The following is a 72,089-nucleotide window of genomic DNA, read 5'->3' on the forward strand; positions in this document are numbered from 1 at the left end:
ACACGAAAATTTGTTAACTCAACATAAGACTGGGTCCTGATCTGGCTGTGGGACCTTCTCTCATGTTAAACTCCTCCCTTTAAATAAGGGTATTTATGATCAGAAGAAAAAGACCACCAGGAATAGGGAAAGACATTTAACATCAATTAGTATCAGGAAATTCTAGTCCAAATCTAAATCAAATATCACCTCACATCTGTTAGAATGGCTACTATATAGATATAGATGGTAAGGAGAGACAAGAAGGCCTTTTTTTAATTTTTTTTAACATAAATTTATTTATTTTAATTGGGGGCTAATTACTTTACGATATTGTATTGGTTTTCCCATACATCAATATGAATCCACCACGGTGTACACATGTTCCCCATCCTGAACCCCCTCCCACCTCCCTCCCCATCCCATCCCTCTGGGTCATCCCAGTGCACCAGCCCGGAGCATCCTGTATCATGCATCAAACCTGGACTGGCAATTCATTTCACATATGATATTATACATGCTTCAATGCCATTCTCCCAAATCATCCCACCCTCGCCCTCTCCCAAAGTGTCCAAAAGACTGTTCTATACATCTGGGTCTCTTTTGCTATCTCCCATACAAGGTTATTGTTATCATCTTTCTAAATTCTATATATATGCATTAGTATACTGTATTGGTGTTTTTCTTTCTGGCTTACTTCACTCTGTATAATAGGCTCCAGTTTCATCCACCTCATTAGAACTGATTCAAATGTATTCTTTTTTAATGGCTGAGTAATATTCCATTGTATATATGTACAACAGCTTTCTTATCCATTCATCTGCTGATGGACATCTAGGTTGCTAAGAAGGCCTTCTTTAATGAACAATGCAAAGAAAAGGAGGAAAACAACAGAAGGAGAAAGACTAGAGACATCTTCAAGAAAACTGGAAATATCAAAGAAATATTTCATCCAAAGATGGGCACAGTAAAGGACAGAAACAGAAAAGATCTAAAAGAAGCAGAAGAGATCAACCAGTGATGTAAAGAGTACACAGGAGAACTGTACAAAAAAGATCTTAATGACCCAGATAACCATGATGGTTTTGTCACTCACCCAGAGCTGGACATTCTAGAGTGTGAATTCAAGTAGGCTTTAGGAAGTGCTGCTGTCAATAAAGCTAGTGGAGGCGATGGAATTCCAGCAGAACTATTTTAAATCCTAAAAGATGATGCTATCAAAGTGCTGCACTCAATATGTCAGCAAGTTTGCAAAACCTAGCAGTGGCCACAGGACTGGAAAAGGTTAATCCTCATCCCAATTCCCAAGAAAGACAGTACTAAAAAGTGTTCAAACCACTGGACAATTGCACTCATCTCCCATGCTAGTAAGGTTATGCTCAAAATCCTGCATGCTAGACTTCAGCATTACATGAACTGAGAACTTCCAGACATCCAAGCTGGATTTAGAAAAGGCAGAGGAACCAGAGATTAAATTGTTAACATTCACTGAATCATAGAGAAAGCAAGGGAATTCCAGAAAAACATCTACCTCTGTTTCATTGACTATGCTAAAGCCTTTAACTGTGTGGATCATAACAAACTATGGAAAGCTCTTAAAGAGATGGGTTTACAAGATTATCTTACCTGTCTCCTGAGAAACCTGTATGAGGGTCAAGAACCAACAGTTAGAAATCCTGAATGGAGTAACAGGGCTGTCTGCTGTCACCAAGTTTATTTACCTTATACGCTGAGCACATCATGAGAAATGGCAGGCTGGATGAGTTACAAGCTGGAATCAAGACTGGTGGGAGAAACAACCTCAGATATGTAGATGATACCACTTTAATGGCAGAAAGTGAAGAGGAACTAAAGAACCTCTAGATGAGAGTGAAGGAGAAGAGTGAAAAGGCCGGCTTAAAACTATAAGCATTAAAAAAAAAAAAAAAAAAAACAGATCATGGCATTTGGCCCCATAACTTCATGGCAAATAGAAGGGGAAAAGATGGAAGCAGTGACAGATTTCCTCTTCTTGGGCTCTAGAATCACTGTGGATGGTGACTACCACCATGAAATTAGAAGACAATTGTTTCTGGGCAGGAAAGATAGGACAAACCTAGACAGTGTGTTAAAAAGCAGAGACATCACTTCACTGACAAAGGTCCATATAGTCAAGGCTATGGTCTTTCCAGTAGTCAAGTATGGTTGTGAAAGTTGACCGTAAAGAAGGCAGAGCACTGAAGAACCGTCGCTTTCAAATTGTGGGGCTGGAGGAGACTCCTGAGAGTCCCTTAGACAGCAAGGAGATCAAACCAGTCAATCTTATAGGAAATCAACCCTGAATACTCTTCAGAAGGACTGATGCTAAAACTGAAGTTCCTAATTTGGTCACCTGATGTGAACAACTAACTCATTGGAAAAGACCTTGATGCTGGGAAAGACCCAAGGCAGAAGCAGAAGAGGGCATCAGAGGATGCAATGGATGGATGGCATTGCTGATGCAATGGACATGAACTTGGGCAAACTCCAGGAGATGGTGAGGGACAGGAAAGCCTGGAATGCTGCAGTCCATGGGGTTGCAAAGACTCAGACATGATTGGGCAATTTAACAACAACAACAACAACAAATATATATATATATATATATATATATATATATATTAGTGAGGATGTGAAGTTTAAGGGAACACTTGGTTGGCAGGAATGAATATTTGTACAACCATTATGGGAAACACAATGGAGGTTCCTTTAAAAATTAAAAACGGCAATAAATTGAAATAGAACTACCAGAGGATCCAGCATCCCACATCAGGGTATATGCCATAGAAGTGGAATCAGAACCTTAAGGAGATATATTAATTCCCTTGTCATTGTGATATTATCTGAAATAGTGAAAGATGGATGTGTCTGTTGACAGATGAATAGGTAAAGAAAACATGGTGTGTAAATAAACAATGAGATATTATTCAGCCACAAAAACAAGGAAATCCTGCCATTTGTGACAATATGGATGGAACTGGAGAATATTATGCCTATTAAAATACATACACCAGACATAGTCAGATACTGAACTATTTCACTTACGTGTGGAAACTAAGAATATCAAACTCTTAGAATCATAGATTAAACTGTACTTGTGAGGATTGGTGGTGGAGAAAGTAGGGAGATGTTTGTCAAAGAGTACAAACTTTCAGTTATTAAAATGAATAAGTTCTGGGAATCAAATATACAGCCTGGTGACCACAGCTAATAATTCTGGTTGTGTTCTTCAAATCTTCTAAGAGGGATCTACTTAATTGTTACTATGCATACACACACATGGAATTTAGAAAGATGGTAATGATAACCCTGTATGCGAGACAGCAAAAGAGACACAGATGTATAGAACAGTCTTTTGGACTCTGTGGAAGAGGGCGAGGGTGGGATGATTTGGGAGAATGGCATTGAAACATGTATAATATCATATGTGAAATGAATTGCCACTCCAGGTTTGATGCATGATACAGGATTGGGGAGGGAGGTGGGAGGAGGGTTCAGGATGGGGAACACGTGTACACCTGCGATGGATTCATGTTGATGTATAGCAAAACCAATACAATACTGTAAAGTAATTAGCCCCCAATTAAAATAAATAAATTTATATTTAAAAAAAGAAACTACGTGAGATGACCTAAATGTCAATTAATTTAATTGTGCTAATCTTTCACAACATCTATGTGTATTAAATCATCACTTTGTACATCTTTAAAACTCTTCATGTGGCGCCATCCAAATATTCTATCTTGTCAGTCACTTCATTAAACTGAATAAAAGAAATACATTGAAGTAGTAGTATTTCACAGTACAGAATAAAGTCCAAAAAAAGTAAAGGGATCTCACACGTAAAAAGTTTCACTGAGACAGTATTGAAACAAATATCCACATAAAAAATTTAAAAATTTCAAGTAGATTCCTTGAATTTTGTTGTTTAATCATTGATAAAATGTCTGTATACAATGCCACTTTGTAATCATCAATGCTATATGATTATGTGCACCTAACTAAACAATACTTATTGAAATTTAAAGTCCACCAAAGTCAAAAGTTTTTCTGGAGCAGCCGTGAAGAGATACCCCACGCCCAAGGTAAGAGAAACCCAAGTAAGAAGATAGGCACTGAGGGAGGGCATCAGAGGGCAGACAGACTGAAACCACAATCAAAGATAACTAGCCAATCTGATCACATGGACCACAGCCTTGTCTAACTCAATGAAAGTAAGCCATGCCATGTGGGGCCACCCAAGATGGACAGGTCATGGTGGAGAGGTCTGACAGAATGTGGTCCACTGGAGAAGGGAATGGCAAACCACTTCAGTATTCTTACCTTGAGAACTCCATGAACAGTATGAAAAGGCAAAAAGATAGGACACTGAAAGATGAACTCCCCAGGTTGGTAGGTGCACAATATGCTACTGGAGATCAGTGGAGAAATAAACCCAGAAAGAATGAAGGGAAGGAGCCAAAGTAAAAACAACACACAGTTGTGGATGTGACTGATGATAGAAGCAAGGTCCGAAGCTGTAAAGAGCAATATTGCATAGGAACCTGGAATGTTAGGTCCATGAATCAAGGCAAATTGGAAGTGGTCAAACAGGAGATGACAAGAGTGAACATTGATATTCTAGGAATCAGCGAACTAAAATGGACTGGAATGGGTGAATTTAACTCAGATGACCATTACATCTACTACTGTGGGCAGGAATCCCTTAGAAGAAATAGAGTAGCCCTCATAGTCAACAAAAGAGTCCAAAATTCAGTAGTTGGATGCAGTCTCAAAAACAACAGAATGATCTCTGTTCGTTTCCAAGGCAAACCATTCAATATCACAGTAATCCAAGTCTATGCCCCGACCAGTAATGCTAAAGAAGTTGAACAGTTCTATGAAGATCTACAAGACCTTCTGGAACTAACACCCCGCAAAAAAAAGATGTCCTTTTCATTATAGGGGGCTGGAATGCAAAAGTAGGAAATCAAGAAACATCTGGAGTAACAGGTAAATTTGGCCTTGGAGTACAGAATGAAGCAGGGCAAATGTTAATAGAGTTCTGCCAAGCGAACACACTGGTCATAGCAAACACCCTCTTCCAATAAAACAAGAGAAGACTCTACGCATGGACATCACCAGATGGTCGACACTGAAATCAGATTGATTATATTCTTTGCAGCCAAAGATGGAGAACCTCTATACAGTCAGCAAAAAACAAGACTGAGTGCTGACTGTGGCTCAGATCGTGAGTTCCTTATTCCCAAATTCAGACTCAAATTGAAGAAAGTAGGGAAAACCACTAGACCATTCAGGTATGACCAAAATCAAATCCCTTATGACTACACAGTGGAACTGAGAGATAGATTTAAGGGACTAGATCTGATAGACAGAGTGCCTGATGTACTATGGAATGAGGTTCATGATATTGTATAGGAGACAGGAATCAAGATCATCCCCAAGAAAAATAAGTGCAAAAAAGCAAAATGGCTGTCTGAGGAGGCCTTACAAATAGCTGTGAAAAGAAGGGAAACAAAAAGCAAAGGAGAAAAAGAAAGATATAAGCATCTGAATGCAGAGTTCCAAAGAATAACAAGGAGAGATAAGAAAGCCTTTCTCAGTGATCAATGCAAAGAAATAGATGAAAGCAATAGAATGGAAAAGACTAGAGATCTCTTCAAGAAAATTAGAGATACCAAGGGAACATTTCATGCAAAGATGGGCTCAATAAAGGACAGAAATGGTAGGGACCTAACAGAAGCAGAAGATATTAAGAAGAGACGGCAAGAATACACAGAAGAACTGTACAAAAAAGATCTTCATGACCCAGATAATCATGACAGTGTGATCACTCACCTAGAGCCAGACATCCTGGAATGTGAAGTCAAGTAGGCCTTCGGAAGTATCACTACGAACAAAGCTAGTGGGAGTGATGGAATTCCAGTTGAGCTATTCCAAATCCTGAAAGATGATGCTGTGAAAGTGCTGCACTCAATATGCCAGCAAATTTGGAAAAGTCAGCAGTGGCCACAGGACTGGAAAAGGTCAGTTTTCATTCCAATCCCAAAGAAAGGCAATGCCAAAGAATGCTCAAACTATCGCACAATGGCACTCGTCTCACATCGTAATAAAGTGATGCTTAAAATTCTCCAAGCCAGACTTCAGCAATACATGAACAGTGAACTTCCAGATGTTCAAGCTGGTTTTAGAAATGGCAGAGGAAGCAGAGATCAAATTTTCAACATCCGCTGGATCATGGAAAAAGCAAGAGAGTTCCAGAAAAATATCCATTTCTGCTTTATTGACTATGCCAAAGCCTTTGAGTGTGTGGATCACAATAAACTGTGGAAAATTCTGAAAGAGAGGGGAATACCAGACCACCTGACTTGCCTCTTGAGAAACCTGCATGCAGGTCAGGAAGCAACAGTTCGGACTGGACATGGAACAACAGACTGGTTCCAAATAGGAAAAGGAGTACGTCAAGGCTGTATATTGTCACCCTGTTTACTTAACTTATATGCAGAGTACATATTGAGAAACGTTGGGCTGGAAGAAGCACAAGCTGAAATAAAGATTGCTGGGCGAAATATCAATAACCGCATATATGCAGATGACACCACCCTTATGGCAAAAAGTGAAGAAGAACTAAAGAGCTTCTTGATGAAAGTGAAAGAGGAGAGTGAAAAAGTTGGCTTAAAGCTCAACGTTCAGAAAACGAAGATCATGGCATCCGGTCCCATCACTTCATGGGAAATAGATGGGGAAACAGTGGAAACAGTGGCTGACTTTATTTTCGGGGCTCCAAAATCACTGCAGATGATAACTGCAGCCATGAAATTAAAAGTCGCTAACTCCTTGGAAGGAAAGTTATGTCCAATTTAGATAGCATATTCAAAAGCAGAGACATTGCTTTTCCAACAAAGGTCCATCTAGTCAAGGCTATGATTTTTCCAGTGGTCATGTATGGATGTGAGAAGTGGACTGTGAAAAAAGCTGAGCACTGAAGAATTGATGCTTTTGAACTGTGGTGTTGGAGAAGACTCTTGAGAGTCCTTTGGACTGCAAGGAGATCCAACCAGTCCATCCTAAAGGAGATAAGTCCTGGGTGTGCATTGGAAAGACTGATGTTGAAGCTGAAACTCCAATACTTTGGCCACCTCATGCGAAGAGTTGACTCATTTGAAAAGACCCTGATACTGGGAAAGATTGAGGAGGAGAAGGGGACGACAGAGGGTGAGATGGTTGGATGGCATCACCAACTCAATGGACATGGGTTTGGGTGAACCCCAATAGTTGGTGACGGACAGGGAGGCCTGGCATGCTGAAGTTCATGGGGTTGCAAAGAGTCAGACACGACTGAGTGACTGAAGTGAACTGAGAGCTTTATCCTGTATGCTTGACTCACATTTTATGTTTACACCATGAGACCTTGAATAGGTCGAGATCAGGGACCAAATGTCATTTATCTGTATACCCAAATGCAACACAGAAAGGGTGGGCTGAATTAAACACAGCTCTGCTTTGTATCAGATCAGATCAGATCAGTCACTCAGTCGTGTCCGACTCTTTGTGACCCCATGATCGCAGCATGCCAGGCCTCCCTGTTCATCACCAACTTCAGGAGTTCACTCAGACTCATGTCCATCGAGTCAGTGATGCCATCCAGCCATCTCATCCTCTGTCGTCCCCTTCTCCTCCTGCCTCCAATCCCTCCCAGCATCAAAGTTTTTTCCAGTGAGTCAACTCTTCGCATGAGCTGGCCAAAGTACTGGAGTTTCAGCTTTAGCATTATTCCTTCCAAAGAAATCCCAGGGCTGATCTCCTTCAGAATGGACTGGTTGGATCTCCTTGCAGTCCAAGGGACTCTCAAGAGTCTTCTCCAACACCACAGTTCAAAAGCATCAATTCTTCGGCACTCAGCCTTCTTCACAGTCCAACTCTCACATCCATACATGACCACAGGAAAAACCAAAGCCTTGACTAGACGAACCTTCATTGGCAAAGTAATGTCTCTGCTTTTGAATATGCTATCTAGGTTGGTCGTAACTTTCCTTCCAAGGAGTAAGTGTCTTTTAATTTCATGGCTGCAGTTACCATCTGTAGTGATTTTGGAGCCCAGAAAAATAAAGTCTGACACTGTTTCCACTGTTTCCCCATCTATTTCCCATGAAGTGGTGGGACCGGATGCCATGATCTTAGTTTTCTGAATGTTGAGCTTTAAGCCAACTTTTCACTCTCCTCTTTCACTTTCATCAAGAGGCTTTTTAGTTCCTCTTCACTTTTTGCCATAAGGGTGGTGTCATCTGCATATCTGAGGTTATTGATATTTCTCCTGGTAATCTTGATTCCAGCTTGTGCTTCCTCCAGTCCAGTGTTTCTCATGATGTACTCTACATATAAGTTAAATAAACAGGGTGACAATATACAGCCTTGACGAACTCCTTTTCCTATTTGGAGCCGGTCTGTTGTTCCATGTCCAGTTCTAACTGTTGCTTCCTGACCTGCATACAAATTTCTCAAGAGGCAGATCAGGTGGTCTGGTTTTCCCATCTCTTTCAGAATTTTCCACAGTTTATTGTGATCCACACAGTCAAAGGCTTTGGCATAGTCAGTAAAGCAGAAATAGATATTTTTCTGTAACTCTCTTGCTTTTTCCATGATCCAGCAGATGTTGACAATTTGATCTCTGGTCCTCTGCCTTTTCTAAAACCAGCTTGAACATCTGGAAGTTCATGGTCCACATATTGCTGAAGCCTGGCTTGTAGAATTTTGAGCATTACTTTACTAGCATGTGAGATGAGTGCACTTGTGTGGTAGTTTGAACATTCTTTGGCATTGCCTTTCTTTGGGATTGGAATGAAAACTGACCTTTTCCAGTCCTGTGGCCACTGCTGAGTTTTCCAAATTTGCTGGCATATTGAGTGCAGCACTTTCACAGCATCATCTTTCAGGATTTGGAATAGCTCAACTGGAATTCCATCACCTCTACTAGCTTTGTTCATAGTGATGCTTTCTAAGGCCTACTTGACTTCACATTCCAGGATGTCTGGCTCTAGGTGAGTGATCACACCACCGTGATTATCTGGGTCATGAAGATCTTTTTTGTACAGTTCTTCTGTGTATTCTTGCCATCTCTTCTTATCTTCTACTTCTGTTAGGTCCATACCATTTCTGTCCTTTATCAAGCTCATCTTCGCATGAAATGTTCCTTTGGTATCTCTAATTTTCTTGAAGAGATACCTAGTCTTTCCCATTCTATTGTTTTCCTCTATTTCTTTGCATTGATCGCTGAGGAAGGCTTTCTTATCTCTTCTTGCTATTCTTTGGAACTCTGCATTCAGATGTTTATATCTTTCCTTTTCTCCTTTGCTTTTCGCTTCTCATCTTTTCACGGCTATTTGTAAGGCCTCCCCAGACTCCATTTTTCTTTTTTGCATTTCTTTTCTATGGGAATGGTCTTGATCCGTGTCTCCTGTACAATGTCACAAACCTCATTCCATAGCTCATCAGGCACTCTATCTATCAGATCTAGGCCCTTAAATCTATTTCTTACTCCACTGTATAATCATAAGAGGTTTGATTTTGGTCATACCTGAATGGTCTAGTGGTTTTCCCTACTTTCTTCAATTTAAGTCTGAATTTGGGAATAAGGAGTTCATGATCTGAGCCACAGTCAGCTCCTGGTCTTGTTTTTGCTGATTGTATAGAGCTTCTGCATCTTTGGCTGCAAAGAATATAATCAATCTGATTTCGGTGTTGACCATCTGGTGATGTCCATGTATAGAGTCTTCTCTTGTGTTGTTGGAAGAGGGTGTTTGTTATGACCAGTGCATTTTCTTGGCAAAACTCTATCAGTTTTTGCCCTGCTTCATTCCATATTCCAAGGCCAAATTTGCCTGTTACTCCAGGTGTTTCTTGATTTCCTACTTTTGCATTCCAGTCCCTATAATGAAAAGGACATCTTTTTTGGGTGTTAGTTCTAAAAGGTCTTGTAGGTCTTCACAGAACTGTTATAACATTAAATAAGTTATTCTCTATTTTATCAGAAAAAGTGAAGACAATTTAACATTTATATATCCACTATTTGCCTTCTTTCCTGGAGCCCTTGCTTCATATAGATATCTCTAAGAACTCCTGAAAGAGAAAAAAACTATGATTTGCTTGGTTTTATTATCAGGACCTTCAATGGGATCTATTTTTCTCTAGTGATCACTGCAAGATTAAGACTCTTAGATTAAGATTGAGGGCTGAAAGTTCTACAAATAATAAAGGAACAAAAAAGGGAGTAGAGAATTTCTCAACTATACATAAAGATATTCATCATGTGTGGAGAAATTGAGAAAAGTAAAAAGAATATCATTCATTTGACTATTAATTATATGAACATCAGTATCTATGTTTTTCAAGCACCATGTTCTCATTACTCATCTTTACCAGTAACCCTAAGATTTGATTCCCTTTACTATGATATGACCTCAGTTTAATGTTATTTTTGCTACTGCCCACTATATTAAAGGGCTTCAGTACCTGCTTTTCCTCTCTCTTTAATCAACTCTGCTACTGCTGCTGCTGCTAAGTCGTTTCAGTCGTGTCCGACTCTGTGTGACCCCATAGATGGCAGCCCACCAGGCTCCCCTGTCCCTGGGATTCTCCAAGCAAGAACACTGGAGTGGGTTGCCATTTCCTTCTCCAATGCATGAAAGTGAAAAGTGAAAGTGAAGTCGCTCAGTCGTGTCTGACTCTTAGCAACCCCATGGACTGCAGCCCACCAGGCTCCTCCGTCCATGGAATTTTCCAGGCAAGAGTACTGGAGTGGGTTGCCATTGCCTTCTCCGCTAATCAACTCTACTGACTTGCTATTTGGTTATGGATATTCGTCATAGGGGGCTCCCTGGTAGCTCAGCTGGTAAAGAATCCACCTGCAATGCAGGAGACTCTGGTTTGATTCCTAGGTCAGGAAGATCCCCTGGAGGAGGGCATGTCAACCCACTCCAGTATTCTTGCCTGGCGAATTCCCATGGACAAAGGAGCCTGGTGGGCTACAGTTCATGGGGTTGCAAAGAGTTGGACATGACCAAGTGACTGAGAACAGCACAGCACTCGTCATGGGAGGGGACACTGGGAACTGGGGAAATAACAAAATATACATTACATTTTTTGGTAGAAACATACCGTTCTTGGGTTTTCATGTCTCATGTCCTATAAATCCATCTTTGCCATTCATTCTAGAATCTTATTCCCCAAATTCTTTATGAAATCATCTCAGCCTAGTGATACATTTTTGGTCTGAATTAATTAATTTAAATACTCCAGTACCCAGTCTCTCACTCTCATATCCATCTGTGCATGTCTACCATGTGCTCTGCCCTAGAAATACCCTCTGGCATTTATCCACACACTGGTGAATAGCATTCTTTCCTCCATATCCAATTTGACTTGATTTACATTCAAGTGTTCTTCATATCACTTAATGACAAACCAATTTATGCATTCATCAGGAGAGACCTCTCTGTTGGGAAGGCTGCATGATGCGATTGAGAAGGTTTCATCACATCACTATTAACAATCATCCCACTTTATCCACTACACACACACACACACAAACAAGTGAACCGAAACCACATTTTTTAAAACTCTTTAAGAGATAAGACCACGAAGAAACCTAAAGAAAATAGATTTTGGAGTGAATGGATTCTGCTCTAGTTAGTAGAAATCAGAAATACAGGAAACATTTGCTCAGTTTGTCCATGGAATGGCTGCAGGTTGTCCTGATGTTGATGGAGGGGTTATCCTAGTGTATCAGAAACCAGGAGTCTACTTGAGACTGCATGACCACAGTAGTATAGATAGGTCTGCAGATGTACCCAATGGAGAGGAAGGTCTACCCATTTGTGAGACTATATCTGGGATATTTTATTAGATCATGGTGGTGAGATTAATTTAGGACTATGTTGGAAACAGATGAACAGGACCTGAGTCTTAGAACACAATATCCTTATAAAGGATTAGGCTTGGCTGATAAGCAGTCTCTCAAATGTTTCCAATGGTCCCAAATCCTGGTTTTCGTGCCCTTGCAAATTTCCCTCTCATTGACTATGAGGTGTACATAGTGATGTGATTACAAGAGAGAGAATGTGGAAGAAATATTTGGAAGTCTCCTCAGGAATTGGAGTAAAAAAATCTGAATTTCTTCTTGCTGCCTCTCTCTTTAGGTTGATAGAATCCAACTTCCATGTTGTGTGCTGTTCCTTCAGAGGCCCACATACCAAGGAACCTTGAGAACTCTCTGAATAATATGCTGTGAATGCTACCAAAAGCCCTGTGGGTGAGCTTGAAAGTGATCCTCTGCTCATAAAGATTTCAGAGGCCTGCAGCCCCAACCAATACCCTGACTGCCACCTTCTGAGAGGTGCTCTGAAATATTTCAAAAAAAAAGTCAATTACCAAATAATAAGCAAAAATCAAGAGTTTCCCAATATGGTAATGTAATTACATTAGAGAAAAACTTAAAAGTGAAGACTCATTCAAATTACAAAAGAAAAGCAATGCTGTTAAGCCTCCATGATATAAAAATGTCTTCCAAAGCAAAACCAACAGCAACAAAAATAAGAAGTTATACTTAGGAAAAATATTAACTGAGAAAATGGAAAGACTATCACATTCCTGATATAAAAGACTTAATATAGCATAGAATTCATTATAAATAAAATGAAGTTACAGATATCAAAATCACACATTGATTGTTAAATGAGAAAAAGTCTGAATATTATGTTAACATGTATAATTTGTAAATAAGAATCAAGAGCAAGGGTGTACTTCATCCTGAGGAGAAGAGGGATGCAGACCATTCCCAGGACATTCACTTTTCTCCTTTTCCTATTCTGTTAATATTAACAAGTCTCCAGAGATTGAGACAACATGGACCAACTGGCTAATGATGAACTTTGGGCATTAAGCTCTAAGGTCATACTATTGTAAATAATTGGTCAGTGCCTCCAGCTCATTATTTTGCCAGTTCTTTTTTAATATTTATTTATTTAAATTGGAGGCTATTTACTTTACAATACTGTGGCAGTTTTTGCCATACATCGACATGAATCAGCCACAGGTGCACATGTGTCTCCTTTCCTGAGCCCCCTTCCCATTTCCCTCCCCACCCTATCTCTCTGGATTTTCCCAGAGCACTGGCTTTGAGTGTCCTTCTTCATGTATTGAACTTGCCCTGGTCATCTATTTTACATATGGTAATATACATGTTTTAATGCTATTCTCTCAAATCATCTTACCCTCGCATTCCCCCACATAGTCTGAAAGTTTATTATTTACATCTATGTCTCTTTTGCTGCCTTGCATGTAGGATTGTTACCATTTTTCCAAATTCCATATATATGCATTAATACACTGTATTGATGTTTCCCTTTCTGACTTACCTCAATCTGAATAATAGGCTCCAGTTTCATCCACCTCATTAGAACTGACTCAAATGTGTTCCTTTTTATAGCTGAGTAATATTCCATTGTGTATATATACCACAGCATCCTTATTCATTCATCTGCCTATGGACGTCTAGGTTGCTTCCATGTCCTAATTATTGTGGCTCCATGTCTGTGTCCATGCTTTGTAGGAACCTGCATCAGAAGGTCCAGCCTGAGTCTGTCTTCCTGCCTGTCCTGAGGAGGTACCCTGAGACTTCATAACACACCAGGCAGGAAAGGGGCAGTGAGTCTTTGCTCCTTAGTCACGTTCCAGCAGAGATGCAGCCCAACCCAGTAAGTACTGAGGGAGACAGTGATGGATTAAGGGAGTGCTGAAAAGGTATTTCTTCTTCAAGAAGAATAAACATAATAGTTGTTATAGAAAGATGCTGTTGTTGTTCAGTTGCTCAGTCATGTCTGACTCTTTACGACCTCACAGACTGCAGCACACCAGGCTTCCCTGTCCTTCACTATCTCCTGGAGTTGGCTCGAACTCATGTCCATTGAGCCAGTGATGCCATCCAACAATCTCATCCTCTGTTGCCCCCTTCTCTTCCTGCCCTCAGTCTTTCCCAGCATCAGGACACCAATCTATTCGGGTTTGGAATAGAGCCCTTTGAAGTTTATGTTCACAGTTCTGGTTGGGGTTTGAGAACCCTCATTTAGAGTTCTGCTTCCACCCTCACTGGTTCTAGCTCTGGCTGGCTGGCATCCCTCATACCAGAGCAGCAGCAAGTGGGTCTCTTTAAACTTCCCCCTAAGCACTTCAGTTCATTATGAGAGAGGTATTGAGGATGAAGACAAGCATTAGCAAGATGACATGAATCATAATATCATAAACTGTTATGGAAGGCTTCCTAAGTGTCAGATTCTGAAGTATGTGTTTTCTCTCCTGTTTCATTTCATCTGAATAATCTCTTCCAAAATGCAGGTGCACACATTATTTTAACTGGAGGAAAGAAACACAGTATTCTATGTAACATGTGCAAGATCATGAGTTAGAAAATGTTAAAACCAAGTTTGAAAGCAGTCAGTCTGGTCAGACTGACTACAGATACAGGGCACCTGGGCAGTCTTCCTGTTTTCACCCAGTCATGTCACTTTCCATCAGTCCTGGCAGAGACTTCCTACTCAATGTGCCCTTCCCCTTTGTAGTTTTCTGGAGGACACAGTGGAGGGCAGTAGGTAGCACTTGCTGCAACAACTGTAAGAAGAACGTCTGTGATCACAGGCAAACATCATAGAAATAATTGGCACCTGATGCTCCATGGTAGATCTCTCTGTTGACTGTTTCTGAATTTCACTTTGCCTGTCCACTTTCTCCTCTGTACTTATAATCGGTTGCCTCAATCATGAAAGGCTACACAAAATCAGAGTCTTGGGGTTTTACCTATTCAGGAAAATGAAAATCTTGAAAAAAAATCTGATATGCCTCTGTGTTTAGACTGAGATACCTCTCTTTAAAGCTGTGCCTCTGCTTGAAATTTTGACATTTAGGGAGTGGGACTCAGAGAAGAGAAACTTAATTTTGAATCCTGTGTGCTACACACATTCTTAATATATTATGGGAAAATTTCTCAGAATCTGTGAGACGTAAAATTTTCAACTGAGTTGATTCTTCATTGATTCAAACCCACTGAATTAGAACTAAATGAATAATGGTTGCCCTCTATGCAATAACTCTGTGACAGATGCATTAAGAAAAAAGGCAAAATATATTTTTATATTTGTCACTAATAATGATAATGTTAATTCTCATGTTATTAGATTGAAATATCTGTCTATCTGATGTTATGGTTTCCCTACATCTCTGACAAGGCATATTATTTTTCTTTATTTAAGAAGAGAAATGTCTGAGGCTCGTTTATTTCTGATTCCTCAGAGCCTATACCTTGATGGCACAGAGAAGGCACAAGGAATAAAAAATCTCCAGTTAAGTGTTAAATAAGCCCTTCCATTTTTCATAGGAGATCAGGAGAACCAGACCAGCAGGTATACGAAAAGGCACACAACATCAGTTAATATTGGAAATGAAAGTCTAAAGCTAAATAAAAGTTCACCTCACATCTCTTTGGATGACTTTTTAAAGAAAAAATTTAAAAGAAAACAGATGTTGGTGAGAATGTGGAAGTGGGGGAACACTTGCACCTGATCAGTGAGAATGAATATTGGTACAGTCATTACAGAAAACAGAATGGAGGTTCCTTAAAAATTAAAAACTGAAACTAATTGAAATAGATCTACCATAGGCTCCAGCAACCCCACTTCAAGGTAGATGCCAAAGAAATAAAATTGGAACCTCAAAGAGATAAATGCATTTCTTGTCAATGTGATGTTATTTGAAATAGTGAAAATATATACTCTGTTGACAGATGAATAGGTTTAAAAAACAGCTGATAATTCTGGTTATGTTCTTGAAATCTGCTAACAGAGATCTGCTTAACTGTTACTACACACACACATAGAAACTCTATTTCTATTTGAGGTGACAGATGTGTTAATTAACTTAACTGTGGTAATCATTCCAAAGGTCCCTGTGTATTAGATCATCACTTTGTATATCTTTAAAAAACCTTCATGTTGCACAACTCAAATATATGCAATTTTGTCAATCACTTCAATAAACTGAAAAAAAGAAAATACAATGAAGTTGTACTATCCTGCCAGCACAGAATAATGTCCAAAAATATTACATTGGTTTCTCATATCAGACATTTAACTGAGACAGTAGTGAAACAAATAATCCTATATATAATGTAAAAATTTTAAGAAAGATTCTTAAATTTTGTTATCATTTAAAAATTGAAAGTGCTGTGTATACTAACACCATATTTGTAGTCACCAATGCTGTATGATCATGAGTGCTTAGTTAAACTATACTGATCAAAATTTGAAGTCCACCAAAGTCAAAAATGGGGCTTTCCAGGTGGCACTAGTGGTAAAAGAACCCGCCTGCCAATGCAGGAAACATAAGAGACATGGGTTTGACCCCTGGGTCAGGAAGGTCACCTGGAGGACCACATGACAACCCACTCCAGTATTGTTGCCTGGAGAATACTATGGACAGAGAAGCCTGGCGGGCTACAGTCCATAGGGTCACAGAGTCGGGCACAACAGAAGTGACTTAGCAAAGTCAAAGATATAAAGTCTATACTGAATGACTTTTTAAAAACAACTGCGGGACTTCCCTAGTGTTCCAGTGGCTAAGACTCTCCAATCTTAATGCACGGCACACTGGTTTGATCTTTGCTTCAGGAAAGACCCACATGCCCCAACTAAAGATTCCTTATCTGCAAGGGAGATGAAAGATCCTGCATGCCCACAACGAAGACCTGGCGTGTATAAGTAAATAAATAAAAATAAATTTTAAAAGAAGATAATCCTGATTTTTGAATAATCAATTATTTCATGAAGTAAGAAAGACAGAAGGAACAAAGGATGATCTAAAACACTGAATGTAATATAAAAGCATGTTCTGATTAAGAGCGTTCATTTTTAATTTAGGATCTAGGTGATATTGTACTGCATTACATAGAGATTTGTAAACATTCTAAATGAAGGAACTATCTAGAATTGTATCTGACTCTTTGCGACCCCATGGACTGTAGCCTGCCAGGCTCCTCCATCTGTGGGATTCTCCAGGCAAGAATACTGGAGTGGGTTGCCATTTCCTTCTCCAAGAGATCTTCCCAATCCAGGGGTCAAACCCAGGTCTCCCACATTGCAGGCAGACACTTTACCATCTGAGCCACCAGGGAAGCTCATGAATAAAATAAGGTATATATAAATATGTCCTAATTTCTTTACATTTGAATTATGTATTTTCTTAGAGGAAGAAGGAAATTTCTGATTCTGTATTATTTCTAAAGAAGTAGGCTGTATTTAACTGAGATCATGGATGTAATACCTCTAACATTCTTGTTCTTTTTCACTTTTATGTGGAGTTTTATAAAGTAAGAGTGTATAGACAGGTGAATAACACAGAAACCAATGAGGGAACAGTTCTAAACAGAATTTATCACACTGAGAGATATTGCTGAAGGAACTGGGGTGTATAATCTTAGAAATGAATTGCTTGAATCCAAAATATGGACATAGTCTCAATGCCCATTTACTTATTTCCTTTGTTTCCAGCCCTCTTTTCTTTTTCCAAAGGTGTCCAAGATACATAGAACTGGAAATCTAACAAGCGTCTCAGAATTCTTCCTCTTGGGCCTCTCAGATGATGCAGAACTGCAGCCTTTGCTCTGTGTCCTCTTCCTGTCCATGTACCTGGTCACCGTGTTGGGGAACCTGCTCATCATATTAGCCATCACCTCTGACCCCCACCTCCACACCCCCATGTACTTCTTCCTCTCCAACCTATCCTTGGTTGACATCGGTTTAATCTCCACCACAGTTCCCAAAATGATTGTGGACATCCAATCTCACAGCAGAATCATCTCCTATGGAGGCTGCCTGACTCAGATGTCTATTTTTATCCTTTTTGCGTGTATGGATTGTATGCTTCTTACCGTGATGGCCTATGACAGGTTTGTGGCCATCTGTCACCCACTGCACTACACGGTCATCATGAACCCGCGCCTCTGTTGCTCCTTAGTTTTGCTGTCCTTTTGTGTTAGTCTTTTGGACTCCCAGGTGCACAATGTGATTGTGTTACAAGTTACCTGTTTCAAGGATGTAGAAATTTCTAGTTTCTTCTGTGACCCTTCTCAACTGCTCGACCTTGCTTGTTCTGATACTTTCACCAATAACATAGTCAGCTATACTATCGGTGCCTTGACTGGTTTTCTCTCTATCTCAGGAATCATTTTCTCTTACTATAAAATTCTTGTCTCCATTCTGAGAGTCCCCTCATCAGGTGGGATGTACAAAGCCTTTGCCACCTGTGGTTCTCACCTGGCAGTTGTTTGCTTATTTTATGTAATAGCCCTGGATGTGTACCTCAGCTCAGCCATCTCACAATCTCCCAGGAAGGATGCAGCAGCCTCGGTGGTGTACACTGTGGTCACCCCCATGCTGAACCCCTTCATCTACAGCCTGAGGAACAAAGACATCAAAAGGGCCTTGTGGAGGTTCCTTAGCAGCACAAACTCATCTTAGGACATGGCAACCCATTTGAGCATATACTAGAAAATGTAGCAAAACTAAATCTGGAGATCTAAAAGTTCTACCTCTCTCATGACATCATTTTATAGCTTATTGCCTTCATGCCTCTCCTTGCTTTCTACCTGAATATTACTTCTCTGTAGCTTATTCCCCTGCCAATGCAGGAGACACAAGAGACACAGGTTCAATCCATGAGTCCAGAAGATCCCTGGAGGAGGAAATGGCAACCCACTCCAGTATTCTTGCCTGGGAAATCCCATGGACAGAGGATCCTTGTGGGCTACAGTCCACAGGGTTGCAGAGAGTCAAACAAGACTGAGCATGCACACACACACATGTTTTAACATGACAGTGGAGAGTTCTAAGATCCTTTTTGTATCAAAATCACTCCCTGACAGAATCTCACTATATCTATGGGGATTCTATATTTTTATCTTCAGTAGCCCAAGCATCCTCAAAAGAATAATTCCCCTTTAATATACCAAAAATGTACAAATTTTCCAAGCTTTTATATATTTTCAAGAGTAAATTCTATTTTCAAATCTGCACATGCTGTTATGTGAGCTGCAAGTCACTGCTCCTCAGCCTTGACTTCTATTGAAACCATCTGGGAAGTTTAAAATACTGACCACCGGGTCTCACCACTAGAGTTTCTGATTCAACTGGACTTGGGTGTAGTCCAAGCACAAGGATTTTAAAAAGCTCTCAAGTGGTTCTAGTGTGTGCCCACTGTTGACAACTACTAATCCAAGTCAAGTCTCTCTTTCAAAGGTGAGCTTTATGCCTTGGGTCCTAACATTCCTCATGGACAAATGCTGAAGATCCAAAAGAGATCAGAGGTCAATGGGGGAAGATATGAAGACCCTGATGTGGTAATAAGCAATGCATTTTCCCTTTATATCCAATAAATTTCTCCACATAGCTTCTCTACATCGTACACCTGGCCTTTGCTTTAGGGTGGGGCATCGGAAATCACATTCTATCTTGTGGTCTGTGTTCCATCTTGTATTCATCTTAACATATATTCAGCAGTGGCCTGCAAACGTCTCTTCACTCCAAAAGCTCAACGAGTCCCTTTATACCACTCCAGCCTTTGGTAGAGCAGTTTTGTCCCTCAGTTATGATCACTATGGTACCACTTTTTTCTTTCTTGTCTTTCAGTCCTTCAATAAAATTTTTTTAATTTTTTTATTTTTAAACTTTACAATATTGTATTGGTTTTGCCATATATCAACATGAATCTGCCACAAGTATACACGTGTTCCCCATGCTGAACCCGCCTCCCTCCTCCCTCCTCCCTCCCTGTACCATCCCTCTGGGTTGTCCCAGTGCCCCAGCCTCAAGCATCCAGTATCGTGCATCGAACTTGGACTGGCGACTTGTTTCATATATGATATTATACATGTTTCAATGCCATTCTCCCAAATCATCCCACTCTCTCCCTCTCCCACAGAGTCCAAAATACTGTTCGATACATCAGTGTCTCTTTTGCTGTCTCGTATACAGGGTTATTGTTACCATCTTTCTAAATTCCATATATATGCATTAGTATACTGTATTGGTGTTTTTCTTTCTGGCTTACTTCACTCTGTATAATAGGTGCCAGTTTCATCCACCTCATTAGAACTGATTCAAATGTATTCTTTTTAATGGCTGAGTAATACTCCATTGTGTATATTTACTGCAGCTTTCTTATCCATTCATCTGCTGATGGACATCTAGGTTGCTTCCATGTCCTGGCTATTATAAACAGTGCTGCGATGAACAGTGGGGTACACGTGTCTCTTTCCCTTCTGGTTTCCTTGGTATGTATGCCCAGAAGTGGGATTGCTGGGTCATATGGCAGTTCTATTTCCAGTTTTTTAAGGAATCTCCACACTTTTCTCCATAGTGACTGTACTAGTTTGCATTCCCACCAACAGTGTAAGAAGGTTCTTTTCTCCACACCCTCTCCAGCATTTATTGCTTGTAGACTTTTGGATCCCAGCCATTCTGACTGGCATGAAATGGCATCTCATTGTAGTTTGGATTTGCATCTCTGATAATGAGTGATGTTGAGCATCTTTTCATGTGTTTGTTAGCCATCTGTATGTCTTCTTTGGAGAAATGTCTATTTAGTTCTTTGGCCCATTTTTTGATTGGGTCATTTATTTTTCTGGAATTGAGCTGTAGGAGTTGCTTGTATATTTTTGAGATTAGTTATTTGTCAGTTGCTTCGTTTGCTATTATTTTCTCCCATTCTGAAGGCTGTCTTTTCACCTTGCTAATAGTTTCCTTTGATGTGCAGAAGCTTTTAAGTTTAATTAGGTCCCATTTGTTTATTTTTGCTTTTATTTCCAATATTCTGGGAGGTGGGTCATAGAGGATCCTGCTGTGATGTATGTCAGAGAGTGTTTTGCCTATGTTCTCCTCTAGGAGTTTTATAGTTTCTGGTCTTACGTTTAGATCTTTAATGCATTTTTAGTTTTTTTTGTGTATGGTGTTAGAAAGTGCTCTAGTTTCATTCTTTTACAAGTGGTTGACCAGTTTTCCCAGCACTACTTGTTAAAGAGATTGTCTTTAATCCACTGTATATTCTTGCCTCCTTTGTCAAAGATAAGGTGTCCATATGTGTGTGGATTTATCTCTGGGCTTTCTATTTTGTTCCATTGATCTATATTTCTGTCTTTGTGCCAGTACCATACTGTCTTGATGACTGTGGATTTGTCATAGAGCCTGAAGTCAGGCAGGTTGATTCCTCCAGTTCCATTCTTCTTTCTCAAGAATGCTTTGGCTATTCGTGGTTTTTTGTGTTTCCATACAAATTGTGAAATTATTTGTTCTAGCTCCGTGAACAATATCGTTGGTAGCTTGATAGGGATTGCATTGAATCTATAAATTGCTTTGGGTAGTATACTCATTTTCACTATATTGATTCTTCCAATCCATGAACATGGTATATTTCTCCATCTGTTAGTGTCCTCTTTGATTTCTTTCACCAGTGTTTTATAGTTTTCTATATATAGGTCTTTAGTTTCTTTAGGTAGATATATTCCTAAGTATTTTATTCTTTTTGTTGCAATGGTGAATGGAATTGTTTCCTTAATTTCTCTTTCTGTTTTCTCATTATTAGTGTATAGGAATGCAAGGGATTTCTGTGTGTTGATTTTATATCCTGCAACTTTACTATATTCGTTGATTAGCTCTAGTAATTTTCTAGTGGAGTCTTTAGGACTTTCTATGTAGAGGATCATGTCATCTGCAAACAGTGAGAGTTTTACTTCTTTTTTTCCAATTTTGATTCCTTTTATTTCTTTTTCTGCTCTGATTGCTGTGGCCAAAACTTCCAAAACTATGTTGAATAGTAGCAGTGAGAGAGGGCACCCTTGTCTTGTTCCTGACTTTAGGGGGAATGCTTTCAATTTTTCACCATTGAGGATAATGTTTGCTGTGGGTTTGTCATATATAGGTTTTATTATATTGAGGTATGTTCCTTCTATTCTAGCTTTCTGGAGAGTTTTTATCATAAATGGATGTTGAATTTTGTCAAAGGCTTTCTCTGCATCTATTGAGATAATCATATGGTTTTTATTTTTCAATTTGTTAATGTGGTGTATTACATTGATTGATTTGTGGACATTGAAGAATCCTTGCATCCCTGGGATAAAGCCCACTTGGTCATGGTGTATGATCTTTTTAATGTGTTGTTGGATTCTGATTGCTAGAATTTTGTTAAGGATTTTTGCATCTATGATCATCAGTGATATTGGCCTGTAGTTTTCTTTTTTTGTGGCATCTTTGTCAGGTTTTGGTATTAGGGTGATGGTGGCCCCATAGAATGAGTTTGGATGTTTACCTTCCTCTACAATTATTGGAAGAGTTTGAGTCAGATAGGTGTTAGCTCTTCTCTAAATTTTTGGTAGAATTCAGCTGTGAAGCCGTCTGGACCTGGGCTTTTGTTTGCTGGAAGATTTCTTTCTTTTTTTTTTTTTTTTAACTTTTATTTTTATTTTTTTTTATTTTATTTTATTTTTAAACTTTATAATATTGTATTGATTTTGCCAAATATCGAAATGAATTCGCCACAGGTATACATGTGTTCCCCATCCTGAACCCTCCTCCCTCCTCCCTCCCCACACCATCCCTTCTGATTACAGTTTCAATTTCCGTGCTTGTGATGGGTCTGTTAAGATTTTCTATTTCTTCCTGGTCCAGTTTTGGAAAGTTGTACTTTTCTAAGAATTTGTCCATTTCTTCCACGTTGCCCATTTTATTGGCATATAATTGCTGATAGTAGTCTCTTATGATCCTTTGTATTTCTGTGTGTCTTTTGTGATCTCTCCATTTTCATTTCTAATTTTATTGATTTGATTTTTCTCCCTTTGTTTCTTGATGAGTCTGGCTAATGGTTTGTCAGTTTTATTTATCCTTTCATTTTTTTTTAAGTTCATAAATAAACTAGCTTTATTTTTAAATTTTTATTTTATTTTTAAACTTTACAAATTGTATTAGTTTTGCCAAATATCAAAATGAATCCGTCACAGGTATACATGTGTTCCCCATCCTGAACCCTCCTCCCTCCTCCCTCCCCATACCATCCCTCTGGGTCGTCCCAGTGCACTAGCCCCAAGCATCCAGTATCATGCATCAAACCTGGACTGGCAACTCGTTTCATACATGATATTATACATCTTTCAATGCCATTCTCCCAAATCTTCGCACCCTCTCCCTCTCCCACAGAGTCCATAAGAACCAGCTTTTGGCTTTGTTGATTTTTGCTATGGTCTCTTTTCTTTCTTTTGTATTTATTTCTGCCCTAATTTTTAAGATTTCTTTCCTTCTACTATCTCTGGGGTTCTTCATTTCTTCCTTTTCTAGTTGCTTTAGGTGTAGAGTTAGGTTATTTATTTGACTTTTTTCTTGTTTCTTGAGGTATGCCTGTATTGCTATGAACTTTTCCCTTAGGACTGCTTTTACTGTGTCCCACAGGTTTTGGGTTGTTGTGTTTTCATTTTCATTCATTTCTATGCATATTTTGATTTCTTTTTTGATTTCTTCTGGATTTGTTGGTTATTCAGCAGTGTGTTGTTCAGCCTCCATATGTTGGCATTTTTAATAGTTTTTCTCCTGTAATTGAGATCTAATCTTACTGCATTGTGGTCAGAAAAGGTGCTTGGAATGATTTCAATTTTTCTGAATTTACCAAGGCTAGATTTATGGCCCAGGATGTGATCTATCCTGGAGAAGGTTCCATGTGCGCTTGAGAAAAAGGTGAAATTCATTGTTTGGGGGTGAAATGTCCTATAGATATCAATTTGGTCTAACTGGTCTATTGTATCATTTAAAGTTTGTGTTTCCTTGTTAATTTTCTGTTTAGTTGATCTATCCATAGATGTGAGTGGGGTATTAAAGTCTCCCACTATTATTGTGTTACTGTTAATTTCTCCTTTCATACTTGTTAGCATTTGTCTTACATATTGTGGTGTTCCAATGTTGGGTGCATGTATATTTATAATTGTTATATTTCTTCTTGGATTGATTCTTTGATCATTATGTAGTGACCTTCTTTGTCTCTTTCCACAGCCTTTGTTTTAAAGTCTATTTTATCTGATATGACTATTGCTACTCCTGCTTTCTTTTGGTCTTTATTTGCATGGAAAATCTTTTTCCAGCCCTTCACTTTCAGTCTGTGTGTGTCCCCTGTTTTGAGGTGGGTCTCTTGTAGACAACATATATAGACGTCTTGTTTTTGTATCCATTCAGCCAGTCTTTGTCTTTTGGTTGGGGCATTCAACCCATTTACGTTTAAGGTAATTATTGATAAGTATGATCACATTGCCGTTTACTTTATTGTTTTGGGTTCGAGTTTATGCACCATTTTTGTGTTTCCTGTCTAGATAATATCCTTTAGTATTTGTTGGAGAGCTGGTTTGGTGGTGCTGAATTCTCTCAGCTTTTGCTTGTCTGTAAAGCTTTTGATTTCTCCTTCATATTTGAATGAGATCCTTGCTGGGTACAGTAATCTGGGCTGTAGGTTATTTTCTTTTATCACTTTAAGTATGTCTTGCCATTCCCTCCTGGCTTGAAGAGTTTCTATTGAAAGATCAGCTGTTATCCTTATGGGAATTCCCTTGTGTGATATTTGTTGTTTTTCCCTTGCTGCTTTTAATATTTGTTCTTTGTGTTTGGTCTTTGTTAATTTGATTAATATGTCTTGGGGTATTTCGCCTTGGGTTTATCCTGTTTGGGACTCTGGGTTTCTTGGACTTGGGTGATTATTTCCTTCCCCATTTTAGGGAAGTTTTCAACTATTATCTCCTCAAGTATTTTCTCATGGTCTTTCTTTTTGTCTTCTTCTTCTGGGACTCCTATGATTTGAATGTTGTAGCATTTAATATTGTCCTGGAGGTCTCTGAGATTGTCCTCATTTCTTTTAATTCATTTTTCTTTTATTCTCTCTGATTCATTTATTTCTACCATTCTATCTTCTAATTCACTAATCCTATCTTCTGCCTCTGTTAGTCTACTATTTGTTGCCTCCAGAGTGTTTTTAATTTAATTTATTGCATTATTCATTATATATTGACTCTCTTTTATTTCTTCTAGGTCCTTGGTAAACCTTTCTTGCATCTTCTCAATCCTTGTCTCCAGGCTATTTATCTGTGATTCCATTTTGATTTCAAGATTTTGGATCATTTTCACTATCATTATTCAGAATTCTTTATCAGGTAGATTCTCTATCTCTTCCTCTTTTGTTTGGTTTGGTGGGCATTTATCCTGTTCCTTTACCTGCTGGGTATTCCTCTGTCTCTTCATCTTGTTTATATTGCTGAGTTTGGGGTGTCCTTTCTGTATTCTGGCAGTTTGTGGAGTTCTCTTTATTGTGGAGTTTCCTCACTGTGGGTGGGATTTTATGGGTGGCTTGTCAAGGTTTCTTGATTAGGGAAGCTTGTGTCAGTGTTCTAGTGGGTGGAGCTGGATTTCTTCTCTCTGGAGTGCAATGAAGTGTCCAGTAATGAGTTATGAGATGTCTACGGTTTTGTAGTAACTTGGGCAGCCTGTATATTGGAGCTTGGGGCTGTGTTCCTGTGTTGCTGGAGAATTTGCATGGTATGTCTTGCTCTGGAACTTTTTGGCCCTGGATGGTGCTTGGTTTCAGTGTAGGTTTGGAGGCATTTGACGAGCTCCTGTCAATTAATGTTCCCTGGAGTCAGGAGTTCCCTGGAGTCAGGGTTTGGACTTAAGCCTCCTGCTTCTGGTTTTCAGTCTTATTTTTACAGTAGTCTCAAAACTTCTCCTTCTATACAGCGCCATTGATAAAACATCTAGGTTAAAGATGAAAAGTTTCTCCACAGTGAGGGACACCCAGAGAGGTTCACAGAGTTACATGGAGTAGAGAAGAGGGAGGAGGGAGTTAGAGGTGACCTGAATGAGATAAGGTGGAATCAATAGAGGAGAGTGCAGGCTAGCCAGTAATCACTTCCTTATGTGCACTCCACAACTGGACCACTCAGAGATGTTCACAGAGTTATACAGAGAAGAGAAGAGGGAGGAAGGAGACAGAGGTGGCCAGGAGGATAAAAGGGGGTAAATCAAAAGGAGAGACAGATCCAGCCAGTAATCAGTTCCCTAAATGTTCTCCACCATCCAGAACACACAGAAATTCACAGAGTTGGGTAGAGCAGAGAGGGGTTAGTGAGGAGACACAGGCGACCTGGTGGAGAAAAAGGAGATTCTAAAGGGGGAGAGAGTAATCAAGCCAGTAATCTCGCTCCCAAGTAAAAATGGGTACTGACAATTGGGTTCTTAAAGGTACAAAATTGACAACAAATACCAAAAAGCAAAAATTAAAAATCTAGAGTTTGGAATTTCAAAAATACAATGTTAAAGAAAAGAAGAAAAAAAAAGAGAAAGAGAAAAAAAAAGTCACAAAAAATATTACAAAAATATATATGAAGTTTGCTTTTAAAAAAAAATAGGGTCTTTTTTTTTTTGCAAAGTAATAGTAGGTTATAAAGGTGAAAAAGGAGTAATAGAGGGCTTAAAATTTTTTTTAATTAAAAAAAAAGAAAGAATGATTGTAAAAATAGTAAAAATATATCTGGGACTTTCCCTGGTGTTGTTGTGGGTATTGTGGGGTCAGTTCATTTTCGGATACTTCCTTGGTCCTGCTCATATATCTCAAGGTCTATAGGCCCCTTCCTATGTAGTCAGTACTAACGACAGGGTTTTAATCTATTGCACCTGTCACTTCCAAGGTGGTTCCCTCTGTTTTAGCTTCTTCTGTTTGCTGGTCTCTTCAGTGTCTGATTCCTCCCTGACACAAAGGGGGCGGTGGTGGACACATTTTTTTTTTTTTTTTAGGCTCACTTGTTCAGTCGCGCTGTGGGGAGAGAGGGATGCTGCAAACAAATAACACTGGCATGTGCTCGCAGTGCCTCAGCCACACTGGGCCTGCCCCCGCTCACGGCGCATGTACCCTCCCTGCCCACACTGCTCAGGCTCTAGGTTGCTCCACCGGGAACCCTCCGAGGCCGGCCCTCGGCTGCATGCACCTCCCAGGTCTAAGCCGCTCAGATTCAGGCACTCAGGTAGTCCTCAGAGGAGCAGACTCTGTTGGGCATGCGTTTTGTGCCCTTCCCAGGTCTGAGCAGCTCAGGTGATGAGGTATTTGGTGAGCGTGGTCACTGTGACTTATCGCCTCCTTCGTCCCTGACGCTCAGTTTTCTGGATGTACAACCAGCGCACCTTCTCAGGCGAATGTTGACCGTTCAGAACCCCAAGAAGTCTTAGTTAGCAAAGAAGCCTGCTTGCAGTTTTGTAGATAATGTCTCTCTGGGGCTGCGATTGCCCCCTTCTGGCTCTGGCTGCCTGTCACCGGAGGGGGATGGTCTGCAGCTGGCTATCTCTGTTCAGTCCTTTGTTCTGTGCGCAGGCCTGGAGGTGTCTTAGGTTAGGGCTGGCTTTTCACGTGGTAGTTATCCCACAGTCTGGTTTGCTAGCCCAAGTTAGTTTGCTCAGATAGTGTTCAGGGCATTCAGGCCTGATCCTTACTCTAATCAATGCAGCCCACACCTCCCTGTCCAGCCCCTGCTTGCTAGTGGTGGGCGCAGGCGTCTGCACTGCTTCTCCACTGGGGGAGTTACCATTGGGCTCCTAATCTGTGGGTTTTAATTGTTTACTTTTTTCCTCCCTATTATGTTGCCCTCTGTGCTTCCAAGGCTTGGCACAGACTCGGCAGAGAGTGTTTCCTGGTGTTTGGGAACTTCTCTCTTTTTAAGACTCCCTTCCCAGGATGGAGCTCCATCCCTCCCTCTTTTATCTCTCTTTTTATCTTTTATATTTTTTCCTACCTCCTTTCGAAGACAATGGGCTGCTTTTCTGGATGCCTGATGTCCTCTGCCAGCTTTCAGAAGTTGTTTTGTGGAATTTACTCAGCGTTTAAATGTTCTTTTGATGAATTTGTGGGGTCTCCCCATCCTATTCCTCTGCCATCTTAGCTCCTCCCTCCTTCAATAACATTTTATCCAACTCTTCATATTAAATATTCATCTGTTAACAGCTAATTGGCTTATATTGCTTTTTTGACTGAACCTTTACTGATATTGTAGCATGGGATATAGAAGTACATTGTATGATGCCTGCAGTTTCATGATTACAAAACATGCACAGGTAAGAACGGTGATTATCCATAATATGCCTTAGTCATGGACAACCAACTGGAAAATGGGTGATATTATTTTTCCAATTACACGTGGCTTTAATGATGCCTAAAGATCATAAATCACCCAAGTCATCACAACAAATTTATCTTCTTTCATTTTAATACAAATTTATTCATTTTAATTGGAGGCTAATTACTTTACAATATTGTATTGGTTTTGCCATACATCAACATGAATCCGCCAAGGGTGTATACATGTTCCCCATCCTGAACCCCTTCCCACCTCCCTTCCCATCCCATCCCTCTGGGTCATCCCAGTGCACCAACCCCAAGCACCCTGTATCATGCATCGAACCTGGACTGGCGATTCCTTTCACATATGATAGTACACATGTTTCAATGCCATTCTCCCAAATCATCCCACCCTCACCCTCTCCCATAGAGTCCAAAAGACTTCTATACATCTGTGTCTCTTTTGCTTTTTTGCATACAGAGTTATCGTTTCCATCTTTCTAAATTCCATATATATGCATTAGTATACAGTATTGGTGTTTTACTTTCTGGCTTCCTTCACTCTGTATAATAGGCTCCAGTTTCATCCATGTCATTAGAACTGCCATATGACCCAGCAATCCCACTGCTGGGCATACACACCAAGGAAACCAGAATTGAAAGAGACTCGTGTACCCCAATGTTCATCGCAGCACTGTTTATAATAGCCAGGAAATGGAAGCAACCTAGATGTCCATCAGCAGATGGATGGATAAGAAAATGGTGGTACATATACACAGTGGAATATTACTCAGCCATTAAAAAGAATACATTTGAATCAATTCTTCTTTTATATTACTGTAGGATTGCAAAGGACCACATTGTCAGAAAGGGGAGTGTTTCCTTTGAGCAGTGGCATCCTGGTTAGGACTTCACCAAGCTTTCCAGTCTTCAGTTAAGATAACTCAGTTTGGGGGCTCCTTTTGTTTTCTACAAAATGAGCTTTCAAAACTCCTAAGAGATGCCACACATCATTTTTGTGGTAGTTATCTTGGTGTTCTGAAAACTTTCCATAACTAAATTAATTTGCTTTACATTTTCCAACCAAGGATAAACAGTATCCACTGCATTGATTGAAACGTAAATAGTAAAGAAGGGAATCCATGCAACAGAAGATGAATTCATATTATTCAGTGGGAAAAGATATAGCACATTAAAATTACTAGTACTTTTAAAATATTATGTTAAATATATGTCCTACAATACTATATTTATTCTCCATTCTTCTCAGCAAATGATAGGCAAGGAATCTTGGAAAAGCCAAAGGAAATTTGCTTTTTTGTGTATAAGGTTTAATTTCAAGGGTGTTCTGTAAAATTTTCTAGCCATTATTTTCAGACTGCATCATCTTAAAGATTTCTAAAGATAAGTAAATATATGAATTTTTCAATTTGAGAATATTATAATGGAATATGCACATCTGAGTGTTACTCTTAAACTTTCTCCAACATTCATGAAATGCCTTTCCATGATGAATAACATTGGCAAAATAGGGTAAATACCCCACGTCTGAGGTCAGGGGCAGTGGCCGAGAGGAGCTACCCCACGTCTGAGGTCACGGGCGGCAGCCGTGAGTTCCAGGCTGCGACGGTGCAGGAGCGACCGAGAGGAGCTACCCACATCCGAGGTCAGGGGCAGTGGCTGGGAGGAGCTACCCCACGTCCAAGGAACAGTAGCTGTGTGGGTGCAGGAGGGCCGAGAGGAGCCACTCCACGTTCAAGGTCAGGGGGTGCAGTGGTGAGGAGAAACCCCTCATCCAAGGTAAGGAGCAGTAGCTGCGTTTTGCTGGAGCAGCCATGAAAGATACCCCACGTCCAAGGTAAGAGAAACCCAAGTAAGATGGTAAGTGTTGCAAGAGGGCATCAGAGGGCAGACACCCTGAAACCATAATCACAGAAAACTAGTAAATCTGATCACACTAGGACCACAGCCTGGTGTGACTCAATTAAACTAAGCCATGCCCTGTGGGGCCACCCAAGATGGGTGGGTCATGGTGGAGAGGTCTGACAGAATGTGGTCCCCTGGAGAAGGGAATGGCAAACCACTTCAGTATTCTTGCCTTGAGAGCCCCATGAACAGTATGAAAAGGCAAAATGATAGGGTACTGAAAGAGGAACTCCCCAGGTCGGTAGGTGCCCAATATGCTACTGGAGATCAGTGGAGAAATAACTCCAGAAAGAATCAAGGGATGGAGCCAAAGCAAAAATAATACCCAGTTGTGTATGTGACTGGTGGTAGAAGCAAGGTTCAATGCTGTGAAGAGCAATATTGCATACGAACCTGGAATGTTAGGTATGTGAAGCAAGGCAAACTGGAAGTGGCCAAACAGGAGATGGCAAGAGTGAACATAGATATTCTAGGAATCAGCAAACTAAAATGGACTGGAATGGGTGAATTTAACTCAGATGACCATTATATCTACTACTGCAGGCAGGAATCCCTCAGAAGAAATGGAGTGGCCATCGTGGTCAACAAAAGAATCGGAAATGCAGTACTTGGATGCAATCTCAAAAATGACAGAATGATCTCTGTTCATTTCCAAGGCAACCATTCAATACTACAGTAATCCAAGTCTATGCCCCAACCAGTAACCCTGAAGAAACTGAAGTTGAACGGTTCTATGAAGACCTACAAGACCTTTTAGAACTAATACCCAAAAAAGATGTCCTTTTCATTATAGGGGACTGGAATGCAAAAGTAAGAAATCAAGAAACACCTGGAGTAACAGGCAAATTTGGGTTTGGAATACGGAATGAAGCAGGGCAAAGGCTAATAGAGTTTTCCCAAGAGAATGCACTGGCCATAACAAACACCCTCTTCCAACAACACAAGAGAAGACTCTACACTTGGACATCATCAGATGGGCAACACCGAAATCAGATTGATTATATTCTTTGCAGCCAAAGATGGAGAAGCTCTATACAGTCAGTGAAAACAAGACCAGGAGCTGACTATGGCTCAGATCATGAACTCCTTATTGCCAAATTCAGACTTAAATTAAAGAAAGTAGGGAAAACCACTAGACCATTCAGGTATGACCTAAATCAAACCCCTTATGATTACACAGTGGAAGTGAGAAATAGATTTAAGGGCCTAGATCTGATAGATAGAGTGCCTGATGAACTATGGATGGAGGTTCGTGACATTGTACAGAAGACAGGGATCAGACCATCCCCATGGAAAAGAAATGCAAAAAAGCAAAATGGCTGTCTGGGGAGGCCTTACAAATAGCTGTGAAAAGAAGAGAAGTGAAAAGCAAAGGAGAAAAGGAAAGATATAATCATCTGAGAGCAGAGTTCCAAAGAAGAGCAAGGAGACATAAGAAAGCCTTCCTCAGATATCAGTGCAAAGAAATAGAGGAAAACAACAGAATGGAAAAGACTAGAGATCTCTTCAAGAAAATTAGAGATACCAAGGGAACACTGCATGCAAAGATGGGCTTGATAAAGGACAGAAATGGTATGGACCTAACAGAAGCAGAAGATATTAAGAAGAGGTGGCAAGAATACACAGAAGAACTGAACAAAAAAGATCTTCACAACCAAGATAATCACAATGGTGTGATCACTCACCTAGAGCCAGACATCCTGGAATGCAAAGTCAAGTGGGCTTTAGAAAGCATCACTATGAACAAAGCTAGTGGAGGTGATGGAATTTCAGTTGAGCTATTTCAAATCCTCAAAGATGATGCTGTGAGAGTGCTGCACTCAGTATGTCAGCAAATTTGGAAAACTCAGCAGTGGCCACAGGCCTGGAAAAAGTCAGTTTTCATTCCAATCCCAAAGAAAGGCAATGCCAAAGAATGCTCAAACTACCGCACAATTGTATTCATCTCACATGCTAGTAAAGTAATGCTCAAAATCCTCCAAGCCAGGCTTCAGCAATACGTGAACCATGAACTTCCAGATGTTCAAGCTGGTTTTCGAAAAGGCAGAGGAACCAGAGTCCAAATTGCCAACATCCGCTGGATCATGGAAAAAGCAAGAGAGTTCCAGAAAAACATCTATTTCTGCTTTATTGACTATGCCAAAGCCTTTGTCTGTGTGGATCACAATAAACTGTGGAAAATTCTGAAAGAGATGGGAATACCAGGCCACCTGACTGGCCTCCTGAGAAACTATATGCAGGTTAGGAAGCAACAGTTAGAACTGGACATGGAACAACAGACTGGTTCCAAATAGGAAAAGGAGTACGTCAAGGCTGTATATTGTCACTCTGTTTATTTAACTTATATGCAGAGTACATCATGAGAAATGCTGGCCTGGAAGAACCACAAGCTGGAGTCAAGATTGCTGGGAGAAATATCAATAACCTCAGATATACAGATGACACCACCCTTATGGCAGAAAGTGAAGAGGAACTCAAAAGCCTCTTGATGAAAGTGAAAGTGGAGAGTGAAAAAGTTGGCTTAAAGCTCAACATTCAGAAAACGAAGATCATGGCATCTGGTCCCATCACTTCATGGGAAATAGATGGGGAAAGAGTGGAAACAGTGTCAGACTTTATTTTTCTGGGCTCCAAAATCACTGCAGATGCTGACTGCAGCCATGAAATTAAAAGACACTTACTCCTTGGAAGGAAAGTTATGACCAACCTAGATAACATATTTAAAAGCACAGACATTACTTTGCCAACAAAGATCCACCTAGTCAAGGCTATGGTTTTTCCAGTAGTCATGTATGGATGTGAGAGTTGGATTGTGAAGAAAGCTGAGTACCAAAGAATTGATGCTTTTGAACTGTGGTGTTGGAGAAGGCTCTTGAGAGTCCCTTGGACTACAAGGAGATCCAACCAGTCCATTTTGAAGGAGATCAGCCCTGGGTGTTCTTTGGAAGGAATGATGCTAAAGCTGAAACTCCAGTACTTTGGCCACCTCATGCAAAGAGTTGACTCACTGGAAAAGACTCTGATGCTGGGAGGGATTGGGGGCAGAAGGAGAAGGGGACGACAGAGGATGAGATGGCTGGATGGCATCACTGACTCGCTGGACGTGAGTCTGAGTGAACTCTGGGAGATGGTGATGGACAGGGAGGCCTGGTGTGCTGCAATTCATGGGGTGACAAGGAGTCAGACACGACGGAGCGACTGAACTGAACTGAACTGAATGCATTTTTGCCCTGGACTAATTCATTTAAGTGCTTCAACACACAGTCTCTCCCTTTAGTATGTGTCTATAAATATCTGCCATGTGTTCTCTCCTAAAAATACCCTCTGGTACTTATCCACACACAGGTAAATACCATTCTTCCCTCCACAATCCAATTTGATTTTAGTATAAATTAAAGGTTTCTTCATATCAGTCAATAACAAACCAATCTCCATATTCCTCAGCAACAAGGTCTCTAAGTCAGAAAGGCTGCATGGACAGGGTTCAGAAGGTTACATCACACCAAAATCCACCTATATCCCACTTTATACAATAGGAAAAAATTGGGTAAGCCCAACCACATTTTATTTATTAAAGTCTTCAAGAACTGAGGCCACAAAGGTATCTAAAGAAGATATATTCTGAATTTAGCTGATTGTTCTCTAATTAGAAAAAAATCAGAACACTTGGAATATTTGTTACATTTTGCCATGGAATGGCTGCAGGCTGTGCTGATGTTGATGCAGGGGCTCTCCTAGTGTATCAGAAGTCAGGGATCTACTTGAGACTGCACAACCTGAAGCAGTAGAGTAGGGTCTACAGAAGTACCCCACTTCTGTGGAAGAGGTTTGACTCAAATGGTAGTTTGTGTCCAGGGAAGCTTTGCTGAGGTTGTGGGATGAATTTGGGAATATGCTGGAAAGTAGAAGGACAGGATCTGAGCCTTGAATTGCTAGGAGCACAAAGTCATTATAAAGATGAGGACAGTAGCAGGGTGGGGGCTGGAGGGTGCAGGATCTGAGATGTTTTCAATGATCCCAAATATTGGTGATCATTATTTTGTGTATTTCCTTTCCATCGAGTCAAGACATACATAGTTACTTGATTACAATGATAAGAATGTGGATGAAATGTTGGGAAGTTACTTCTGGGAACAGAGTAAAGTAATCTGGTTTTCTTTCTGGCTCCTCTTTCTTGCATTCTTGATGGCTCACGTGGATAAAACCCAGCTGCCTCACCAGGCAGGAACTGAAGGAATTCTCTGGACAATATTATGTGGACAGGTGAGTCCCACCAACAACCTCATGAGTGTGCTTGAAAGTGAATACCTGCTGATTCAGCCCTGAGATGCCTGCAGCCCTGGCTGACACCTTGATTAAAACTTTCTGGTAGGCCTGTTGAAGTATTTAATTAAAGTATCAAATATTAAATAATAAGCAAAAATCAATATTTTTCTAATATGCCAGAGAAAAAGCTTAGAACTGAGGATTTGTTCAAATTAAGAGAAAAGTTATCCTTACAAATATTAACTGTGAAAATGGAAAGTATATCACATCCTTTGTATAGAACTGATCCTGCATAGATGTCATGATTGATACAATGGATTTGCAGCTATCAAACCACATTGAGTGGTCAAACTGAGGACAGAAGTCTAAATTTTATATTAAGATCCAGCTAGTTAGAATTAATAAGTAAGAGTACAGGAGAATTTCCTCCTGAGGATAAGAGGGACATAGACCCTTTCCAGGACATTCAGTTTTCTCCGTTCCCTATTCTATTAATATTAACAAGTCTCCAGAGATTGGGACAACAGGGACCAACTGGCTAATGATGAGCTTTCAGCACTGAACCCTAAGTTAATATCACTGTAAATACACGGTGCCTCCAGCTCTTTAGTTTGCCTGTTCTAATATCGGAAATCCACATCTATGTCTCCAATCCACTGTAGGAACCTGCTTCAGAAGGTCCAGCCTGAGTCTGTCTTCCTGCCTGTCCTGAGGAAGGACCCTGAGACTTCATCACGCACCAGGAAGGAGAGGATCAGTGAGTCTGTGCTCCTTGGTCATGGACCAGCAGAGATGCCGCCCAGCCCAGTAAGTGTTGAGGGAGACAGACACGGATGAAGGGAGTTTAGGAGCATGATGTTTTTTTCCTCGACAAGGCAAATGTGACAGTTGGAATAGTTAGGTGGGAGGGCATCAATGTACAAATTTTGATTCAGAGCCTTATACTGTATATTTTTGTTCCTGGTTGGAGTGTGAGAACTCTCATTCAGAGTTCTGCTTCCACCCTCACTGGTTCTGGCTGTGACTGGCATCTCCCCGACCACAGCAGTGAATGGGTCTATGTACAATTCCCCCTCAGCACTTTAAGGATTCTGAAAACAGTGATGATGAGGTGGATGACATTAACCACCTGCTAAGTCACTTCAGTCATGTCTGACTCTGTGCAACCGTATGGACTGTAGCCTGCCAGGCTACTCTGTCCTAGGGATTCTCCAGGCGAGAATACTGGAGTGGGTTGTCATGCTCTCCTCCAGCGGATCTTCCCTACCCAGGGATTGAACCCACATCTCTTATGCTTCCTGCTTTGGCAGGCAGGTTCTTTTTTTTTTTTTTAATTTTATTTTTAAACTTTACAATATTGTATTAGTTTTGCCAAATATCGAAATGAATCCACCACTGGTATACCCGCGTTCCCCATCCTGAACCCTCCTCCCTCCTCCCTCCCCTCCCCTCCCTCTGGGTCGTCCCAGTGCACCAGCCCCAAGCATCCAGTATCGTGCATCGAACCTGGACTGGCAACTCGTTTCATACATGATATTATACATGTTTCAATGCTATTCTCCCAAATCTCCCCACCCTCTCCCTCTCCCACAGAGTCCGTAAGACTGATCTATACATCAGTGTCTGTTTTGCTAACTCTCTTCCACTGTTGGTGGGAATGCAAACTAGTACAGCCACTATGGAGAACAGTGTGGAGATTCCTTAAAAAACTGGAAATAGAACTGCCTTATGATCCAGCAATCCCACTGCTGGGCATACACACTGAGGAAACCAGAAGGGAAAGAGACACGTGTACCCCAATGTTCATCACAGCACTGTTTATAATAGCCAGGACATGGAAGCAACCTAGATGCCCATCAGCAGATGAATGGATAAGAAAGCTGTGGTACATATACACAATGGAGTATTACTCAGCCATTAAAAAGAATACATTTGAATCAGTTCTAATGAGATGGATGAAACTGGAACCTATTATACAGAGTGAAGTAAGCCAGAAAGAAAAACACCAATACAGTATACTAACGCATATATATGGAATTTAGAAAGATGGTAACAATAACCCTGTGTACGAGGCAGGCAGGTTCTTTACCACTAGCACTCCCTGGGAAGCCCAATATTAACCATAATGTACTGTAACTGTGGGTTTCCGAAGTGCCAGGCTCAAAAGTTTGTGTTTTATTTCTTGCTTGATTTCATCTGCATAATCTCCTGATAATAAGTGCACAGACATCATTATTTTAATAAGAGTAAATGCATACAGAATTTTATGTAATTTATATCTGATCATACGTTAGAAAGCATTGAAGCCCATCAGTCTGGGCAGACTGACTCCAGACACAGGACACATGGGCAGTCCTCCTCCTGCAAACCCCAAAAGTCCTGTTGCCTCCCTGTCAGTCCTGGCAGACTCACTGCTCACTGTGTCCTTTCCTTTAGAGTTTTCTGGAGGACACAGAGAAGGGCAGTAGGCAGCACTGGCTGCATCTACTATAAGAAGGGTGGCCAAGATCACAAGCAATGTCTTAGAGAAAAGGGACACAGGATAACTCAGGGAGATTCTCTGTTGATCCTTCTCCCAGATGTAATGTTGACTGTCTACTTTCTCCTTCATGCTCATAATCAGCATACTCAATCACATAAAATGATATACATTCAGAGTCTTATTGTTTATTCTTACTTAGGAAACTGAAAACAGTTTTATAAATGTACTTCATACATATCTGTGGTTAGATATCCATGGGCATTCCAGCTAAGTCGCTTCAGTTGTGTCTGACTCTTTGGGACCCCACGGACTGTAGCCTATCAGGCTCCTCTATCCATGGGATTCTTCAGGCAAGAATACTGGAATGGGTTGCTATGCCCTTCTCCAGGGGATCTTCCTGACCCAGGGATCAAACCCACATTTCTTACATCTCCTGCATTGACAGGTGGGTTCTAGCACCACCTGGGAAGTCTGCTTAAAACTTTCAGAAGGCCTGGATATGGTGAAATTTTGTGTGAAGGAATCTGGCTGACACCTTCATTTTGAATTCTGTTCGTTTCCCTTATTATCAGTTTATTTGAGAACAAGTTCTTAGTATAAATGAGCTAAAGATTGTTCACTGAATGTATTACTTGTTGATGCAACTTCAGTGAATTACAATCAAATAAATAATGGATGCCGCCTATGCATAATAACTGTGTGATGGATGCATAATGAAAGGGCAAGAATGCAGAATTCCAAAGAATAGCAAGGAGAGATAAGAAAGCCTTCCTCAGTGATCAGTGCAAAGTAATAGAGGAAAACAACAGAATAGGAAAGACTAGAGATCTCTTCAAGAAAATCAGAGATACCAAGGGAATATTTCATGCAAAGATCGGCACAATAAAGGACGGAAATGGTATAGACCTAACAGAAGCAGAAGATATTAAAAAGAGGTGGCAAGAATACACAGATGAACTATACAAAAAAGATCTTTATGACCCAGATCATCACAATGGTATGATCACTGACCTAGAGCCAGACATCCTAGAATGCAAAGTCGAGTGGGCCTTAGGAAGCATCATTACTAACAAAGCTAGTAGAGGTGATGGAATTCCAGTTGAGCTATTTCAAATCCTCAAAGATGATGCTGTGAGAAAAGATATGCCAGCAAATTTCAAAAACTCAGAGAAAAGGTCAGTTTTTATTCTAATCCCTAAGGCATTGAAACATGTATAATATCATATGTGAAACAAATCACCAGTCCAGGTTTGATGCATGATACAGAATGCTCGGGGCTGGCGCACTGGGATGACCCAGAGGGATGGTATGGGGAGGGAGGAAAGAGGGAGGTTCAGGATACGGAACACGTGTACACCCGTGGCGGATTCATGTTGATGTAAGGCAAAACCAATACAATATATTAAAGTAATTAGCCTCCAATTAAAATAAGTACATTTTTAAAAATAATAATAATTAAATAAATAAATAATTAAAGTTATAAAAAAAAACAAAGGCAATGCCAAAGAATGCTCAAATTACCACACAATTGCACTCATCTCACACAATAGCAGAGTAATTCTCAAAATTCTCCAAACCAAGCTTCAACAGTATATGAACTGTGAACTTCCAGAGGTTGAAGTTGGATTTAGAAAAGGCAGAGGGACCAGAGATCAAATTGCCAACATCCGCTGGATCATCAAAAAAGCAAAAGAGTTCCAGAAAAACATCTATTTCTGCATTATTGACTATGAAAAGCCTTTGACTGTGTGGATCACAACAAAGTGTGGAAAATTCTTCAAGAGATGGGAATACTGGACCACCTGACCTGCCTCCTGAGAAATCTGTATGCAGGTCAGGAAGCAACAGTTAGAACTGGACATGGAACAACAGACTGGTTCCAAATAGGAAAAGGAGTACATCAAGGCTGTATACTGTCACCCTGCTTGTTTAACTTAGATGCAGAGTACATCATGAGAAATGCTGGGCTGGAGAAAGCACAAGCTAGAATCAAGAATGCTGGGAGAAATATCAATAACCTCAGGTATGCAGATGACACCACCCTTATGGCAGAAAGCAAAAAAGAACTAAAGAGCCTCTTGATGAAAGTGAAAGAGGAAAGTGAAAAGGTTGGCATAAAGCTCAACATTCAGAAAACTAAGATCATTGTACCTGATTCCATTACTTCATGGCAAATAGATGGGAAAATAGTAGAAACAGTGTCAGACCTTATTCTCTTGGGCTCCAAAATCACTGCAGATGGTGACTGCAGCCATGAAATTAAAAGACACTTGCTCCTTGGAAGAAAAGCTAAGACCAACCTAGACAGCATATTAAAGACCAGAGACATTACTTTGCCAACAAAGTTTCATCTAGTCAAGGCTATGGTTTTTCCAGTAGTCATGTATGGATGTGAGAGTTGGACTATAAGGAAAGCTGAGCACCAAAGAATTGCTGCTTTTGAACTGTGGTGTTGGAGAAGACCCTTGAGAGTCCCCTGGACTGCAAGGATATCCAACAGTCCATCCTAAAGGAAATCAGTCCTGAATATTCATTGGAAGCTAAAATTCCAATACTTTGGCCACCTGATGCAAAGAAGAACTGACTGGTTGAAAAAGACCTGAATGCTGGGAAAGACTTAAGGCAGAAGGTGAAGTGGACTTCAGAGGATGAGATGGTTGGATGGCATCACCGACTCATTGAACATGATTTTGAGTAAACTCCGGAAGTTGGTGATGGACAGGGAGGCCTGGCGTGCTGCAGTCCATGGGTCACAAAGAGTCAGACACAACTGAGTGACTGAACTGAACTGAATGATAAGGCTAATTTTCACATCATGTGACTTAAATATCTGGTGACCTGATGGTATATTTTTCCTACATCCTGACAGAATATTTGGTTTTGTTTATATTTTACATAGATGAAAGAAAACAATGGAGGCTCTTTTATTTCTGATTCCCCAGAGCCTACTGGATTTCCTTGGGCTTCCCAGGTACTGCTAGTGGTAAAGAACCTGCCTGCCAAAGCTTGAGACATAAGAGACGAGGGTTGGATCCCTGGGTCAGAAAGATTCCCTGGAGAAGGGTGTGGTAACACATTTCAGTATTCTTGCCTGGAGAATCCCATGGACAGAGGAGCCTGGCAGGCTATGGTCCATAGAGTTGCAGAGTCAGACACAACTGAAGCTACTTAGCATGCACACACCAGAGCCTACATCCTGATATCACAGAGGAGATATCAAGAATTTTTTTTTAAGCCCTGTTAAGATTTGAATAAAAACTTCCATTTTGCGTGGAAATAAAGTGTTCAATAAAGTCCCCACACAATCAACCACACATACCACTGTTTTCATCCTTTTCAGAAATATCCCAAGGGACAGAGACAAGATAAAGTTGTGTTTATTTGTGTGTATCTCATGAACTTTCTCTGGGGCCTATTATTTTCCATTGAGTAGCATCAGCAGCATTCAATGATTGGAAAACCACTGCAGAAAGTTGCACAAGTATGGGGGGTGGGGTGCAAGTCAGGAAAGAAGAGGACAGAACATCTTTTTTTTTTTTTTAACTTTACAATATTGTATTGGTTTTGCCATATATCAACATGAATCCACCACAGGTATACACATCTTAATGCATGAGTTGAGACACATTTTAGGATTTGTTGTCATCCATGATTCAGATCACTGAAACAGGAAATGCCTGAATCTCTCTTCCATATAATCCATGAAATACCAATAAATTTGGGATCTGTGTTTCTTTGCTAAATGCAGTACCCCAAATTGAAATTCTTTTTAAAAAATGACCAAATATCTGTTAAGCTCCAAACTTCTTTTAGGTACCATGTACATTCTACAGGTGCAATTTAGACATTTTTCCAGAAGGAACAGAGGCACAGAGAGGTGGAGAGGTTTACAGACATTTCATTAATAGAGGGTGAAAGACCCAGAACTCAGTCATTGATCTACTTATTCCTGCATCAGTTCTCAACCAACTTCCCTGCTAATACTGTGACTGTTTCTTTCCAAACCTACTTTGGCCTCAGTTTTGTTTTGTTTTTTGTTTTTTGTTTTTTCATTATTTTATTGGAATGTAACTGCTTTACAATGTTGTGTTTGTTTCTGCTGTACAACATCATGAATCAGCTATATGTGTGCATATATCCCCTCCCTCTTAAGCCTGCTTCCCACCCTCCCATCCCACCCTTCTAGATCATCACAGAGCACTGAACTGAGCTCCCCATACTATACAGCAGCTTCCAAGTAGCCATCTACTTTATGTATGGTAATGTATATATATCAATGCTACTCTCTCAATTTGGTCTCAGTTTTGAAATGAAGAGAAAATAATTGATTCACCCTCTTTGGGCTCAGAGTGTCACCCAGTGAATTATGGGAATGAGGCAGTATTATAGAGGGGCCATAAAGGTACTAACATGATGGAATATAGGATTTCATATGAATAGTCAGGTTTTGCAGTCCAGTTTTGAAATATAAGATTGATAAGATCTCCTGTAGAAGATGAAAAATCATGTGCAGGTATCATGAAATGATCAAAAGATAGATTTCAATAATATATTCATATGATACCTTAATAAGGGTGGATGTTAACAGTCCATGAGTTGCAGAATCAGATGTCACTGAGTGATTGAGCATGCATGCTTGCAGTTGATAGAAAATATTTTTTGCATTGAAATGAACATAGGCAATTAATATTAATAAGGCTGGACATGCACTAATTTTTAGTTATTGAATAACTGTTGAACACTCACATATCATACACAAATTCTCACTTGTATGACACAGAGAGGTACAAGAAATTTCACAGGATTGCTGTAAAACAAAGTTGATATATATAATAATATAACAAAATAATATATGTGACATTAAATATTTAGTAGATATGTAAATGTTGTTATAGTTATTGCATTTTAATATATGTTAAATATATATTTTAATAATGCTAATTTTTTGAAAAATTGTTATTGAAGAATAGTCAATTTATTATGTTGTGTTTGTTTCAGGTGTACAGCAAAGTGAAATAGTCATACATATACATACTTTTTTACATTTACACTCTTTTTTTAGATTGTTTCCCATATAGGTTATTACAGAATATTGAGTGGAATCCTTTGTTCTAGACAGTAGGTCCTTTATTAGCTATTTATTTGATGTATGTGTTAGCCACTCAGTCATGTCCGACTCTTTGAGAGTCCATGAATTGTAGCCCGCCAGGCTCCTCTGTCCATGGCATTTTCCAGGCATATTAGTCAGCCATAAAAAAATAATTAAATAATGCCATTTACAGCAACATGGATGAACTTAAACATTGCCATACAACACACTACAGTATTCTTGCCTGGAGAATCCCCATGGACAGAGGATCCAGGCTGGCTACAGTCCATGGGGTCACAAAGAGTCAGACATGACTTAGCAACTAAAACAGCATCTACCTGTCTGTATATCTATCTACTTGTTTATACCTAACTTTCCATCTATTTATCTGTATCTCTATCTATCCACGCATTTATGGGGACTTTCCTGGTGGCTCGGTTGGTAAAGAATCTTCCTGCCCATGCAAGAGATGTGGGTTCCATCCCTGGGTCAGGAAGTTCCCCTGAAGAAGGAAATGGCTCCCCACTCCAGAAATCTTGCCTGGAAAATCCCGTGGAGAGAGGAGCCTGGCAGGCTATCGTCCATGGGGTCGCAAAACAGTTGGGAGATCAAACCCAGGTCTCCCATATTGCAGGAGGATTCTTTGCCAGCTGAGTCCCCCGGAAGCACCAAGATTATACATATTGGGTTGAAAGAAATAACCTCACGTTAAAAAAAATCCAAATGTTTCAAAATCTTATTATTGTTTAAATATTAACAGAGCCCTCAGGCTGCCCTGATAGCTCAGTTGGTAAAGAGTCCGCCTGCAATGCAGGAGACCCCAGTTTGATTCCTGGGTCGGGAAGATCCGCTGGAGAAGGGATAGGCTACCCTTTGCAGTATTCTTGGGCTTCACTTGTAGCGCAGCTGGTAAAGAATCTGCCTGCAATATGGAAGACCTGGGTTCGAGGCCTGGGTTGAGAAGATCCCCTGGAGAAGGGAAAGGCTACCCACTCCAGTATTCTGGCCTGGAGAATTCCGTGGACTACGTCCATGGGTTCGCAAAGAGTCAGACACTACTGAGCAACTTTCACGTTCACGTGTACTAACATCATTTTTGCAGCCCTCAGCAATGTTTCATTATGTACACTTAAGGAGACCATACTTCTTGTAGTTTGATTCCAGCAAAACCAATGGTATGAAGTATATACTTAATGACTTTTTAAAAGCCAACTCTCAAATTAATTAATTAATTAAAGGACAACTCTCATTTTTGAGTAAATACTTATTGTTTGAAACAGGAAATTCAGGAAATCAAAAAATGATAAGAAATTATGAAGATTACTATGACACAAAAATGTTTTCTGACTGTTAATCTTAAATTTAGAATTCAGATGACACAGTCCTATGTTTCATAGAGTGCTTACAAACATTCTAAATAAAGGAAATTTCTAGACTGTATTTAAATAAAACAAGATTTATATAACTATGCCTCACTTTCTTTCAATTTGAATATTTTTCTTTTTTTTTATTGGAGGAAAATTGATTTACAGTGTTGTATTGGTTTCTGCCATACAACAATGGGAATCAGCCATAATTATACATATATTACTTTTTCTTAGAGGTGGCAGTTATCATTCTAGATTTTTTCTAAAGAGAAGACTATTTTTTACTGAGATCATGGATTTAGTATCTCCAACATTCTTGCACCTCTTTTATCCTTCAGTCCAGGACCTACGAAATAACTGTGTATAGAGAGAGGTGGAGAAGGAGAAAGCAATGAAGGAACAGTTCTGAGCAGATAGAATTTGTCACACTGAGATATATTGCTGAAGACCCTGGAGTGAATGATCTTAGAAACGAATTCCTAGAATCCAAAACACAGACACAGTACTGCATGACCATATAATTATTTCCTTTTTCCCACTAATTCTTTTCTTTTTTAAAAGGTGTCCAATCTACATAGAACCACAAAACCTAAGAAATGTATCAGAATTCTTCCTCATGGGTCTTTCAGATGATCCAGAACTTCAGCCTTTCCTCTTTGGACTATTCCTATCCATGTACCTGGTCACCATGCTGGGAAACCTACTCATCATTCTGGCAGTCTCCTCTGACCCCCACCTTCACACCCCCATGTACTTCTTCCTCTCCAACCTATCCTTGGCAGACATAGGTTTCATCTCCACCACAGTCCCCAAGATGATTGTGAACATCCAGTCTCACAGCAGAGTCATCTCCTATGCAGGCTGCCTGACACAGATGTCCATTTTTATCCTCTTTGGAGGGATGGATTGTATGCTTCTGTCTGCGATGGCCTATGACAGGTTTGTGGCCATCTGTTACCCACTGCACTACCAGGTCATCATGAACCCATGCACCTGTGGCAAATTAATTTCAGTGTCTTTTTTTGTTAGCCTTTTGAACTCCCAAGTGCAGAATTTGATTGTGTTACAACTTACCTGCTTCAAGGATGTGAAAATATCTAATTTCTTCTGTGACCCTTCTCAACTGCTCAACTTTACCTGTTCTGACATGCTCAAAAATAACATAGTCATGTATTTTGTTGGTGCCATTTTTGGTTTTATTCCTTTCTCCGGAATCTTTTTCTCTTACTGTAAAATTCTTTCCTCTATTCTGAGAGTTCACTCATCAGGTGGGAAATACAAAGCCTTCTCCACCTGTGGCTCTCACCTGGCAGTTGTTTGCTTATTTTATGGAACAGGTCTTGGTGTGTGCCTCAGTTCAGCCATCTCACAATCTCCCAGGAAGGATGCAGTGGCCTCTGTGGTGTACACTGTGGTCACCCCCGTGCTGAACCCCTTCATCTACAGCCTGAGGAACCAAGACATCAAAAGGGCCATGTGGAGGTTTCTCAGAAAAATAATCTAAGCTCAGTCCCTGTGCCACCTATTTGGAGTGTAGGCTGGAAAATGCAGTAAAACTAAGCATGTTGACCTAAAATCCTACCTCTTTCATCTCATCATTTTTGTAGCTCTCATGGCCTTGATGCCTCTCCTTGCTGAACAACTGAGTGTTTCTTCTTTTGGTATTGTTTTAATGGGACTGGGGGAGACTTCTAGGATCCTTTGTCCATTTTAATCATGGCATTATTGTGTAGTTTTCATCTATGGTGATTCTATTGTTCATTATCGGTGGTCCAAGGATCCTGAAAAGATGAATAACTCTTTCTGTATATTTAAATTTCACATCTTTTTTCACAGCTCTGATGTATTTTCCATAAAATTTTCTCAAGTTTGAAGTCTATTTACACAGGCTATATGTGACATCAACCTTGGTTATTATTGAAATCATCAGGAAGTTTAAAAACACTGACACCAGCCCTGAGGAATGAGATGGGGAGGGAGGAGGGAGGGGGTTCGGGATGGGGAACACATGTACACCCATGGTGGATTCATGTCAATGTATGGCAAAACCAATTTAATATTGTAAAGTAAAATAAATAAGTAAAACTGAGATTTAAAAAAAAAAAAAAAACACTGACAACTAGGTCTCACAACCAGAGACTGATATTATACTTGAGTGTATCCTGAGGATTTTTAAAAGCACTTAAAAGGCTCCAGTCTGGACAAGGTTTAGAACTTCTGATTTCAGTCATATCTTTGATTCCAGGATGACTTGTGCACCTTGAATCCTAACAGCTCTTGGACAATGATCAGAACTCAAGGTGGGAAGATATGAAGAGCTTACGGTGGCAACAGGCAATTTTCCCCTTTCTGAATCATTATTCTTCACATATAGTCACTCTCTACACCATAGAGTTGGGTGTAAGTGCTGGATATGAAGCTACTGTCTCTGCTCCAAACTCACACTTCTGCACTTGCTTTGGGCTGGGGCTCTTAAAATCACTGCTCTGTTTACCGTCTTGTGTTCTTACATTCATTCATGCATGCCCATTGCTCAATTATGTCTGACTCTTTGCAAGCCCATGGACTAGAGAAGGGATAGGCTACCCACTCCAGTATTCTTGGGCTTCCCTTGTGGGTCAGCTGGTAAAGAATCCGCCTGCAATGTGGGAGACCTGGATTTGATCCCTGGGTTGGGAAGATCCCCTGGAGAAGGGAAAGGCTACCCACTCCTGTATTCTGGCCTGGAGAATTCCTTGGAGTCACAAAAAGTTGGACATGACTGAGCAACTTCCACATTCCACTTCACAGGCTCCTCAGTCCTTAGGATTTTCTAGGCAAGAATACTGGAGTGAGTTGCCATTTCCTTCTCCGTGGGATCTTCCCAACCCCGAGTTCAAATCCATACTCCTGCATCTCCTGCATTGCCAAGAGAATTGCTTACCACTGCACCACCAAGGAAGCCATTTAATTAAGTACCAGTTACCAACAAATGTGTACAAATCAATAGTTTTCTAATATGCCAATGTATACAATTAGAGCAAAAACTTAGAGCTGATGACATATTCAGATAAGCAAATAATAAAACCATGTAAATCTCCATCCTATAAAATGCCAACCAAAGCAAAGACTAAGGAAAAGAAAATAAGTTATCCTTGGTGGTGGCTTAGTCACTAAGTCGTGTTCAACTCTTTTCGACCTCATGGACTGTAGCCTGTCAGGCTCCTCTGTCCATGGAATTTCCCAAGCAAAAATACTGGAGTGGGTTACCATTTACTTCTCCACAGGATCTTTCTGATGCCAGAATCAAATCCCAGTCTCCTGCATTGTAGGCAGATATTTTAATGACTGAGCTACAAAGATCATGAACTCCTTATTGCCAAATTCAGACTTAAATTGAAGAAAGTAGGGAAAACCACTAGACTGTTCAGGTATGACCTAAATCAAGTCCCTTATGATTATACAGTGGAAGTGAGAAGTAGATTTAAGGGACTAGATCTGATATATAGAGTGCCTGATGAACTATGGACTGAGGTTCATGACAGTGTACAGAAGACAGGGATCAAGACCATCCCCATGGAAAAGAAATGCAAAAAAGCAAAATGGCTGTCTGGGGACGCCTTACAAATAGCTGTGAAAAGAAGAGAAGCGAAAAGCAAAGGAGAAAAGGAAAGATATAAGCATCTGAATGCAGAGATCCAAAGAATAGCAAGGAGACATAAGAAAGCCTTCCTCAGATATCAATGCAAAGAAATAAAGGAAAACAACAGAATAGGAAAGACTAGAGATCTCTTCAAGAAAACTAGAGATACCAAGGTAACATTTCATGTAAAGATGGGCTTGATAAAGGACAGAAATGGTATGGACCTAACAGAAGAAGAAGATATTAAGAAGAGGTGGCAAAATACACAGAAGAACTGTACAAAAAAGATCTTCATGATCCAGATAATCACGATGGTGTGATCACTCATCTAGAGCCAGACATCCTGGAATGTGAAGTCAAGTGGGCCTTAGAAAGCATCACTACGAACAAAGCTAGTGGAGGTGATGGAATTTCAGTTGAGCTATTTCAAATCCTGAAAGATGATGCTGTGAAAGTGCTGCACTCAATATGCTAGCAAATTTGGGAAACTCAGCAGTGGCCACAGGACTGGAAAAGGTCAGTTTTCATTCCAATCCCAAAGAATGCTCAAACTACTGCACAATTGCACTCATCTCACATGCTAGTAAAGTAATGCTCAAAATTCTCCAAGCCAGGCTTCAGCAATAAATGAACTGTGAACTTCCAGATGTTCAAGCTGGTTTCAGAAAAGTCAGAGGAACCAGAGATCAAATTGCCAACATCCACTGCATCATCAAAAAAGCAAGGCAGTTCCAGAAAAACATCTATTTTTGCTTTATTGATTATGACAAAGCTTTTGACTGTGTGGATGCCAATAAACTGTGAACAATTCTGAAAAAGATAGGAATATCAGACCACCTGACCTGCCTCTTGAGAAACCCATATGCAGGTCAGGAACAACAGTTCGAACTGGACATGGAACAACAGACTGGTTCCAGATAGGAAAAGGAGTATGTCAAGGTTGTATATTGTTACCCTGCTTATTTAACTTCTATGCAGAGTACATCATGAGAAACGCTGGGCTGGAGGAAACACAAGCTGGAATCAAGATTTCTGGGAGAAATATCAATAACCTCAGATATGCAGATGACACCACCCTTATGGTGGAAAGTGAAGAGGAACTAAAGAGCCTCTTGATGAAAGTGAAAATGGAGAGTGAAAAAGTTGGCTTAAAGCTCAACATTCAGAAAACGAAGATCATGGCATCCGGTCCCATCACTTCATGGGAAATAGATGGGGAAAGAGTAGAAACAGTGTCAGACTTTATGTTTTGGGGGCTCCAAAATCACTGCAGATGGTGATTGCAGCCATAAAATTAAAAGACGCTTACTCCTTGGAAGGAAAGTTATGACCAACCTAGATAGCATATTCAAAAGCAGAGACATTACTTTGCCAACAAAAGTCCATCTAGTCAAGGCTATGGTTTTTCCAGTGGTCATGTATGGATGTGAGAGGTGGACTGTGAAGAAAGCTGAGCACGAAAGAATTGATGCTTTTGAACTGTGGTGTTGGAGAAGACTCTTGAGAGTCCCTTAGACTGCAAGGAGATTCAACCAGTCCATTCTAAAGTAGATCAGTCCTGGGTGTTCTTTGGAAGGAATGATGCTAAAGCTGAAACTCCAGTACTTTGGCCACCTCATGCAAAGAGTTGACTCATTGGAAAAGACTCTGATGCTGGGAGGGATTGGGGGCAAGAGGAGAAGGGGACGACAGAGGATGAGATGGCTGGATGGCATCACTGACTTGATGGACGTGAGTTTGAGTGAACTCTGGGAGATGGTGATGGACAGGGAGGCCTGGCTTACCGCAATTCATGGGGTCGCAAAGAGTTGGACATGACTGAGCGACTGAACTGAACTGAACTGAGCTACAAAGAAAGTTCCCAGTTATACTTAGAGACAAATAATAACTGAGAAAATGGAAACGGTATTACATCCTTGGTGTAGACCTAATGCTGCATATATTTCACATGAAATACAATGGATTTACAGATATCAAAATTTCATGTTAAAGTGGTTAAAAAAAACAAAAACCTGAAATTTATGATAAAATCCTGCAAATTGGAAGGAAGAAGTAAAAGTGGACCTCTACCTGAGGAGAGAGGATCCCAGACCCTTCTAAGGATATTCACTTTTCTTTTTTTTTTTCCCCTTTTCCACTAATATTAAAAAGGAGATTGGGACAACATGGACCAACTGGCTAATTATACCCTTTGTGCATTAAGCCCTAGGTCATACCAATGTAAATAATTGGCTGGTGCCATCTACACATTAGTTTGCCAGTTCTAAGTGTGTGGATCTATACCTGTGTCTCCTCCATTTGGAAGCACCTGCATTGGACGTTCCCCACCTGAGTCTGTCTTCCTGCCCATCCTGAGAAGGGACCCTGAGAGTTCGTCACACATCAGGCAGGAGAGGGGTCATGAGTCTATGCTCTTTGGTCATGCTCCAGCAGAGATGCAGCCCAGCCCAGTAAGTGTTGAGGGGGAGACAGTGATTGAAGGAGGAACCACTGGGAGCAATATTTTCTGTTCAGGAGGAACAAACATGACAATAGAGATGGAAAGTTGAGAGGGCACTGATATACAAGATTTTGGATCAGAGCCCTATGAAGTTTAAGTTCTTGGTTCTGATTATGTTGTGAGAACTCTCATTCAGAGGTCTAATTCTATCCTCCTTGGTTCTGATTCTGGCTGGCATTTCTCCAACTATAGCAGCACATGGGTCTCTAAACTTCACGTAAGCAGTTCTAATGATCCTGAAAGCAGTGATGAGGATGATAAGAAAGATAACATTAACCATAATATCATGTACTGTTGCTGAGGTCATCCCCAGAGCCAGGCACTGAGGTCTGTGTTTTATGTATGTTGTTTGATTTCATCTGCATAACCCCTCCAAATTATAAGTACAGACACATCATTAATACTTGTTTTAGCTGTGCTGGGTCTTCATTGCTGCACGCAGACTTTTCTAGTTGCAGAAAGAGGGGGCTACTCTCTAGTTGCAGTGCTCTGGCTTCTCATTGCTGTGGCTTCTCTTGTGGAGCATGGGCTCAAGGAGCATGGACTCAGTAGTTGTGGCAGATGGGCTTACTTGTCCGAGGGCATGTGGGATCCTGGGACAGGAATCAACCCATGTCCCCTGCATTGGCAGGTGGATTCTTAACCACTGAACCATCAGAGAAGCCCTCATTAGCATTTTAAGAAAAGGAAAGGCTCACAGCATTTTGTGTAACTTTTACCAGGTCATGAGTTAGAAAGGGTTGAAGCCAGATTTGAAGCCAGTGAATCTGGGCAGATTTCCTCCAGACAAAGGGCACCTAGACAGTGCCCCCTGCAAACCCAGAGTGACATGACTGGGCAGTCCTGGAAGAGACTTCCTGCTTCCCACACCCTTCCCTTTGGAGTTTTCCAGAGGACACAAAGGCTGCACTTGCTGCATCACTCATAGGAAGGAGGGGTGGGTGAGATCACCAGCAAACTCACTGATAGAAGGAACCCAGACACTTCAAGGCAGATTTATCTGCTTATCCTGCTCCTGGATTATAACTGTTCACTTCCTCATCCACATTTATAATCCACCTACTCAATCACAAAAGGAAATATAAAGTCAGAGTCTTGTTGTTCATCTTTACTCAGAAAATAAAAACATCAATAAATATACCTCAGACATATCTCTGATTAGACCTTGGTACCTTTGTCTTCCCTGGTGACTCAGACTGTAAAGAATCTGCCTTCAATGGAGGAGACCTGGGTTCAATCCCTGGGTTGGGAAGATCCCCTAGAGAAGGAAATGGCAAGTCATTCCTCTTTCCTTGCCTGGAGAATTTCATGGACAGAGGCTACAGTTGGACATGACTGAGACTAACCTTTTCACATTTTCATCTTTGCTTAAACCTTTCAGAAAGTCTGGAAACAACAAAATTAGTGTGTGGGACTCAGAGACTGACAATTTGTTTTTGAATCCTGTGTGCTCCCCTTATTCTTAGCATATTATGGGGCAATTTCATAGTATCTCTGAGATATCTGAGTATCATAGTATCTCTGAGTATCTCTGAGGGTTGTCAAATGTGTTGATTCCTTATTGATACAACGCCACTGAAGTAAGACTAAACAAATAATGGATGCCTTCTATGCAATAACTATGTGAAATGACTGAGGCTCATTTATTTCTGATTCCCCAGACCCTATACTTTGTTGTTACAGAGGAAGCACCAAGAATTTAAAAAAAAAATTAAATATTGAACAAATTCTTTCATTTTTAATAGAAAAAAAAGTTAAGCAATATGACTTCCACACCGTAGACTTGTTCCTGAAAGGTAGGGTCTGGCTGCTCACTGCTCAAAAGCCAATAAACAGGCCAGATTGATGGAAAGGAAAATTTGCTTTACTTCAGATATAGGCAACTGGTGGGTGGTAGCAGGAGGAGAAGGGGACGACAGAGGATGAGATGGCTGGATGGCATCACTGACTCGATGAACGTGAGTCTGGGTGAACTCTGGGAGTTGGTGATGGACAGGGAGGCCTGGCGTGCTGCGATTCATGGGGTCGCAAAGAGTAGGACACGACTGAGCGACTGAACTGAACTGAACTGACATCTATCCAAAGGCTGACTCCCCCTCACTGACAGTCAGTAGGGAAGAGTTTTATAGACTGAGGGAGGGGGCTACATGTGGAAATAGTACAGTCAGCTCTGACAGTCATCTTCAAATTGGTCACTGATGGTCTGACCAGCATCATCATAGTTGTTTTAGGTACAGTTAATCTTCATTTTCAGAGTCAGTTTGTTTTCATTTCTTTGAGGCCAGTTCTCGGAACTGTGGCAGCATATGTCACGGCTACAGTCTGATCCATGTAGTTAACTTCTCCACCTGGTGAGGGTTTCAGTAAGACAGTTCACAGAATAAGGCTCAGAATATCATCTATAGCCCTCGAGGAGGAACTAAAGGTCCTTGACTATACTTAATGAATATTATTATTATTTGGTCTCCTTTGACTGTTTTCCTTGTTTTTGCATGTTCTCGTTTCTCTGATTACACTTATTCTTTGACTAAAGTTTTTCCACAGACAAAAGGCAGGCAGAAGATATGGAGGGAAGGACCACAGGGTCCTGCTGTGTTTCATCCTTTTCAGAATGTCCCATAGGACCAGAGACAAGATAAAATAGTGCTTGTTTGTGTCTAGGTCATGAACTTTCAATGAGACCTATTATCTTCCATTTAATAGCATCTGCAGGATTCAATGATTGAAAAAGCATTGCAGAAATTTTCATAAATATGGAGAAAAAAGAGTCAGGAAAGAAGGACATGGTACATCTAATTGCATGAACTGAGACACATTTTATATTTCATTTCATTCCATGCTGTGATGCTCTGAGACAGGAAAGGCTTTGATCTCTTTGCCATATAAACCAGAAAACATCATTAAATCTGGTATTTCATTTCATTACTAAACACATTATCTTAACAATGCTTTAAATTCTTTATTAAATGACCAAATATGTATAAGTTCCAAACGTGTCTTGACTGTGACATAATTGCAGAAGTGGATGTTAGACTCTTTTTTTTCCAGAAAGGAACAGAAGCACAGAGAGGTGGAAGCACACTCCACATACAGGGGGTAAAAGACAAAAGGATTAAAACCCTGATCTAGGTTTTAGGGAAGATCCAGGACTAAAACTGTGACAAATCCACCTATTGTCAGTCCCCTCCATCGTAGCTCATAAGCATTTCTTTTCTAACCTGCTCTATTGGTCCAGGATGTGAAATGAAGGTAGGAGAACTGATTCAGTCTCTTTTGGTTTAGTGAGTCTACCTGTGAATTATGGGAATGAGGCAGTAATTTACATGAACTATATTGACATTAACATGGTAGATTATTGAGTTTTCTATGAATAGTCATGTTTTGCAGTCCAGCATTGAAATCTAAGGTTGAAAATATTATGTATAAAAGATGAAAATGCTATGTGCACATATTAAGTAATTGTCACCAGGTACTTAGTTTATAGAAAATGATTTTTGTATTGCAACAAATACAGAAAGTTAACATTAGCAGAAGATATTAAGAAGAGATGGCAAGAATACACAAAAGAACTGTACAAAAAGATCTTCACCACCCAGATAATCACGATGGTGTGATCACTCACCTAGAGCCAGACATCCTGGAATGTGAAGTCAAGTGGGCCTTAGAAAGCATCACTACGAACAAAGCTAGTGGAGGTGATGGAATTCCAGTTGAGCTATTCCAAATCCTGAAAGATGATGCTGTGAAAGTGTTGCACTCACTATGCCAGCAAATTTGGGAAACTCAGCAGTGGCCACAGGACTGGAAAAGGTCAGTTTTCATTCCAATCCCAAAGAAAGGCAATGCCAAAGAATGCTCAAACTACCAAACAATTGCACTCATCTCACACGCTAGTAAAGTAATGCTCAAAATTCTCCAAGCCAGGCTTCAGCAATATGTGAACCGTGAACTTCCTGATGTTCAAGCTGGACTTAGAAAAGGAAGAGGAACCAGAGATCAAATTGCCAACATCTGCTGGATCATGGAAAAAGCAAGAGAGTTCCAGAAAAACATCTCTTTCTGCTTGATTGACTATGCCAAAGCCTTTGACTGTGTGGATCACAATAAACTGTGGAAAATTCTGAAAGAGATGGAAATACCAGACCACCTGATCTGTCTCTTGAGAAATTTGTATGCAGGTCAGGAAGCAACAGTTAGAACTGGACATGGAACAACAGACTGGTTCCAAACAGGAAAAGGAGTACGTCAAGACTGTATATTGTCACCCTGTTTATTTAACTTATATGCAGAGTACATCATGAGAAACGCTGGACTGGAAGAAACACAAGCTGGAATCAAGATTGACGGGAGAAATATCAATAACCTCAGATATACAGATGACACCACCCTTATGGCAGAAAGTGAAGAGGAACTAAAAAGCCTCTTGATGAAAGTGAAAGAGGAGAGTTAAAAAGTTGGCTTAAAGCTCAACATTCAGAAAACAAAGATCATGGCATCTGGTCCCATCACTTCATGGGAAATAGATGGGGAAACAGTGGAAACAGTGTCAGACTTTATTTTTCTGGGCTCCAAAATCACTGCAGATGGTGACTGCAGCCATGAAATTAAAAGACGCTTACTCCTTGGAAGGAAAGTTATGACCAACCTAGATAGCATATTCAAAAGCAGAGACATTACTTTGCCAACAAAGGTCCGTCTAGTCAAGGCTATGGTTTTTCCATTGGTCATGTATGGATGTGGGAGTTGGACTGTGAAGAAGGCTGAGCACCAAAGAATTGATGCTTTTGAACTGTGGTGTTGGAGAAGACTCTTGAGAGTCCCTTGGACTGCAAGGAGATCCAACCAGTCTATTCTGAAGGAGATCAGCCCTGGGGTTTCTTTGGAAGGAATGATGCTAAAGCTGAAACTCCAGTACTTTGGCCACCTCATGTGAAGAGTTGACTCATTTGAAAAGACTCTGATGCTGGGAGGGATTGGGGGCAAGAGGAGAAGGGGACGACAGAGGATGAGATGGCTGGATGGCATCACTGACTCAATGGACGTGAGTCTCAGTGAACTCCAGGAGTTGGTGATGGACAGGGAGGCCTGGCGTGCTGCGATTCATGGGGTCCCAAAGAGTCGGACACGACTGAGCGACTGATCTGATCTGATCTGATCTGAACATTAGTAAACCTGATTATATACTAATTGTTAGAAATTGAATAACTAATCACCACTCACATAATATATACAAGTTCTCATCATACAATACAAAGAAAGATACAAGAATTTTTGTAGGATTATTTGAGAATGTGTGTATGTGTTAAGTCATTTCATGCATGTCTTTTTTCAAGTCCATGGACTATAACATGCCAGGCTCCTCTGTCCATGGGATTCTCCAGGCAAGAATACTGAAGTGGATTACCATGCCCTCTCCAGGTTATTTGAGAATAAACTAATATAAGTAATATGACAAATATGATATATATAATGTAAATTAAATATTTATTTAATATATAAATTCAATATATCAAATTATATATTATTGCATTTTAAATGAATGTAAAACATGTATTTTAAATTTTTTAAATTTAAATCAATACATATAAACATAATTTTATGCAATAAAGAAAATATTGTATATCCTTACATGATAATGTGCATCAGGTAAATGTTTGAAGTAGTTTTATGTATTTCACAAGGAGACTTAACCTCAAAGTTGTGGTAAACAAAAGCATCTTAGAGGCAATAAGGGTAGTATTCTGTTTAAGAAAGATTTTAAGAAGCTAGTTATGGATACATAAATGAAATTGACATTATGGAAACACTGACAAGGAAATAATACTCATCAACTTCATGACACTGGTTCCTTTTGGGGATGTGTATGCAGAGGAATGAGATGGAGCTGAAATTCCAAGAAAAGTTAAACCATATCATTAATATTTCAAATCTTTATCAACTGTGAGATTGAAGCATATATTAATTAATGTTTATATTTTAAAAATAAGTAGTGGGTATTGATGAGAATAATAATAAGTAATATTCATGGAGCTTTATCTAAGTTGGGCAATATTTTAAGGCAGTGTTTATCAAGTCCAGCTTCACATTAGGGTGACCAAAAAGCACACATGTAGAGACACTGAAATTCATTCTAGATGAAGCTAGGGTTGTTGTGTATTTTAAAATAAGCACATGCAAATCATCAATCAAATGGACACAGAAGTATAAGATTGCAATTCCTTTATTAGGAAGCACTGATATGAAATTCTGTTAACTAGACTTAGAGGGGGCTTCCCCGTTGGCTCAGTGGTAAAGAACCCACCTGCCAGTGCAGGAGATGTGAGAGACGAGAGACTCGGGTTCAATCCCTGGGTCAGGAAGATCCCTGGAGGAGGGTATGGCAACCCACTCCAGTCTTCTTGCCTGGAGAATCACTTGGACAGAGGAGCCTGGGGGGCTACAGTCCGTAAGGTCACAAAGAGTCAGACATGACTGAAGCAACTTAGCAGGCATGCATACATGCAAAGGTCTGCATTCTCACCTGTAGGAATTTTCCTTATGCTAAGCTCTTCAATGTAAATAAGAGGTTATGATCAGGAAAACAAGACTACCAGGTATATGAAAATGTGCTCAACATTGCTAATATCAGGAAAAGTTGGTCAAAATCTACATTAAATATCGCCTCACATCTGTTAGGATGGCTACTATTTAAAAACAACAACAATAACCCGGTGTAGGAGACAGCAAAAGAGACACTGATGTATAGAACAGTCTTATGGACTCTGTGGGAGAGGGAGAGGGTGGGAAGATTTGGGAGAATGACATTGAAACATGTAAAATATCATGTAAGAAACGAGTTGCCAGTCCAGGTTTGATGCACGATACTGGATGCTTGGGGCTAGTGCACTGGGACGACCCAGAGGGATGGTATGGGGAGGGAGGAGGGAGGAGGGTTCAGGATGGGGAACACATGTATACCTGTGGCGGATTCATTTTGATATTTGGCAAAACTAATACAATTATGTAAAGTTTAAAAATAAAATAAAATTAAAACAAACAAACAAACAAATGTCAGTGAGGGTGTAGAGGGAAAAAAACCCTTGTACCTGCTTGATGGGAAAAAACATTTGTACAGCTATTACAGAAAACAGAAAGGAGGTTTCTTTAAAAATTAAAAAAAGGAGCAAACTGAAGTAGAACTACCTTAGGATCCAGCACCCCACGTCATGGTAGATGCCAAAGAAATGAAGTCAGAACCTCGAAGAGATATCTACACTCCCCTGTCATTGTGATATTATTTGAAATAGTGAAAGTATGAAAACGTGTCTGTTGACAGATGAGCAGGTAGAAAAATATGGTGTGTATATAAAGACAATAGACTATTACTCAGCCATACAAAGAAGGAAATCCTGCCATTTGTGACAACATGGATGGATCTGGAGAATATTATGCTTATTAAAATATATACACCAGACACAGACAGTCAAATCCACTATGATCTCACTTAGGTGTAGAAGAAAATTAAACTCTTAGGACCATAGATTAGAACTGTACTTGTGAGGACTGGTGGTGAGGAAAGTGGGAAATGTTAGTAAAAGGGTACAAACTTTCAGTTATAAATTGAATAAATTCTGGGATCTAATAAATAGCCTGGTTACTATAGCTAATAATTCTGGTTGTGTTCATGAAATCTGCTAAGACAGATTTGCTTAACTGGTACTACACACACACACAAATAGAAAATATGTGAGCTTCCAGATACATTACTTAACTTGACTGTGGTAATTATTCTCCATGTGTACGTGTATTAAATCATCATTTTGTACATCTTTTAAAGACTTTCAAGTGGCGCAACCCAAATATGCAGTTTTGTCAATAATTTCAATAAACTGAAAAAAAAAAAACAATGAAGCAGTATTTTTCTGCCAGTACAGAACAGAGTCCAAAAATGTAAAGTGGTCTCACACATCAGACATTTAATCGAGATGGTACTGAAAAAAAAAAGAGAGAGAGATGGTATTGAAACAAATAACCTGTATAAGATAAAATATTTCAAGTGGGTTTCTTAAACTTCATTATCATATAATCATTGACAATGCTGTGCACAGGAATACCATCTTTGTAGTCACCAATGCATTAGATCATGTGCAGTTAATTAAACAATATTGATTGAAATTTGACCTCCTCAAAAGGTATGACGTATATACTAAATGAGTTCTAGAAGATAACCTCTAATATTTGAGTAATCTCTATTTCATGAAGGAAGGAAGACAGAAAATCAAAGATGATAAAACTCTGAATATCAAATAAACTGTGTTCTGATTATGAATATTCATTTTTAATTCAGAATCCAGATGACATAGTCCTGCATTTCATAGATATTTCTAAATATTCTAAATGAAGGAAATGCCTAAAATTGTATTTGAAGAAAATAAGATTTATATAAATGACTTAATTTCTTTATATTTTAATTATTATATATTTTCTTAGAAGGGGAAGGGAATCTCTCATTATATGTTATTTTTAAAGAAGTAGGCTATATTTAACTAAGATCATAGATATATTAACTCTAATGTTCTTGCTTCCTTTCACTTTTCATGAAGTTTTATAATCTAAGAGTTTATAGACAGACGTGTGTAATACAGAAATCAAGGATGAAAAATTCTAAGCAAATAGAATTTGTCACGGTGAGAAACACTGCTGAAGGAACAGCGGTGTATAATCTTAGAAATGAGTTGGTTGAATCCAAAATATAGACATAGTGCTACATGACAGTTTATGTATTTCCTATTTTTCCAGTCGTCTTTTTGTTTCCCAAAGATAGCCAAGCTACATAGAACTGGAAATCTAACCACTGTCTCAAAATTCTTCCTCCTGGGCCTCTCAATGATCCAGAACTTCAGCCTTTCCTCTTTGGACTCTTCCTGTCCATGTACCTGGTCACCGTGCTGGGGAACCTACTCATCATCCTGGCTGTCACCTCTGACCCTCACCTCCACACCCCCATGTACTTCTTCCTCTCCAACCTGTCCTTGGCTAACATTGGTTTCATCTCCAACACCATCCCTAAGATGACTGTGAACATCCAAACTAATAGCAGTGTCACCCTCTATGCAGGCTGCCTGACAACAGATCTCTACTTTTATGTTTTGGGGTACATGGATAGTACTCTTCTTCCTGTGATGGCCTATGACAGGCTTGTGGCCACCTGTCACCCACTGCACTACAGGGTTGTCATGAACCCGCGCCTCTGTTGCTCCTTAGTTTTGGTGTCTGTTTTTGGTTAGGCTTTTGGATTCTCAGGTTCACAATCTGATTGTGTTACAACTTATCTGCTTCTAGGATGTAGAAATTTCTAGTTTCTTCTGTGACCCTTCTCTGCTCTGACACACAAAGAGTATAGTCAGGTGTATTATTGGTGCCATCTCTGTTTTTCTCCCTACATCAGGTATCTTTTTTTCTTACTATAAAATTCTTGTCTCTTTTCTGAGGGTGCCCTCATCAGGTGGGATATATAAAGCCTTCTCCACCAGTGGTTCTCACCTGACAGTTGTTTGCTTATTTTAAGGAACAGACCTTGGTGAGTACCTCAGCTCAGCTGTTTAACAATCTCAGGAAGGATGCAGTGGCCTCAGTGGTATAAACTGTGGTCACCCTCATGCTGAATCCCTTCATCTACAGTATAAGGAACAGAGACATCAAAAGGGCCACATGTAGGTTCCTCAGCAAAACCTTCTCATCTTAAGATCTGGCCACCCATAGAAAAGGTAGCAAAACTAAACCTGGAGATCTGAAAATTTTACCTCTCTCATGATGTCATTTTGCAACTCTTTTTTTTTAATTTTATTTTATTTAACTTTACAATATTGTATTGGTTTTGCCATATATCAAAATGAATCTGCCACAGGTATGACCTACATTCCTTTCTTTGTGTTACACCTGAATATTGCTTCTCTTTTATGGTTTAACATGACAGCAGGGAGTTTTAGGATCCTTTGTGTATCATAATCACTCTTTGCCTAAATCTCATTCTATCTACAGAGATTCTATGATGTTTCTTTGGTGCTGAAGCAGCTTCAAACAATGATTAATTCCCTTTAGATGTGTTGAAAATTTACAAGTTTTCCACAACTCTTATGTCTTTTCCATAGGAAATTCTATTTCTATTTTTCAGATATCTGCATGCAGTTATATTTGAGGATGCACATCACTGTGCACTGTTTCTCAACCTTGGCTTTTACCAAAAACATCTAGGAAATTTAAAACTACTGACCCTGAGTCTCACCACTAGACACTCTGGTTTAACTTGACTTGGGTGTGGCCTGAGTATGAGTATTTTTTAAAGCACTCAGATGGTTCTAGTGTTTGGCCAAGGTTGAGAACTACTGATGTAAGTCTGGTTTTTCCTTCAAAAGTGACCTTTGGGTCCTAACTGCTCATGCACAATGCTGAAGATATGGAAGAGTCACAGGTCAAAGGGAGAAGACAGAAAGACCCTGCTGTAGTAACAAACAATTCTTTTTCCCCACTTTTGCAATAATTTTCTTCTCATAGCTTCTCTACATCATTTGCATGGGCTTTGCTCTGGTTGGGCTTCTCAGAACCACTGCTCTATGCTGTATCTTGTGTTCATCTTACATACTTTCAACAGTGGTCTAAAAATGCCTCTGTGTCTTAAAAGCTGAGCTGATTCCTTTACACCCCCCAAGCCCTTGGTGGAGTAGCTTCTTCCCTCATTTATGATTGCTATACTACTTCTTTGTGTTTTTTTTTAAACTTTCAGCCCTTCAATAACTATTTAACCAACTCTCTGTGTTAAAGCTTTTCACTAAAATGATTGATTGCATTATTCCTGGTTGACTGCAACTCAGCCACAAAAAATAATGAAATAATGCCATTTGTAGCAATTTGGATAGACCTAGAGATTGTCATACTGGGTGAAGTATGTCAGAGAAGGACAAATATCATATGATATCACTTATATGTGGGATCTATAAACAGGTACGAATGAACTTATCTACAAAACAGAAATAGACTTACAGATGTAGTAAAGAAATGTATGCTTATCAGAGGGTAAGCAGTAGGGAGAGATAAATTAGAAGGTTGGAACCGACATATAAACACAACTATATCCAAATAGATAGCTATTAAGAACTATGACAAATGAAACTCTACTCAATACACTATAATGAAGTATATAGAAAACAATCTAAAAAAGAATGGATATATGTATAACTGATTCACTGTGGTGTATACCTGAAACTAACACAACATTGTAAATCAACTCTATTCCAATAAAAAAATTTTTAAAAAAACACTAATTGGTTTTTCTTTTCTTACTGAATTTTAACTGATACTGTAGCACTGGGTATAAGTTTGTTGTTATGTACCTGCAATTGGAAGATGCAAAATGTGCCCAGGAAAGACACATGGTTATCAGCTTTGGGTATGAAACTGGAGAATAGGTGGTATCATAGTCCAATTGTTATGTGGCTCATGATGCTTGTGGTACATTGAATCACTCAAGTCTTCACAGTAAGTTTCCCTTGCTTTGCTTATCTTTAAGATTGCAAAGAATCTATTATCAACAAAGGGAGGATTTTCCTTTTACTAGAAACAGCCTAGTTAGGACTTCACTTGATTACCCTGCCTTACTGTCCTCCGTCACAATAATTACATCACAAGGCTCCTATTGAGTTGTGCAAGACAAGTATCCATCACTTTTTGAGGTGTCACATTTTTTGTATGGTAGTAATCTTGGCTTACTGAATGCTGTGCAGAACTACATTAATTTACTTTTCATTTTACCACTTACCAACAAACTCTATTGATAAGAAACTTTGATATTAAAGAAAAGAATACACTTGACAAAAGACATTTTCTTGTTAGTTTAGGCAAAGAGATATTGCCCAATAAAAGTTATTAAAATCACTAAAATACTATACTTGCATATCCATTAATGCTAACCTAAGTGACAGTGAAAGAATCTTGGAAGGAGCCAAAATAATGCCACTGTGTGTGTGTGTGTGTGTGTGTGTGTGTGTGTGTGTGCCTGCGCGTGCATGTGTGTGGTTCTGTGGGTTTAATATCCTGTTTATGTTCTGTTAAACATATCATATGGTTTCTTACTAGATCATATTAAATTCTCATAGAAAATGAATATGGGGCATTTTAACTCCATAAATATTATTATAGAAAGTATACACTTGAATAGTAATCCTAGGTGTTCTACAATATTCATGAAATGATTTTCTGCAATGTTCACAACCAGCAAAATGTCAGAAAATACATCCTGCTTGTATGAGTTTAATATTTTACATTCCACAGAGAAGCAAAATCCTATGTTCCACATCTTTCACTGCTTGACTTATTTCAGCTAGTGTAATGAACTAATAGAAGCAGAAAAGATTAAGAAGAGGTGGCAATTAAGAAAATTGAAATTGTATCAAGCATTTTTTCTGACTACAATGCTATGAGACTACATATCAATTACAAGAAAATAACTAAAAAACACAATCACATGAAGATTTAAAAATATGTTTCTAAATAACCAACAGGTTACTGATGAAACCAAAAGGGAGATTAAAAAATTTCTAGAAACAAATGACAATGAAAACATGACAAGTCAAAACCGATGTATGCAACAAAAGCAATTCTAAGAGTGAAGTTTATAACAATACAATCCTACCTCAAGAAACAAGAAAAACATCAACTATACAACCTAAATTTACACCTAAAACAACTGGAAAAAGAATAACCGGAAAAAAAATTAGCAGAAGGGAAGAAATTATAAAGATCTAGCAGAAATAAATGAAAAAGAAATGAAAGAATCAATAGTAAAGATTAATAAAACTAAAAGCTGGTTCTTTGAGAAGATAAAATTGACAAAGCTTTTAGCCAGACTCATCAAGGAAAAAAGAGAGAAGAATCAAATCAACAAAATTAGAATGAAAAAGGGGAGGTTACAATAGACAATGCAGAAATACAAAGGATTGTAAGAGACTATTATGAACAACTATATGGCAATAAAATGATAACCTGGAAGAAATGGAAAGATTCTTAGAAAAGTTCAGTCTTCCAAGACTGCACCAGGAAGAAATAGAAATTATAAACAACCCAATTACAAGCACTGAAATTGAAGCTGTGATCAAAAATCTCCCAAAAAACAAAAGCCCAGGACCAGATGGCTTCACAGGAGAATTCTATCAAACATTCAAAGGAGAGCTAATGCCTATCCTTCTAAAACTGTTTCAAAAAATTGCAGAGGAAGAAACACTTCCAAACTCATTTTATGAGGCCACCACAGCCTGATACCAAAACCAGACAAAGACAACACAAAATAAAGAAAACTACAGGCTAATATCATTGATGAACATAGATGCAAAAATCCTTCACAAAATTTTAGCAAACAGAATTCAACAACACATTAAAAACTCATACACCATGATCAACTTGGGTTTATTCCAGGGAGGCAAGGATTCTTCAATATACACAAATCAATCAATGTGATACACCATATTAACAAATTGAAACATAAAAACCATATGATAATCTCAATAGATGCAAAAAAAAAAAGCCTTTAACAAAATTCAGCACCCATTTATGATTAAAACCCTTCAAAGACTCAGCATAGAAGGAACCTGCCTCAACATAGAAAGGCCATATATGATAAGCATACAGCAAATATTATTCTCAATGGTTAAAAACTGAACACATTTCCCCTAAGATCAGGAGCAAGACAAGGGTGTCCACTTTCACCACTATTATTCAACATAGTTTTGGAAGTCCTAGCTACAGCAATCAGAGAAGAAAAGAAAAAAAAAAATGGAACCCAGATCAGAAAAGAAGAAATAAAGCTCTCACTGTTTGCAGATGACATGACACTGTACATAGAAAACCCTAAAGATACTACCAGAAAATTACTAGAGCTAATCAGTGAATTTAACAAAGTTGCAAGATACAAAATCAATACACAGAAATAATTTGCATATCTACATACTAACAATGAAAACTCAGAAAGAGAAATTAAGGAATCAATCCCCTTCACCATTGCAACAAAAATAATTAAATATCTAAGAATAAGCTTACATAAGGAAACAAAAGAACTGTACACAGAAAATTATAAGACACTGATGAAAGAAATCAAAGATGACATAAATAGATGGAGAGATATCCCATGTTCCTGGGTAAGAAGAATCAATGTTGTGAAAATGAATATACTACAAAATGTAATCTACAGATTCAATGCAATCCCTATCAAACTATCAATGGCATTTTTCTGCCATTGTCCAGAACTAGAACATTGTATTGTTCTGGTATTTGTTCAGAACTAGAACAAAAAATTTCACAATTCATATGGAAACACAAAAGACCCCAAACAGCCAAAGCAGTCTTGAGAAAGAAGAATGGAACTGGAGAAATCAACCTTCCTGACTTCAGATTACAGACTTTATTATAACTTTGTATACTACAAAGCTACAGTCATCAAGACAGTATGGTACTGGCACAAAAACAGAAATGTAGGCCAAAGGAATAGGACAGAAAGCCTAGAAATAAACCCATGCACCTATGGGTACCTTATTTTTGACAAAAGAGGCAAGAATATACAATGGGGCAAAGACAGCCTCTTCAATAAGTGGTGCTGGGAAAATTGGACAGCTACATGTAGAAGAATGAAATTAGAATACTTCCTAACACCATACACAAAGATAAACTCAAAATGGATTAAAGACCTAAATGTAAGATCAGAAACTATAAAACTCTTAAAGGAAAACATAGGCAGAACACTCAATGACATAAATCAAAGCAAAGCAAGATCCTCTATGACCGACCTCCTAGAGTAATGGAAATAAAAATAAAAGTAAACAAGTGGGACCTGGTCAAACTTAAAAGCTTTTGCACAGCAGAGGAAACTATAAGCAAGGTGAAAAGAGAACCCTCAGAATGGGAGAAAATAATAGCAAATGAAACAACTGACAAAGGATTAATTTCCAAAATTTACAAGTAGCTCATACAACTCAATACCAGAAAAACAAACAACCCAATCAAAAAGTGGGGGGAAAAAACCTAAACAGACATTTCTCGAAAGAAGACATACAGATGGCCAACAAATGCATGAAAAGATACTCAACGTTGCTCATTATTAGAGAAAGGCAAATCAAAACTACAATGAGATATCACCTCACACCACTCAGAATGGCCATATCAAAAAGTCTACAAACAGAAAATGCTGGAGAGGGTGTGGAGAAAAGGGAATGCTCTTGCACTGTTGGTGGGAATGTAAATTGATACAGCCACTATAGAAGATAATATGGAGGTCCCTTAAAAAAAATAGGAATAAAAGCACAATGTAACCCCTCAATCCCACTCCTAGGCATATACACTGAGGAAGCCAAAATTGAAAAAGAAACATGTATACCATTGTTCATTGCAGCACTGTTTACAATAACTACAACATGGAAACAACCTAGATGTCCATCGACAGATGAATGGATAAAGAAGTTCTGGTACATATACAAAATGGAATATTACTCAGCCATAAACGGAATGCATTTGAGTCAGTTCTAATGAGGTGGATGAACCTAGAACCTATTATACAGAGTGAAGTGAGTCAGAAAGAGAAAGATAAATATCATATTCTGATGCAATACATGAACCGTGAACTTCCAGATGTTCAAGCTGGTTTTAGAAAAGGCAGAGGGACCAGAGATCAAATTGCCAACATCTGCTGAATCATCGAAAAAGCAAGAGAGTTCCAGAAAAACATATATTTCTGCTTGATTGACTATGACAAAGCCTTTGACTGTGTGGATCACAATAAACTGTGGAAAATTCTGAAAGAGATGGGAATACCAGACCACCTGACCTGCCTCTTGAGAAACCTATATGCAGATCAGGAAGCAACAGAACTGGACACGGAACAACAGACTGGTTCCAAATAGGAAAAGGAGTACGTCAAGGCTGTATATTGTCACCCTGCTTATTTAACTTCTATGCAGAGTACATCATGAGAAACGCTGGGCTGGAAGAAGCACAAGCTGGAATCAAGATTGCTGGGAGAAATATCAATAACCTCAGATATGCAGATGACACCACCCTTATGGCAGAAAGTGAAGAGGGACGAAAAAGCCTCTTGATGAAAGTGAAGAGTGAAAAAGTTGGCTTAAAGCTCAACATTCATAAAATGAAGATCATGGCATCTGGCCCCATCACTTCATGGGAAATAGATGGGGAAACAGTGTCAGACTTTATTTTTTAGGCCTCCAGAGTCACTGCAGATGGTGATTGCAGCCATGAAATTAAAAGACGCTTTCTCCTTGGAAAAAAAATTATGACCAACCTAGATAGCATATTGAAAAGCAGAGACATTGCTTTGCCAACAAAGGTCCATCTAGTCAAGGCTATGGTTTTTCCTGTGGTCATGTATGGATGTGAGAGTTGGACTGTGAAGAAAGCTGAGCACTGAAAAATTGATGCTTTTGAACTGTGGTGTTGGAGAAGACTCTTGAGAGTCCCTCGGACTGCAAGGAGATCCAACCAATCCATTATGAAGGAGATCAGCCCTGGGATTTCTTTGGAAGGAATGATGCTAAAGCTGAAACTCCAGTACTTTGGCCACCTCATGTGAAGAGTTGACTCACTGGAAAAGACTCTGATGCTGGGAGGGATTTGGGTCAGGAGGAGAAGGGGACGATAGAGGATAAGATGGCTGGATGGCATCACTGACTCGATGGATGTGAGTCTGAGTGAACTCCGGGAGTTGGTGATGGACAGGGAGGCCTGACATGCTGCGATTCATGGGGTCGTAAAGAGTCCAACACGACTGAGCGACTGAAGTGAACTGAATGCAAATATACAAAATATAGAAAAATGGTACTGAAGAATTTATTTGCAGGGCAGAAATGAAGAAAAAGACATACAGAATAGAGTTATGGACCTGGGGATAGGAGAGGAGAGGGTGAGATGTGTGGAGTGAGCAACATGGAAACTTAACTTACCATATGTAAAATAGATAGCCAATGGGAATTTGCTGTATGTCTCAGGAAAATCAAACAGGGGCTCTATATCAAAAGGGAGGGGATATATATATATATATATATATCTGTGGCTGATTCATGATAAGGTTTAAAAGAAAATAACAAAATTTGGTAAGGCAATTATCCTTCAATTAAAAATAAATAATTTTTTTTCTAAAAAGAAGAGGTGGCAAGAATACACCAGAAGAATTGTATTAAAAAGGTCTTAATGACCTGGATAACCATGATGGTGTGGTCATCACCCAGAGCCAGACATCCTGGAATGTGAAGTCAAGTGAGCCTTAGGAAGCATTACAACTAACAAAGTTAGTGGAACTGAAGGAATTCCAGCTGAGCTATTTCAAATCCTAAAAGATGACACTGTTAAAGTGCTACCCTCACTCATTTGGAAAACTTAGCAATGGCCACAGGGTTGGAAAAGGTCAGTTTTCATTTCAATTGCAAAGAAGGGCAATGCCTAAGAATGTTCAAACTGCACAATTGCGCTAGTAAGGTAATGTTCAAAATCCTTCAAGCTAGGCTTCAACAGTACATGAACACATAATTTCAGATGGACAAGCTGGATTTAGAAAAGACAAAGGAACCAGAGGTCAAGTTGTTATAGAAAAAGCAAGGGAATTCCAGAAGACTATCTATTTCTGCTTCATTGACTATGTTAGAGTCTTTACTTCATGAATCACAAGAAAACTGTTAAAAATTCTTGAAGAGATGGGAATACCAGGCCACCCTAGCTGCCTCCTGAGAAAACCTGAATGTAGGACAAGAAGCAATAGTTAGAACTCGACATGGAAGAATGGACTATTTCAAAACTGGGAAAGGAGTACATCAAGGCTGTATATTGTCACTCTGCTTATTTAACTTATATACACCATGAACATCATGCAAAATGCCAGGCTGTATGACTCACAGGCTGGAAACAGGATTGCCAGGACAAATATCAACAACCTCAGATATGCACCTGACACCACCCTAAATGCAGAAAGCAAAGAGGAACTAAAGAGCCTCTTGATGAAGGTGAAAGAGGAACATGAAAAAGCCGGTTTAACACTCAATATGCAAAAAACTAAGATCATGGCATCTGGTCCCATCACTTCCTGGCAAATATATGGGGAAACAATGGAAACAGTTACAGATTTTCTTTTCCTGGGCTCTAAAATCATTCCTGACAGTGACTGCAGTCATGAGATTAAAAGACATTTGCTCCTTGGAAGGAAAGCTATGACAGAGCCAGATAGCATATTGAAAAGCAGAGAAATCACTTTGCTAACAAAGGTCCATATAGTCAAAGCTATGGTTCTTCCAGTAGTCATATATGGATATGAGAGTTGGACAGTAAAGAAGGCTGAGTGCTGAAGAACTGATGCTTTCAAACTGTGGATTTTGGAGAAGACTCTTGAAAGTCCTTTGAACTGCTAGGAGATCAAACCCATTAATCCTAAAGGAAATCAATCCTGAATATTGACTGAAAAGACTGATGCTGATGCTGAAGCTGAAGCTCTAATACTTGGGCCACCTGACATGAAGAGCTGACTCATTAGAAAACACCTTGATGCTTGAAAAGATTTAAGGCAGGAAAATGGGATGACCGAGGATAAGATGATTGGATGGCATCACCAACTCAACAGACATGAGTTTGAGAAAGCTTTGGGAGATGGTGAAGGACAGGAAACCCTGGCCATGCTGCAGTCCATGGGGTCACAAACAGTCAGACAAAACCGGGCGACTGAACAACAACAACATCGGGGCAGCCCATAATCAACTCTACTGAGTTGCTATTTGGTCATGGATACTTCCCTGGTGTCTCAGACGGTAAAAGCGTCTGCCTATAGCGCGGGAGACTACAGTTCGATCCCTGGGTTGGGAAGATCCCCTGGAGAAGGAAATGGCAACCCACTCCAGTACTCTTGCCTGGAAAATCCCATGGACAGAGGATACAGTCCATGGGGTCTCAAAGAGTCGGACACGACTGAGAGACTTCACTTCACTACTCATCATGATAGAAGGTATTGAGAACTGGAAAAAGAACAAGACATACATCACATTTTACGGGACAAACATAACTACCTTGGTTTTCATGTCTCATGCCCTATAAATTCATCTTTGTCTTTGACCCTCGAATCTTATTCCTTGCTCTCAGTATGAAAGCATTTCAGTTTAGTGATACGTTTTTTGCCAAGAACTAAATTTTTAAATGGTACAGCCCCCAGTTTCTTCCTCTCATATCTGCCTGTGCATATCCGCAATGCGATCTCCCTTAAAGATACCCTCTGTCACTTGTTCATTCACAGTTGCATAACATTCTTTCCTCCATATCTAATCTGATAGGGTTTAAATTAAAGATTTCTTCATATCACTTAATGACAAACCAACCTCTACATTCCTCAAGAGAGTGCACTCTGTCATGAAGATTGTCACGAAGAACTGAGAAGATTACATTCTACCACTCTCCACATACATCTCACTTTATCCACTAGCAAAAATGGGTAAGCCAAATCCACATTGTATTAAAGTCTCCAAGAGCTGAGACCACAAAGAAACCAAGAGAAAATATATCCAGATTTGAATGCATTCCATTAGAATTAGCAGAAATTAGAAACATGAAGAACATAACGTGGAAATTTGTTACATCTGTTCATGAGACAACTGCAGGTTGTCCTGATGCTGATGGAGGGGCTCTCATAGTGTATCAAACCAGGAGTCTACATGAGACAGCGTGACTGGAAGCAGTCGAGTCAGGTCTGCAGAAGTACCCAGTGGAGAGGAAAGCCTACCAATTTCTAGTTTGTTTCCAGGGATTTTTTTGTTTAGATCATGTTGGTGCAGTGAATCTGGGAATACACAGCAAAACAGATGGGCAAGACCTGACCCTTGAAGAGTTTGGAGCACATTCCTTATAGAGGATGAGGCCTGTATGGTGGGCAGGATCTGAGATGCTCTCACTGATTCCAGCTCCTGGTTTTAATTTCATTGTGTATTTCCTCCCATTGACTGTGACCTGAAGTAAAAAAATGAAAGTACGTTTTCTTTCGAGACAATTATTAACTCTGAAAATGGAAAGTGTATCGCATCGTTGGTCTAGACCTCATGCTCCATAGATATCATGATTGATACAATGGATTTCAACATATCAAAATTACACATTGAGTGGTAAATTGAGAAAAAAGGTCTGATGTTATATTAAGATCCTGCATCTTGGAGGTCAGAAGCAAGAGTACGTGGAATTTCCTTCTGAGATGTAAAGGGACCCAGACCCTTCCCAGGACATCCACTTTTCTCCTTTTCCTTTTCCATTAATATTAACAAGTCCCCAGAGTTTGGGACATAATGGACCAACTGGCTAATGATGCTCTGTGAGCATTGAGCCCTAAGGTCATACCATTGTAAATAATTAGCCAGTGCCTCCAGCTAATTAATTTGACTGTTCTAGTACTTTGGCTCCACACTTATGTCCCCATCCTTTGTAGGAACCTGCATCAGAAGGTCCAGCCTGAGTCTGTCTTCCTGTCCATCCTGAGGAGGGACCCTGAGACTGCCTCACACACCAGGCAGGAGAGTCTATGCTTCTTGGTCATGCTCCAGCAGAGATGCAGTCCAGCCCAGTAAGTGCTGAGGGAGACAGTGAAAGTGAAGGGAGTCTAGGAGCATGATTTTTTCGACAAACATGACAGTTGGGATATACAGACGGGAATGAATTCATTCTTGTTGTTCAGTATATCAGTTGTGTTGGATTCGTTTTGACCCCATGTATTGCAGCACACCAGGCTTCCCTGTTCTTCACCATTTCCCAGAGCTTGCTCAAACTTATGTCCCTTGTGTAGATGATGCCATCCAGCCATCTCTGCACAGATTGTCCAACCATCTCTCCATCCTCTGTTGTCCCCTTCTCCTCCTGTTTTCAATCTTTCCCAGCATCAGGGTGTTTCTAATAAGTCAGCTATTTGAATCAGGTGGCCAAAGTATTGACACTTCAGCTTCAGCATCAATGACTATTGACCAATGACTATTGAGGACTATTCAGGACTGATTTCCTTTAGGATTGACTGGTTTGGTCTCCTTGTTGTCTGTCCAAGGGACTCTCAAGAATCTTCTCCAATACCACAGTTCAAAAGCATTAATTCTTTGGTGCTCAGCCTTCTTAATGGTCCAATTCTCATGTCCATACATGACTACTGGAAAAACCACAGCTTTGACTATATGGACCTTTGTCGGCAAAGCAATGTCTCTTCTTTTTAATATGCAGTCTAGGTTTATCATATCTTTCCTTCTGAGGAGCAAGCATCTTTTAATTTCATGTCCACTGCAGTCACTGTCCACAATTATTTTAGAGCCCAAAAAAATAAAGTCTGTCACTGTTTCCATTGTTTTCCCATTCATTTGCCATGAAGCAACAGGACCAGATCCAATGATCTTAGTTTTTGCATGTTGAGTTTTAAGCCAGCTTTTTTATTCTCCTCTTTCACTTTCATCAAGATGCTTTTCAGTTAGTCTTCACTTGCTGTGTTTAGGATGGTGTCATCTGCATTCTGAGGTATTGATATTTCTGTTGGAAATCTTAATTCCAGCTTGTGCTTCATCCAGCCCCGCATTTTGGATGATGTTCAGGGTGAATATAAGTTAAATAAGCAGGGTGACAATATACAGCTTTGACATACTCCTTTCCCAATTTGGAACCAGTCCATTGTTCCATGTCCGGTTCTAACTGTTGCTTCTTGACCTGCATACAGGTTTCCCAGGAGGCAGCTAAGGTGATCTGGTATTCCCATCTCTAAGAATTTTCCAGTTTGCTGTGATCCACATAGTCAAAGGCTTTAATATAGTCAATGAAGCAGAAGTAGATGTTTTTTGGTGTTCCCTTCCTTTTTCTATATTCCAACAGACATTGACAATTTGATCTCTGGTTCCTCTTTTCTAGTTGCCAGTCCAGGTTCGATGCAGGATACAGTGAGCTCAGGGATGGTGCACTGGGATGACCCAGAGGGATGGGATGGGAAGGGAGGTGGGAGGGGGGTTCAGGATGGGGAACCCATGTACACCCGTGGCGGATTCATGCCAATGTATGGCAAAACCAATACAATATTGTAAAGTACTTAGCCTCCAATTAAAATAAATAAATTTATATTAAAAAGTAATAAATTCAGCTTGTACAAGTTCTTGGTTCATGTACTATTGAAGCCTAGCTTGTAGGATTTTGAGCATTGCCTTGCTAGCCTGTGAAATGAGTACACTTGTATGGTAGTTTGAACATTCTTTGGCTTTTCACTTCTTTGGGATTATGTTTCCCTGATGGCTCAGATGGTACTGCCTACAATGCATGAGACTCAGGTTTGATCTCTGGGTTGGGAAGATCCCTGGATAAGGGAATTGCAGCCCACTCCAGTATTCTTGCCTGGAGAATGCCAAGGACAGAGGAGCCTGGCAGGCTACAGTTCATGGGGTCACTAAGAGTTGGACACGACTGAGTAACTAATGCTTTTAACATTTCTTTGGGATTGGAATGAAAACTGACCTTTTCAGTCCTGTGGCTGAGCTTTCCAAATTTGCTGGCATATCGATTTCAGCACTTTAACAGCATCATTTTTTAGGATCTGAAATAGCTAAGTTAGA

General features: G+C 39.7%; 2 protein-coding genes and 1 pseudogene across 2 annotated transcripts; all 3 read left to right on the forward strand.

The window, feature by feature from the left end:
* Positions 1-17,565: 17,565 nt before the first annotated feature.
* LOC133251894 (olfactory receptor 7E178-like) lies at positions 17,566-18,557 on the forward strand. Its single transcript, XM_061424639.1, has one exon. It carries the CDS (start codon positions 17,721-17,723, stop codon positions 18,555-18,557), a length of 837 nt encoding a protein of 278 aa, XP_061280623.1. The 5' UTR covers positions 17,566-17,720.
* Positions 18,558-43,920: 25,363 nt separating this feature from the next.
* LOC133251979 (olfactory receptor 7E178-like) lies at positions 43,921-44,852 on the forward strand. Its single transcript, XM_061424749.1, has one exon. The coding sequence runs from the start codon at positions 43,965-43,967 to the stop codon at positions 44,850-44,852; it is 888 nt and encodes a 295-aa protein (XP_061280733.1). The 5' UTR covers positions 43,921-43,964.
* A 13,375-nt stretch (positions 44,853-58,227) lies between these two features.
* LOC133251895 (olfactory receptor 7E24-like) lies at positions 58,228-59,194 on the forward strand (annotated as a pseudogene).
* Positions 59,195-72,089: the final 12,895 nt, after the last annotated feature.

Source organism: Bos javanicus, chromosome 7 (genome assembly GCF_032452875.1).
Source record: "Bos javanicus breed banteng chromosome 7, ARS-OSU_banteng_1.0, whole genome shotgun sequence".
NCBI lineage: Eukaryota > Metazoa > Chordata > Mammalia > Artiodactyla > Bovidae > Bos > Bos javanicus.

What these genes read in the sequence shown, in the direction of transcription:
- LOC133251894 (XM_061424639.1), top strand. Translation starts at nt 17,721, where the DNA reads ATGTACCTGGTCACCGTGTTGGGGAACCTGCTCATCATATTAGCCATC.
- LOC133251979 (XM_061424749.1), top strand. Translation starts at nt 43,965, where the DNA reads ATGGGTCTTTCAGATGATCCAGAACTTCAGCCTTTCCTCTTTGGACTA.